The sequence below is a fragment of the Rattus rattus genome, chromosome 9, assembly GCF_011064425.1.
Source record: "Rattus rattus isolate New Zealand chromosome 9, Rrattus_CSIRO_v1, whole genome shotgun sequence".
Classification (NCBI taxonomy): Eukaryota; Metazoa; Chordata; class Mammalia; order Rodentia; family Muridae; genus Rattus; species Rattus rattus.
The window spans coordinates 48,829,069-48,900,699 of NC_046162.1; the positions used below are offsets into that span (position 1 = coordinate 48,829,069).

Consider the following 71,631-nt stretch of genomic DNA (forward strand, 5'->3'; position numbering starts at 1 on the left):
TTGGCTAGTTTTAGGCGGCCCCGATACACACACCCTTACTTGGAATAAGGTGGGTCAAGACATTAATAAACTCTAGAAAGCCGGTGACCCAGTGTTCGCAGCATTTTTCAGTTATTGGGGTAAGTGGCCTAGAAAAGGCCTTGATGATTTGGGCTAGCGTAAGTAAAACTTGTAATAAAAAAGGGACAAGGTAATAGTAAAGTGGTTTTGTGTATGTGTTCTTTTAGAGTTACGTTTTAGTCTTTGGACCCTGATTACAGATAGTTTACAGCCTAGACATGAGAGAGAATGGGTTTGGGAAAAACAGTCCTCCTGGACTCTCCGTGGATGCTTTGGAGAAAGAGAAAATCTTTCAGAGCTCTCCTGGGAACAGAAGAAAGGCAGGAGACATCCTGCCTCTCTGCTGGCTCCTATTGGAGAAATGCTTATTTCTGATTCTGGGTTCCATAGGTAGGATATCTTGGTCCCTTTGGTGGAATACCATCTAGTTTTTTCCCTCTATGTGTATTGTCTGTCCTTGGTGCACCAAACTGTCCATGTCTGTCAGTTTATGTCTGTGGTTTTTGTTTCTCGTTGTTTAAATGTTTTATGTTTCATGTTCAAAAGAAAAAAATGGTAAAAAGTTTATCTGCCGGTCGTTCACACCTTCATTTGGTTTTAATTCGTTTCAAAAAAAGGGAACAAATGAATAAAAAACAGTTTCAATCGGCTTTTGGAGCCCTGTACCTGTAGCTAGGAGCCTAGGTCAGCTGGAGAAGCTGCCCCGGGGCGGAGCATCTACAGGAGCTGATCTTAAAGGCGCCAGCAGCTCCTCAGCTTCTGTGATGCGGGAGCTGATGGCTGTTTCTCTTAGAAAAATCCCTGACTTATTATTAGACTTAGCAGGTGACAAGGTGCTTCTCTTAAAATCACAGCTAGAAAAGTAAAAATGGTGTTTGGTCTAAGTATTAAAGATATGTGTAGCCACTTCAACTTTGTTTCTGACTGGTTCTAAATGTATAAATCCATGCCTTGGTCATGGATTATTGGCTTTTAAGTTATTGGATATGGTTGAAAAATTATAACGTCGGTAACAAAAAGTTGACATAAAACTGGTAATTTGGATGGAGTCACTCTAGGCAACATGTGGCATGAGCCAACCTAGGGAAACAGGTCTAAATTGAGATAATATTTTATGGAATTTTATCCTAGAAACCAAGCTTCTAAAAGAATTTAGGGCAATGTCTCTTTGTTGAGGTATCGGAGACCGCACCATCGTGCGTTCATATGTAGGAATTGGCAGTCAAACTTTGTAGCAGGAAGGATAGACTCGGTGTCTTGGAGACTAGAATTTGGAGACTAGATCGTTTGTTGGAGGTTGAGTTTTGCTTTCCAAAGTTGTGGTTTGCCCTGAAGTTATCTGTATTTTGATGCTAATTCTACTGCCCCAAGGGAAGCTGCCTAGTCCTACTCAGAACTCAGATGACTTCCCAAAGTTGTGGTTGTGCTCTGGTGTTACAAGGAGAACTTAAGGATTGTGATTAAGGATTGCCAGTGTTACATTGACTAACTCAAACTTATGTATAATTTAAAAAAAAATGGCTAATAGCCTTATTATGTAATTTTGTCACTTCTTCAATGTAAGAAGTTAAAACTTTAAATCTTTCAGTGTATATGGAAATTTTTACTACAAACCTTTGCTCTCAAAATGAGCTTTAATATTTGGGGAGTAGCTGTTACACTACTCCAGAAAAGAATATTTGAAACTAATTTTAAGCTTCTAAGGATATGTTAATTGGCTAAGTACCTCACCTTACCAGAGGACTTAGGCCTTTGTTTGTTATCCTCATTGGAGATAAAGCTTCAGTTGTGTAGTTACAGAATTGTAGGCTAGAGTCTTGAAAGTATTTTAAAAAGAAACCTGGTGAAATATACCTTATTCCAAACAGCAATTAAATTGGTTATTACAAAATACTGATATTTGGCCTATTACATATACAAATTTTCAAGCAAAATTGATAATTTTACTCGTTGCATGCTGTTCTATTTACTGTAAATTTGTGCATGCAACCCATAGAAAATGCGCTTACTGTATTTATAGGTGGTTCGTCTAACGAAAAGGCTACATGTATGATTAGATCACTTGTTTATTCACTTGAGTTTCCCCTGCTTCAGCACAGACTATTAAATTGCGTGCTGTAGCCACTGTTTTTTACATGTGAAAAAATCAAGCTTTCAATTCATATATTGATAGCCAATGTGTGGCTTGTGATTTACAATTGATTTCAATTAGTTAATGCTTTATTGGAGACAAGTTTTCCACATAAAATCAGTGAGTGATGATTTCAATGTACATGTCTGAGAACTCACGGTCCTTTCAGTGCTCTGCCTCAGACAACTAAACAAAACCATAGACTCACACCCAGCTCTTTGGAAATATTAATGGAGTTGATAACACACCCTCACAGAAAGAGGAAGAATCCATTTGCTTACTCTCAACACCCAGCCTCACCCTGCCAACTCAGGGATTTCTAAATCAGGCTAAATCTGGACCTTGTTACAGGATTTGGCATTTCTAATTAATGCTTATGTTTAGGTAAATAAAGCTGGTGAGGTGCTGTAGAGATGACTTAGTGGTTAAGAGCACTAAATACTGTTCCTTTATAGGCCATTTAAGAACTCAAACTGGATTGCCTGGACCCCTTAGCAAGGGAGGACAATGATACCAGGCAGATTATAGGCCTTACATAGGAACAGTTAGTGAAAAATTCTCATTCTTTATATCACCAAAACAATAATGCTGGAGACAATAATTTGGTATACACGTCAATTTATAAATACAAGTGCCCAGTGTCCTCAATTTAATTCTCGAGGACTTATCTTAATAAATAATATCTTAACTATATCTTAATAAATAAAAAAGAGGAGTTATCCCTGTAGGCTAAATAATGCTCCTTTTATTTCAATTTAAAATTTGGATACCAAGGAACACTCTGAGTTTATGACACCCTACAACTAGACATACTTCTGCCTAGGTAAAATAGAAAGATCCACATATTGGCATGGTATTTTTATGGGAAAGAGGGAATCTTTGTGGTTTTTCTACAGGAGGTTACAGGAGTGTGCCAGCTGCCTGAGTGGCTGGTGAGACTTGCTGATCCTGGGAGCATGAAGATTCAGCTCTCCTGGTTCGGGTCCCTAGAGTCATTTCTATGCCCTTGGAGGAAGATGGAGACTTTTTAAGATTTACCCTCACCGAGGTATCCGGGGTGGACAGTTGTATTTTGGGAGAACATATGCTCCCTCCTCACCAGCTGCTAGAAATATGCAACCATACGTTGGTTGTTAACAAACATCATGAGTACCTACTTGCCCCAAACTATACTTATCTGGCATGTTCATCAGGGCTGACTACCTATGTAATAATATATCTGAGTTCTTGCAGCAACGCTATTATTGCGTATTAGTACAACTACTCCCCAGAAACAGCATACTTGAGCCAGAGACTTTTCTTAAATCCTGGGGAAAGGGCTCAGATATGCCTCACAGAGTAAAAAGAGAACCAGTAACTGCCTTCACTCTCGCGGTTCTCCTAGGACTAGGGGCCGAGGGTGCAGGCACTGGCATCGCTTCCCTCGTTACTTCCCATCAATACTAATACCAGCTTAGTGAAGCCATAGATTAGGATATTGCTGAATTAAGAGAAGGATTGGCTAACTTAAAAGACTCAGTTGCCTCCTTGTCTGAAGTAGTCTTACAAAATAGAAGAGGCCTAGACTTAATCTTCGTAGAACAAGGACTTTGCGCAGCCTTAAAAGAGGATTGCTGTGTTTATGTAGATAAGACTGGACTTGTAGAAGACAGTCTGAAAAAGGTGAGAGATGGCCTAGAAAAATGAAGGAGAGAGAGAGAGAGCAACAAGAGTCTTGGTCCAAAAACTGGTTTTCTACATCCCCATGGCTCTCTACCCTGTTACCCTCAATTTTGGGACCCCCTGTGGGCCTACTTTTGTTCATTTCCTTTGGTCCTTGGGCCTTTCAGCGACTTACACGCTTTATTAAATCACAAATACTCTGCTTTGCCTAGAAATTCTGTTTCAGTACATTATCATCGCTTGGAGACTGGAAGAGCTGAGGAGAACCAGAGAGACAACGAACAAGATGAGGTGCCCATTACATATCGGGAGAGGCTCAACTTCCACAATCTCTTAAATTAATGCCATCTGGCCCCTGCTCTTTTGCCCCTGGGCTCAAATAAGAGGTGTGAGAAGATGACCCAATGTAGCTATCCTCAGAGACGGGCAACTTCCTCTGACCCTTGACCAATCTAAGACATGGAACCTTGAGGGTGACAAGGTGATCCTATGACAGATAAGGCTGGGTTTCAAGAGGTCGATCCTAAGACAGAGGTGGCTACACCCCGCTTAAAACGATGGGCCAGTCAAATGCTCCTCTGCCCAGTTTCTCCCCCAATAAACACACACGTATAGCCCAGAACGGTGTGTTACAGCATAAGTTCATTCCTAGCCATTGGGGTACAGTCCTAACTGCAAGAGTGGCTCGCCCATGGCCGAGCTGGGCACTCTGTGAGGCATGTCTGATCTCTCTCAGACCACTACTTCCACCTAATGGTCTTTTAAAAGAAAAACGGGGGAGATGTAGGGAGCCATATTCGATTTGGGCCTGGCCGCTTTTTGACTGCATGGCTCAAAGTGGCTAGGTGACTCTGTGCTGTTTGGCCACAGATATTCACCCCTAAGATGACTGCCATAAGTCTTAAGATTGTTGGACAAAAGCCTCTCCCATGAATTTACGGCACAGGAAGATAACATTCAGGGGATGCCTCAGCTCGAGCAGATACTAGTTATGTCCTGAGTCAACACCCGGTGGATCCACCGCCTGACCTCATCCTCCACTGCCTGACCTCTTTGCCTCCTGCTATCACTGCCTATACCCTCATCTCCCCCTCCTTCCTGTTTCACAAAGGTCACTCCCCCTACCTGAAAGCCTTAAAAGCTGTAACGTTCACCCCAGTAAACGAGACCTTGACAACAGAACTTTTGCTTGGTCTCCTTCTTCTCTTCACCCCCATTTGGCCCACAGGTAGAAAGCCTCTTCGGGACCCTGAATAACTGGGTTTCCGCTGGCGGGGACAAGTGGCGCCCGAACACAGGGACCCCGAAGCAAGGCCGACTACAGGGCGACAGAGTTAAGAGAGCTGCAGCGGAATCCAGGACTCTTCAGGCCATATCGCTCGTGTGTCCCTGGAGAGGGAGGTAAGGACCGGTCGAATAATTGTCGTCTGATTGTCATGGGGAATATATGGATTTAGGAGGCTTGATTCATAGGAGAGATCAAGCGCTCACTCAGGGAGAGAGGAAAGAGTTAAGAAAAAGGATTTCATCAAATTTTTGGTTTTGTTGATGAAAAGTGTCCTTGGCTAGTTTTAGGCGGCCCCGATACACACACCCTTACTTGGAATAAGGTGGGTCAAGACATTAATAAACTCTAGAAAGCCGGTGACCCAGTGTTCGCAGCATTTTTCAGTTATTGGGGTAAGTGGCCTAGAAAAGGCCTTGATGATTTGGGCTAGCGTAAGTAAAACTTGTAATAAAAAAGGGACAAGGTAATAGTAAAGTGGTTTTGTGTATGTGTTCTTTTAGAGTTACGTTTTAGTCTTTGGACCCTGATTACAGATAGTTTACAGCCTAGACATGAGAGAGAATGGGTTTGGGAAAAACAGTCCTCCTGGACTCTCCGTGGATGCTTTGGAGAAAGAGAAAATCTTTCAGAGCTCTCCTGGGAACAGAAGAAAGGCAGGAGACATCCTGCCTCTCTGCTGGCTCCTATTGGAGAAATGCTTATTTCTGATTCTGGGTTCCATAGGTAGGATATCTGTGTCCCTTCGGTGGGACACCATCTAGTTTTTCCCCTCTATGTCTATTGTCTGTCCTTGGTGCACCAAGCTGTCCATGTCTGTCAGTTTATGTCTGTGGTTTTTGTTTCTCGTTGTTTAAATGTTTTATGTTTCATGTTCAAAAGAAAAAAATGGTAAAAAGTTTATCTGCCGGTCGTTCACACCTTCATTTGGTTTTAATTCGTTTCAAAAAAAGGGAACAAATGAATAAAAAACAGTTTCAATCGGCTTTTGGAGCCCTGTACCTGTAGCTAGGAGCCTAGGTCAGCTGGAGAAGCTGCCTGGGGCATCTACAAGAGCTGATCTTAAAGGCGCCAGCAGCTCCTCAGCTTCTGTGATGCGGGAGCTGATGGCTGTTTCTCTTAGAAAAATCCCTGACTTATTATTAGACTTAGCAGGTGACAAGGTGCTTCTCTTAAAATCACAGCTAGAAAAGTAAAAATGGTGTTTGGTCTAAGTATTAAAGATATGTGTAGCCACTTCAACTTTGTTTCTGACTGGTTCTAAATGTATAAATCCATGCCTTGGTCATGGATTATTGGCTTTTAAGTTATTGGATATGGTTGAAAAATTATAACGTCGGTAACAAAAAATTGACATAAAACTGGTAATTTGGATGGAGTCACTCTAGGCAACATGTGGCATGAGCCAACCTAGGGAAACAGGTCTAAATTGAGATAATATTTTTATGGAATTCTTATCCTAGAAACCAAGCTTCTAAAAGAATTTAGGGCAATGTCTCTTTGTTGAGGTATCGGAGACCGCACCATCGTGCGTTCATATGTAGGAATTGGCAGTCAAACTTTGTAGCAGGAAGGATAGACTCGGTGTCTTGGAGACTAGAATTTGGAGACTAGATCGTTTGTTGGAGGTTGAGTTTTGCTTTCCAAAGTTGTGGTTTGCCCTGAAGTTATCTGTATTTTGATGCTAATTCTACTGCCCCAAGGGAAGCTGCCTAGTCCTACTCAGAACTCAGATGACTTCCCAAAGTTGTGGTTGTGCTCTGGTGTTACAAGGAGAACTTAAGGATTGTGATTAAGGATTGCCAGTGTTGGGGTTGAGGATTTAGCTCAGTGGTAGAGCGCTTGCCTAGCAACCGTAAGGCCCTGGGTTGGTCCCCAGCTCTGAAAAAAAAGAAAAAAAAAAAAAAAGGATTGCCAGTGTTACATTGACTAACTCAAACTTATGTATAATTAAAAAAAATGGCTAATAGCCTTATTATGTAATTTTGTCACTTCTTCAATGTAAGAAGTTAAAACTTTAAATCTTTCAGCGTATATGGAAATTTTTACTCCAAACCTTTGCTCTCAAAATGAGCTTTAATATTTGGGGAGTAGCTGTTACAGTACTCCAGAAAAGAATATTTGAAACTAATTTTAAGCTTCTAAGGATATGTTAATTGGCTAAGTACCTCACCTTACCAGAGGACTTAGGCCTTTGTTTGTTATCCTCATTGGAGATAAAGCTTCAGTTGTGTAGTTACAGAATTGTAGGCTAGAGTCTTGAAAGTATTTTAAAAAGAAACCTGGTGAAACATACCTTATTCCAAACAGCAATTAAATTGGTTATTGCAAAATACTGATATTTGGCCTATTACATATACATATTACATGTAAATTTTCAGGCAAAATTGATAATTTTACTCGTTGCATGCTGTTCTATTTACTGTAAATTTGTGCATGCAACCCATAGAAAATGCGCTTACTGTATTTATAGGTGGTTCATCTAACGAAAAGGCTACATGTATGATTAGATCACTTGTTTATTCACTTGAGTTTCCCCTGCTTCAGCACAGACTATTAAATTACGTGCTGTAGCCACTGTTTTTTAAATGTGAAAAAATCAAGCTTTCAATTCATATATTGATAGCCAATGTGTGGCTTGTGATTTACAATTGATTTCAATTAGTTAATGCTTTATTGGAGACAAGTTTTCCACATAAAATCAGTGAGTGATGATTTCAATGTACATGTCTGAGAACTCACGGTCCTTTCAGTGCTCTGCCTCAGACAACTAAACAAAACCATAGACTCACACCCAGCTCTTTGGAAATACTAATGGAGTTGATAACACACCCTCACAAATAGAGGAAGACTCCATTTGCTTACTTTCAACACCCAGCCTCACCCTGCCAACTCAGGGATTTCTAAATAAGGCTAAATCTGGACCTTGTTTATAGGATTTGGCATTTCTAATTAATGCTTATGTTTAGGTAAATAAAGCTGGTGAGGTGCTGTAGAGATGGCTTAGTGATTAAGAGCACTAAATACTGTTCCTTTATAGGCCATTTAAGAACTCAAACTGGATTGCCTGGACCCCTTAGCAAGGGAGGACAATGATACCAGGCAGATTATAGGCCTTACATAGGAACAGTTAGTGAAAAATTCTCATTCTTTATATCACCAAAACAATAATGCTGGAGACAATAATTTGGTATACACGTCAATTTATAAATACAAGTGCTCAGTGTCCTCAATTTAATCCTCGAGGACTTATCCTAATAAATAATATCTTTTTTTATTCATTTATTATATATAAGTACACTGTAGCTGTCTTCAGACACACCAGAAGAGGGCATCGGATCTCTTTACAGATGGTTGTGAGCCACCATGTGGTTGCTGGGAATTGAACTCAGGATCTCTGGAAGAGCAGTCGGGTGCTCTTAACCACTGAGCCATCTCTCCAGCCCAATAAATAATATCTTAACTATATCTTAATAAATAAAAAAGGGGAGTTATCCCTGTATGCTAAATAATGCTCCTTTTATTTCAATTTTAAAATTTGTATGCCAAGGAACACTCTGAGTTTATGACACCCTACAACTAGGCATACTTCTGCCTAGGTAAAATAGAAAGATCCACATATTGGCATGATCCTGTGCAGGTATTTTTATGGGGAAGAGGGAATCTTTGTGGGTTTTCTACAGGAGGTTACAGGACTGTGCCAGCTGCCTGAGTGGCTGGTGAGACTTGCTGATCTTGGGAGCATGAAAATTCAGCTCTCCTGGTTCGGGTCCCTGGCGTCATTTCTATGCCCTTGGAGGAAGATGGAGACTTTTTAAGATTTACCCTCACCGAGGTATCCGGGGTGGAGAACATATGCTCCCTCCTCACCAGCTGTTAGAAATATGCAACCATACCTTGGTTGTTAACAAACATCATGAGTACCTGCTCGCCCCAAACCATACTTATCTGGCATGTTCATCAGAGCTGACTACCTATGTAATAATATATCTGAGTTCTTGCAGCAACGCGATTATTGTGTATTAGTACAATTACTCCCCAGATACAGCATACTTGAGCCAGAGACTTTTCTTAAATCCTGGGGAAAGGGCTCAGATATGCCTCACAGAGTAAAAAGAGAACCAGTAACTGCCTTCACTCTCGCGGTTCTCCTAGGACTAGGGGCCGAGGGTGCAGGCACTGGCATCGCTTCCCTCGTTACTTCCCATCAATACTATAACCAGCTTAGTGAAGCCATAGATTAGGATATTGCTGAATTAAGAGAAGGATTGGCTAACTTAAAAGACTCAGTTGCCTCCTTGTCTGAAGTAGTCTTACAAAATAGAAGAGGCCTAGACTTAATCTTCCTACAACAAGGAGGACTTTGCGCAGCCTTAAAAGAGGATTGCTGTGTTTATGTAGATAAGACTGGACTTGTAGAAGACAGTCTGAAAAAGGTGAGAGATGGCCTAGAAAAGCGAAGGAGAGAGAGAGAGTAACAAGAGTCTTGGTCCAAAACCTGGTTTTCTACATCCCCATGGCTCTCTACCCTGTTGCCCTCAATTTTGGGACCCCTTGTGGGCCTACTTTTGTTGATTTCCTTTGGTCCTTGGGCCTTTCAGCGACTTACACACTTTATTAAATCACAAATAGATTCTGCTTTGCCTAGAAATTCTGTTTCAGTACATTTCAGTACATCGCTTGGAGACCGGAATAACTAAGGAGAACCAGAGAGACAACGAACAAGATGAGGTGCCCACTACTTATCGGGAGAGGCTCAACTTCCACAATCTCTTAAATTAATGCCATCTGGCCCCTGCTCTTTCGCCCCTGGGCTCAAATAAGAGGTATGAGAAGATGACCCAATGTAGCTATCCTCAGAGACGGGCAACTTCCTCTGACCCTTGACCAATCTAAGACATGGAACCTTGATGGCGACAAGGTGATGCTGTGACAGGTAAGGCTGGGTTTCAAGAGGTCGATCCTAAGACAGAGGTGGCTACACCCCGTTTAAAATGTACGGGCTGGTCAAATGCTCCTCTGCCCAGTTTCTCCCCCAATAAACACACACGTATAGCCCAGAACGGTGTGTTACAGCATAAGTTCATTCCTAGACCTTGGGGTGCAGTCCTAACTGCAAGAGTGGCTCGCCATGGCCGAGCTGGGCACTCTGTGAGGCATGTCTGATCTCTCTCAGACCACTACTTCCATCTAATGGTCTGTTATAAAAGTAAAACGGGGGAGATGTAGGGAGCCATATTCGATTTGGTCCTGGCCGCTTTTTGACTGCATGGCTCAAAGTGGCTAGGTGACTCTGTGCTGTTTGGCCACAGATATTCACCCCTAAGATGACTGCCATAAGTCTTAAGATTGTTGGACAAAAGCCTCTCCCATGAATTTACGGCACAGGAAGATAACATTCAAGGGATGCCTCAGCTCGAGCAGATACCAGTTATGTCCTGAGTCAACACCCGGTGTCTCCACCGCCTGACCTCATCCTCCACTGCCTGACCTCTTTGCTTCCTGCTATCACTGCCTATACCCTCATCCCTCCATCCTTCGTGTTTCACAAAGGACACTCCCCCTACCTGAAAGCCTTAAAAGCTGTAACGTTCAGTTCACCCCAGTAAACGAGACCTTGACAACAGAACTTTTGCTTGGTCTCCTTCTTCTCTTCACCCCCATTTGGCCCACAGGTAGAAAGCCTCTTCGGGACCCTGAATAACTGGGTCCCCGCTGGCAGGGACAGTAGTAACTAGGTTGATGTCTTACCTTATCTCTTCTCAGGGTTCGTTGTGCCCCCCTACTGAGAAAAATGCACTCCGTATGAAATAATCTATGAATGACAGCCCTCCCTATGACCCATCCAATTCATGCCGGGTCATTATCAGATTGCCCTACTCCAATCTCTGGATCCTTAAAAGGATTGCAATTAACTTTGGATGAGATTTTTCCTCAGGTCCATGCTGCTCAGCCTGAGTGCTGACCACCTTGACCATACAGGCCAAAGAGGCTGTATTGGTTCACTGCTTCAAAATTGGCCTGCTTGAACCTAGATGGAAAGGACCTTACATCATGATTCACTGGACGTCTACTGCTAATAAGGTTGTTGGTATTCCTGCCTGGATTCATCACTCAGCCTCATAAAAGCACCCGAGGAACCTGTGGAAGAGGAGCCCAACCTCCAGAGGTGGAAAGTGACTGAAAAGGAACCATTAAAAAACCAAACTTTCTAAGGATTCACTAACATAGCTTTAGCATTGTGATTTTGATGTTGGAATTTGCACATTACTGTCCTATGACTTAACAGTTTTACTGACTTATTTTCAACCCAAGTGAACAGAACTTTGAAGGGAAATAAAAGGCACCCCTGTCATAGGAAACACCCTGATAGTGTCTTGCCACTCAAAAGATTACTTTTATCACCATGGCCCATGGCTTGGTCAAAAGAAGGAGCCCTTAGCCATATACCTGAGGTGGACTAATCAAACTGACCAATCCCAGTGTGATAATACAGACTTCATCATAATCAAATAGTCTTTAAAGGATTCTAATAACAGAAATTACAGGTGTGCTAAATAAGAAGGGGAAGGAAAGATTCTTAGTCACCTCAACTGAACTCAACATATCAGAGTAACCATGTCTGTAACTAAGGGTATGTGTTATAACCTCTGGTTCCATCTAGCCCTAAAAAGCCACCACAAAAAGTTCTGTATCAAAGGAGATCCCTCTATTCCTGAGTTCTTAAAATGAATATGGAATAGGGGTTATATATGAACATTATAAAGGGTTATATATGATAATTATGCAATAATAACAGGGTGTTGATGGAGCATACCCCCCCAGTATTTCTAGAGCTGTAGCCAACATTCTTATAATAATCTTTCCCTTCCACTATCAGTGCTAAGGTTGTGCTAATGTCCCCTCCCATTGTAATTCTGCTTCCTGTCACACCCTTCCCTCTGGTAAGCCATTGCCCTTGGGATGGGTGGGTTTCTGTGAGAATAATTGTTATTCTGTTCTCCCCCGGGACACACAAAGATTTGTGTGGGATAGGATGTGCTATCCCCATTCACTCAGCAAATCTTTACAATCAAGAGCTTTCCCTGAAATTGTGGTGATTCCTCCTCACACCTCCTAGACCCCACCCAACATGGCTGCGGCCACCTCAGCAGCTTTTCTTTTCTTTTCTTTTCTTTTTTTTTTTTTTTTTTTTGGATGTTTCTACAAAACCTAATTTAATTAATATGCAACAAACAGTCACCCTGTAAACACACCTTTAAAAAAAAATCTGATAATAATTTCAAGGACCACTTACAGGCTTTCATAAAAACATCTTATAGCAAGACTTTCAATACAGAATGGTTTCTACGTCAAAATACATTTTATAGAGGGGGAGGGAAAAAAAAGACACTGAGGAATGGAGTTTGCTGACTTCGGATTCAACATCAACAACTGCCCCTGAATAGTCTCTTCACCCTCTAACTCTGACATACAGGCTGACCTACCCCTCTATACCTTGCCTATGCTTTTTATTCACTCTATTGGCCAGTTAGAGAATACCAAGACACGATCACCATGCTTGCTTCACTATGGGCAGCTCGGCAGCCTGCCCGAAGCATCACTTCCTGAGGGCCCCAGTCCTGCCCAGGCTGTGGGTCCTCGTTAGACGTTGAGACACCAAGACTTTTCAAATCTCTCAGCTTCAAGACAACACTTTAGGAATCACACAGTAGGTACCCAATGCAAAAATGGGGACAAAACCAAAACCGAACCAAAACAAAACAAAACAAAAAGTCACATAAAAGCCACATGTGGAGATTGATCACACGATTTTACTGGTCTTTTGAACAAATGTATTCCTCTGTGGAAAACTCCTGCAAAAGAGACATTGGAGTGTATGAATTCAACCCTGAGCATTAACACTGCATTCCAAGGAGGGCGGTCACAAAGCTGGTTTGATTGAAGCACAAAGCACAAGCCACTGATACTCTCTGTGTGATCAGGTTTTTACAAAAAAATACATAGTTTTCAATAAATAATGCTTAACTTTACAACTTTGATACAGCAACTACACTCTGCAGGCTAGAAAACCTCTACCGGAAGACACGACTTCACCAGGCATTCTCAGCAGCTTTTCTACTGTCCGTCCTAGTTACAGACATAGTTGTCCTCGGTGTCGGGTTATGAAGAGAAATCTCTAAAATAGCCTGTTTAATTGGCAAAAACAGCTAAAAGTACAGCAAAAGTATTAGTCAAAATTAATCAAGAAATGGGAGAACTGAGAACAATGGTTCTACAAAATAAGGATGGCAGAGATGGCCTCTGGCTAAAATATAATCTTGATTACCAGCAATTTACCAGTATGTACTGTTTTAGTATCTCTAATTTTTCTCATGCCAGTGCCAACCAATTGATGATCTACATTTTAAAAGTATAGACAAAACCTCTCACATTTTAAATAGCTAATATGGCCAATGGTTCTCCCCCTTCTAGTACCTTCTAATATTATCTCCATTGGCTATCCTAGTCAGACCCTGCACCTCCTATGTGTTACCAACTTAATGACTCATCAGGTAAACACGGCTAGAATCATTGCTCTCTGACAACCTTATTAAAAACAGTGCCCTATCCAGGACTTTACAGGAACCTCTTTGCCTCCATTTGGAAGACAGGAATCCTTTCGTTAATGATTATAAGTTTTTACGCTTCTGTTTCCTGAAACTTGGTTGACTTGTTTGTAAAAACACCTTGACCACTGTGGTGGTTTTGAAAGAAAATGGCCCCCATAGAGTCAGGGAGTGGCACCGTTAGGAGGTGTGGCCATGTTGGAGGAGGTGTGGCCTTGTTGGAGGAGGGTGGGCTTTGAGGTCTCAGACACTTGATCCGGGGCCCAGAGTGGCTCTCTCTTCCTGATGCCTACTGATCCCTCTGTTACTGTGCAGCACCATGGTAGTACTTCTATTCTTCCCTTCATGATGATAACGGACCTCTGAGCTGTAAGTGAAATGTTTCTCTTTATAAGAGTTGCTGTGGTCACGGTCACGGTCACGGTGTCTCTTCATAGCCATAGAACCCTGACTAAGACAACCGCAGGGACTTGATTTTGAGAACCACGACCTTCTCTAATCAGTGGTAATGACTACCGTCAAAATTTTTCTGTCCTCTCTAACTGTTCATTGCCCTGCTTCTGCGAACCTGCTTTGTAGCTACTTCTGATTGGACGCCTTAAAAGAGGCCCCGAGACAAGTCAGTGCTGCTCTCTCCGATCTGACTCAGGAGGTAGTCACTGGCCAGCTCTCCGGTGCACCTGAGTAGAATAAAGACCCGGAATTGTGGTAGTGGTAGCAACACACACACACAGTGGAAGGATGCATATCTTTATTTCAGTCACCACCATCCCAGGACCCAGACACCAGGATACACCACCTGGTGTGCTGGGCGCCAAGTACAAAAGATTCCTATGAACACGGATGACCCTACGATGTTATGTTACAAGTCCCTGCCTGGGTGCAGTTCACCCCACTTCCTCAAAGGGGAGTGCCTGGGGTCCACCCCAGGTAGGCAGGTAGAGCAGGGACCAGACTGAAAGAACAGCGCACAGGAAGGACGCCAGTGAGTCCTGAGGCACCCCCTGGGAACCCACACAGCAGCTGGAGAAAGTCCCTGCTTTGGCTATGATTGGTCCCAGCTACAGAGCCATCCCAAAGGCAAGAACAGCCCCAAGGGGGCAGGCCTGCTGGCCGAGGTAGCATAGGCACATCTGAAGCCGTGGAGTACCCAGTGACCACGGCAGGTGCTTTCATGGGCTGTGAGCTGCCTGGGTCTGGGGACAACAGAGTGGGAGGCAGGGAATATTTGAGTCAGGACTCTAAGATTGGCAGTTAGTAATCGGAGTCTGGGATTGGTTGGCAGGGGTGGGGGTGGGGTGTCGTCAGAAATAGAGGAAACTGCATAGAAAGGCGGGGAGAAACATGGGCAAAGGGGGACTAGGAGAGGGAAGAGAGGAGAGTGGGGCAGAGAAGGAGACAGAGGGGGAAGTGGAGAGTGAGGAATAGAGGGGCCTTGCGAGGAGCCTTGCAACCTTTCTTCTCTTTCTCCCACTGCCTCTGTGAATTCTGGAGCAACGGCCTGCTCTCCCAACCTATCAATCAGGCACCTGAGACTACGACCACCATGCTCAGCCCAGGAATCAGTGGGCCTGCTGAACCTTGCCCACTCCTCCTCTAGCCTCAGGTCTGCATGGACCTCAGCTCATCACTCTTCCTACCTGCCCCAGACTGCCCAGGCTCAGCCTCCAGCTCCTAACCAGAGTAACTCTTCCCCGGGACTTCCTGAGTTATGTACTAGTACTACTCCAGGACCTGGGGAGAAGGGGGAGGAAAGGATGAGAGAGCAGGAGGGAAGGAAGGACAGGGGTTTTGAGAGCTAATCCCCAGTCGGGTCTAAGGCCAGCAGTTTGGAAGTTTGGAATCTACCCTTCAACCCTGGGACCCAAGTACAGAGAAAAACTTGTATGAGGGATGTTTAACTGTAAAATGCACGTTCTATCTTTTTTGCTTTGTTTCCAGCTTTAACTCATTATTTATGAACACAGTTAAAATTTTTTTTAAATCGCACTAAAAAGCCCATTAGCAGCACCACTTAGCTGACCAGAACTGAAAGGGCTGCATGTACTTAAATTATTATTTTATTATTATTATTACTATTACTAATTATTGCCGTTAGGAAGCCATTAATCAGTACTAAAAGGAGGAAGAGGAGGAGAAACCCGGCAAGCAGCTAAGGTCCTAAAGCCCTAGGCAGGATGCCCGCAGATGCCAGGCAGGGGAGCTTACACTGCTGGGAGGAGTAGGGGCTGGGAGAACTGGAGGGTGGTGTCCTGGATTAAAGCGACTGTGGCCAAGGGGTGATTCAAGCCCCACGAGGTGCTTTTGATCTCAGGAACAGGGAGAATCTAGTGCAGTTAGCCCTTTGTGTTTTTCTGATGTCACATCCATGGATTCAGCTGTGAGGGAAAATTCCTGAAAAAGAAGCTGTTGTCTGCAGAGACTGATGGACCCCATTGGAATCCCAGACTGGAGTTTTGTAGGACAGAGGCTTACTTCTTTAACTTGGACTGGCCTGGGTTAGTTTTAGCTTCTGGAACAGCCATTCCTTACTTCACTGTGTATCAGAACTAACACACCATGACAATAAACGTAAGTCTCTAGAAGATGTTCACGTACAGCCACCATCTTGTGATAATAAGTAAAAACCTCCTAGAAGCTGTTAATTTAGCAGAACACCAGCTTCCACCAATCCAAGAGCTAAGAATGTCATAAACAGCATCTCCGGCCTGTAGACAGGCTTCCCCCATCTTGTAGGCACCTCTCCGGTATATCCATCAGTGTATTTAAAACCCCATGTATCTGCTTCCACGTTGGAATACGGAACTTGGGATAACCGAAATCTGTGTTTCTAGGCCAAGGTCACTCAAAATAGCTTTAAGACGAGAGCTGTGGTTTTTATGTCAACACAGCCAAGCATGACTGTGTACTATGTATGCAGTTAGGCCTAGAGGCTGTGTCTGCTATGAACATGTACTGGCAGTTTTTCTTGTCATTATTCCCTACCATATACATTATAAATAATCCAGAACTTACTTAAAGCACACAGGATAAAGTGCATAGGTGCAATATGGAAAGTTCCATCTTGTATAAGGGACTCGAGACCCAGGGGATTTAGTGTCCATCGGAATTGTCCTTGAATTCGTACCTTATTTAGATGCTTAGGGCTGACTATAATGTTTTTATTTTTTAAATAAAGGTTTTTTTAGATTTATTTTAAAATTATTCATTTTATGTGTATAGGTGTTTTGCCCGAGTGTGTCTGTGCATCGTGTGCATGCCTGGTGCCCACAGAGGCCAGAAGAAAACGTCAGATCCCCTAAAACTGGAGTTACAGATGGCTGTTAGGCTCGATGTAGGTCTTGAATATCAAACCTGGATCCTCTGGAAGATCAGTAAGTGATCTTAACCACTGAGCTATCTCTCTAGCCCTGGCTTATGTATTACATACGTAACTACATATAGTTATTTTGTTCACATAGGTTTTAATGCTGGCTTTGGCTGGACTGAAACTCTCTATGTAGACTAGTCTGGCTTCAAACCCAGATATCAATCTACCTCTGCCTGCTCAGGGCTGCCATTAAAGTCATGTGTGTGCTACCACACCTGACCCTGAGCCCAAGCATGCACATATGCCTCTATCTATCTATCGATTTGTCTGTCTGTCTACCTATCTATGTTTAGTATACCACTTTAAGTTAATTTTCATATATATATATATATCTCCACTTTAAATTAATTTTCTGTCCTGGGCATTCTATTCTCAGATTAAGAAGTTGTTGTGGGCCTGTAACGTTTAACATGCAGACTTGATTCCGTGGGTGTGGGGTGAGACTGAGGCTCTGTGTGTCTAACAGTGATGCCAATGATGCCAATGCTGCTGGCTACCAGCTGCGCCCCCCATAGCGAGGGCTTCAGTTAATCCATTTCAGATTCTGTCAACACCTCTCCAGTTCTGCACATCACCAGGTCCTGGACACTCACCACCTACTGAGTGTCTGGTGCTAACAGCCTCCAGCCAGAGTCTGTATCGATGAGAGAAGACAGCCAGAGTCAAACATGCCAAAGCCCAGATCTGGCCCCTCAGAGTTCTGCAAAGGAAACTGGGGATTGGCCAGTACTGGGTGTGGGCATTTGCTGCAAAGATTTCAGCAGAAATGGTTTTCTTCGACAGTCAATTCACCAGCACCCAGCTAAGCCGAGAGTAAACTATTCATCTACCATTCTGGTTAGCAAAGTTTGGGTGCACCTAGTTCCCCTCCCCCAGAGCAAGATTTTCTCTGCACTTGGGCAAGTGCTTTGGTTCTGCCCATTGGAGAAGGAACCAGTTTCTGACCAGTGAATAATGGAGATGAGAACAGGACTGAGATGAGCAGAAGCCCTAGTCTTTCCAGGCCACATGATGACCCCTGTCCTGATAGAACATGAGGCCTCCACTTCCCCTGGGGTTTCTGAACCCAGGTTCTTACTTTTGGGGTCTTACTTTTGAGGTCCCCATCCACCTCTGCAACCTCCAAAGAGCTCAGGGTCCTTGAAATGGGGGTCATATGCCACACAATCCTGATCTCAAGATCAGCCATTATAAAGCCTCACTGTAAGGGCCACAGAGTGATGGAAACCACTTAGCCCCTCCTCATTTTATCACCGAGGGGAGCCTGGACAGCACTTCAGATCTTTCCAGGGTCACAGAGCTGGTTTGCAGCAGACTCCTGGCTCAGAATCCTTGGAGGCAGAATTGGACAGAAGCCTTGGGCCTTAGTCCCCCATATCACAGCAACTTCAGGAAGGGCCTTGCAGAATAATCCTGAGGGAATAAAAGCTGTCTCAGAGAGGAAGAAATGGGCATCTAGGAAGGATCATGGCTCAGATTCTTGCATGGAGGCCACCTACTCTGACAGGACTGCAGAAGCAACCTTACACTGACCTCTGGTAAACGCTCTCCCCAAGAATTCTGTCCTCTGTGTAGGACATGCCTGAGGGGCCTCTCTGAGATGCCTGGCTTTTGTTTAGGGGACAGGGTGGGTCAGGACAAACCTGGTTCTGGGATCACTCCAGACCAGCCAAACCAGTCTGCCCTCTAAAGGAAGTCTCTTTTGTGGGCAGAGGAATCAGCCTCTGCCCCCTAAATCAGAGAGGAATAGGGACACGTGGCTTTCATGGGACACCATTCAGGCAACTCCCAACTAGTCTTTAATCTAGTGAGGAGGTGCCTGACCCCCTAAGAAGTACATCCACCCTCCCAGACCACCTCTGTCCCCACAGAAGTGAGTAGTCCCTGATCGTTGGGGTACACCGTATGAAATTGTGTCTCCGTCCTTTCTCACCTACCTAAGGCATTCTTTGATTGGCTTTAATAAAAAATCTGATGGCCATTTAGCTGGGCAGAAGGGGAAGTGGGACTTCCTGGGAAGGAGAAAGGAACTCTGGGAGAATGAAAAGCCCTGTCACGACACCAGGAGACATGGGAGGAGAGTGGTCTGGTCACAGGCCTGGGATCCATGTGACTCGCTGTGGCCAGGTGGTTGCGTTAACTCAGATGAGCAAGTGAGTGTCTGCCCAGATAAGGCCTAAGGCTTTGAAATTGTAAATGGTCTCTGTGTGGTTGTTTGGGGGAAAGCTGGTTAAGGAATAACTGCTGCTGTATTAATTTCCAGCATTAATTAATGTATACAGAACACAACATTCTTTTTAATATACTCCTGAGGCTGAGGGAAGACACAGTACCTGTCCCCAGTAGAGCTTCACTTCCCAGTAAACTGGCCTGGCCTGGCTTTCTCTAGCTTCTTGCGTCTCTCTGGGGGAATCTCCTGCAGGCTGATGCCATGGTTGCTGGCCCTGCAGGGAGGAAACTGCAGCCTCAGGGAAGAGAAATGGGGGCCAGAAAAATCAGGGCTTGGGTTGCTACAGCTTGGCATGAGGATGAGGGTTGGTATGGGAGGCAGGAAGAAAGGGCGAAGCCACAAAGGGCCCATTGGCTGGCACCATGGAGGTGCCCGCACTCAGCTTTCACATTCAGCAGGTTCAAGCCAATCACTCACCCTGGTTGCAGGTCAGGTGGTTTGGGAATGGGCTTGTTGAAGCCGACTCTGCCCACAAGCCAATACGTGTCCTCAACACCCTTGCCCTGGAGAAACACAAAAGGGGGGAGACTTAGGTAGACCAGGGTGAGGGATGGAGAAGCTTTAGGTCTAGGTGAAACTGGGAGGAGACTCTACATCTGCATAGGCCTCCACAAAGTGGCGGAGTATGGTCTAAAGTGGCGGTGTATAGTCTAGACTCACCTTCAGCTCTGTGCGGCCTCGGCATTCCATCTGGAAGCCTTGGTCCAGAGCGCGAAGAATCCGAACAGTGCTCATGTTTACATGGATGCGGTAAGCTGAGGACGTGAGGGGACATTATGATCTCAGGAGTCACCTCTCATGTTCCCATCCTAGGCTATCTCCCCGATCAGCCTCTCCCACATTCCTCAGCTCTCCTTGTCTGTTACACTCACGCAGTCCAGTGGACTCCATTCGTGAGGCAGTGTTGACCGTGTCCCCAAACAGGCAGTACCGAGGCATGGTGAGGCCCACCACACCGGCCACGCACGGGCCTGGGGAGATAAGCTGGGTTAGAAGACCGGCGGAGAGGGATTGAAGCCGGCGGTGCTCAGCAACTAGGCTGCATGAATTGCCTCGAAAGACCTGGATCCCATGCTCTCTACAGCTCCCCCAATATCAAACACTCCGAAGTTTATTTCTTCAAGGCAACTCCTCCCCACATCCCACCCCAGTCAAGATTTTGCCTCCTGTAGCTGAAATCTGGAGCCCAGAAGTGGGGAGGGTTGAGTAGTTACCCGAGTGCAGACCAATGCGGATGCGCACTGGTACCTCCGGCATATGGCGCATGCGGAAGGAGCCGACTGCACTGAGGATGTCCAGTGACATGTTGGCAATCTCTGCAGCATGCCGCTGCCCGTTCCTCTGTGGCAGCCCGGAGGCCACCATGTATGCATCTCCAATTGTTTCCACCTGTGGGGAAGGAGTTGTTTCTGTTCAGTTCTGAGCACTGAACTTATTCAGTTATTCAGATCAATAACACTGGTCGGGAGGTCCAAAGGGGAGACAGAGCTGGGGTTGGAAGTTGCAGTTGAGCCTGAAGGAAGAGATTAGGGACAGGAGGGCTGAAGAAAACTAGGCTGGTGTCTTAGGCAGGTAGAACTGCTTCGTTTAAACTAAAAGACAGAGCTGGGAGTGCTGGCACATGCCTCTAACAGCAGGGCTCAAGAAGCAGAGGCAGGAGGATTGCTACCAGTCTGAGGCCAACCTGGTCTACACAGCAAGTTCTAAGCCACCCAGGTATACCTAGAAAACAACAAAACTGAAAGGCAGAAGGTTTTATCTCCTGCCCACTCCACCTTATAGACATCGTGGGAACCGATGATGGCATCAAAGAGTGTATAGAGGTCATTAAGCAGGTCGACCACCTCAATGGGCTCACTCATGGCTGAAATGGTGGTAAAGCCCACAATATCACTGAAATAGAGTGTCACCTCTTCAAAGTATTCAGGCTCCACAGATGTCCCCATTTTCAGGGCCTCAGCCACAGATCTAGGAACGGCGAACAGTGGGGTCACCTGGAGGCTGCCCCAGTCTAGCCACCCTCTCCCCACCCCTCTCTCACTTAGGCACCCACGGAGGGAGCATCTGTGTGAGCAGCCTGTCTGTCTTCTGCTTCTCCTGCTCTAACTCCTCTGTGCGTTCTCGGATCAAATCCTCCAGGTTACTAGAGTACTGCTCCAGCATCCGAAGCATGGAGTCAATGATGTTCGTCTTCCGGCCCTTGTTGATGCCCTTGAACTAGGAGAGGGGAAAACGTAGGCTTAATGTTATTATGCACAGTGTAAAGATTATCCTTGTGTTATTCAAATGCTGATTTCTGTGCCCTCATATCTGGTTATAATCCTTATTCTGAGAATCTCCTGTCTTGATGTTATGTAAACATTGCTCCCCAGTTATTCCTTTAATTGGTCAATAAAGAAGCTGATCGGCCAATGACTGAGCAGAGGGAGAATAGGGCTGGACTTCCTCCCAGCCCTGGGAAGTGGAGGGGGAGAGAAGAGGTGGGTATTTCAGATGAAGAAAGGGTCTAGGAGCCACCATGAAAACACACCCAGAGCAGAGAGAGCCAGATTCAGTACTAAAATGCAAATATCTCAGGGATTTTGGCTGGGAGGTAGCCAGATTAGAGGGTTGGATTAATGCTGCTCAGTTGTTGTGCTTTTAAGCTGTTAAATAAGTCTAATAGTCCTGTCTCAATTATTTGGGAGCTAGCTAGGTTAAGAGAAAAACTGCAACACTTTTTAAAATGAACTACAAGAAAGCTAGGAAAAAAATAGAGACTGCCTAAGACTTTGGCTCTCCTGTACCCTTTCATGAACTAAACATCTGAGTGTCATCTACTCATGAAACACCCCCAAACTCCTGGCCACTGTGTTTTCAGATCTTATTAGGAGGTGTGTGGAGAATGAGAGTTCCCAGAGATGGTTGCTCTGAGTTGGAACTGACAAGGGACTAATGCAGCCAAACTCTTTCTGATGCACAAACCAAACATGCGTCTGGTTCTCATTCAACGTTATTTGCTTTGAGTTAAATATTTCTCCCACCCAGAGTTCCTTCTTCCATCCCAAAGGTTCCCACAAATCCTCATTTGCATTCTAAACCTCCCCTGCCAAATTCTCAGTCCATAGGTTAATCCCTTGGAGAGAGACTAGAAGGTCAGTGATCCTGTCAGCCCACTTGTCTGGAAACAGGATGCCAGACAGCAATCTGGGACCCCAGGGTCCAGCCCAGTCCTTGCCCAATCCCAGCCCCTGACCAGGTCAAAGGTGAGGTCCATGGAAGGCCGAAGCTCTGGATGCTCTGCCCAGCATTGAGCCATCAGCTGGATGCATTCCATAGGTGCCTGGTCCATTGACACCAAGGGCCGGCACAGTGGGGGAGGGCTCCGCACCCTCTGTATCACTTCTAGAGGCAAGGGGAGACCATGAGAAGTAGGCATCCCCACACAAAGCCACCTCTGACCCTAACCTAAACGGGGCATTGAAAGAGAGTCTAATATTCCTAGCTGGTCTCCAACATGCTATGTAGCTGAGGATGCCCCTGAAGGATGACCTAGGACTTCTGATCCTTCTACTTCCACTTCCCAAGCAAGTACTGGGACCAAGGCTCATAGCACCATGCCCAGACTATGGGGTGCTGGGAATTGAACTCAGGGCTTGGTGCACACTAAGCCAGTATGCCATCAGCTGAGCTGCTTCCCAGCCAGAGAGGGTTCTGGTTTTTTGTTTGTTTGTTTGTTTGTTTTAATGCACACTTCCAAGCCTTAGGAGATGGCTTGGTCAGTAAGTGCCTGACATGTGAACCAGAGGACCTGAGCTTGAATCCTCAGCAGCCATAGTTTTAAAGTGCCCGACACAGTGGCACACTCCTGTATGCACTGGGAAGGTGGACATAGGAGGCTCCCTAGAGCACGACGGCCAACCGATATAGCTAATTGGTGAGTTCTGGCTTCAGTGAGAGATTCTGTCTCGAAAAAATAGAGAAGAGGATGTTCGAGGAAGACACCTGACATTGGCCTTTGACCTCTATTTCATACACGCACATAAGCACACGCAGCTGTCTGCACATGTGGAGGCGTGCATACACCACACGCCGATAACTAAGTAAATCAATAAATAATAAATATTAAATGCTTTAGTTAGTGGGAGAGTGTAGTGTGTGGGTCTCCAGGAGTAACCAGAGGGACCTGAACTCTGAGTGCCAGTAAGAGGTGACACAAATTAATGTTTACTGAACGTAAGAAAAGTAAGGGCCGGGGAGAGACTCTTCTAGACCATGAGCAATTTGGATTTTAATCCAATGCGACTGTCCTCTGGACCCCTGCTTGTCCCCTTCTGTCTTCCTAGGATCTCTGAGAGGCCGAGAGGACCCTGTCTGTGTGGTAGAAGAGCAGGGTGGGTCCAGGGTCAGGACAGAAACCCTTAAGATCTGTGCCCTGAGATATCCACCTCATGCTTGGCTTTTCCTGCTGCTCTCTTCAGACCCTAGCTTTAAGAAAGCCACGTCAAGATTAATAATCTTCACCGGGCTTCCCTTTATTAAGGAGTCACATTGGGTCTGGCCTGGCTGTTTTAACTACAGAGTGCCTATCTGTCCCCAAGCCACCTTACCCTCGGGCGTTAGCTCCAGCATGGCGTAAGGGGTGCTGCGGCACACGACCTCCTGCATGATGATGCCCAGGCTAAAGACGTCACCAGCTAGAGTTCCCCGTCGCTCCAGAGCTGGGTCCCGAAGCAGCTCTGGGGCTGTCCATAGCTGATCTAAGAACAGGGAAGAGGAGCAAGGGAGAGAGAGAGTGTGATGGCCCGACAGGGTAGACCCTCACTCTCACTGATACTAATCAACCTCACAAACCTCAAATATCTCAGCGCAGAGATTATTTGAGATTCAAAGAATTAGAGAAAACCCGGCTCTCAGGGAGGCGGCGCCTAGGGAAGACTCCGCCTCCAGAATGCCAACCTTCAGCAAAGCACCACTTAACCACAGACCCAGAGCTCAGGCACTCCCACGCACCCAGCCAATCACAGACCTTCTCTGTTAGCTGATAAGTGCCAGTAGATCTGGAATGGGAAGAGTGTGAGGAAGGGACGAGGGGAAAGCACTTGCAACTATGCAGGTGCTAGCATATGCTACAGAGCCTGGGGTGCAGCCGGGGACTCCTACCCTCTGCACTGGGAGGTTCGGGTAAAACCCTCTGCGCTTCCAGCAGTCGCCCGTGGCCATGATCTGTCACCTTGAGCACGAACCTCCCGTCCACCACGCAATTCCGTGACTTAAGCCTCCCGTGGGCCACACCACGATGGTGGAGATATCTCATTCCCTTGGAAGGAGTGGAAGAAGAGGCGACCTCAGTTCTCCTGACCTTTCTCTCACCAGTTCATCTCCATCTCACACACACACACACACACACACACACACACACACACACACACACACACACACACACACACCTTTATGAGGTCCAGCAGGAGGGAAGACTTGAACATCCAGTCCAGCTTTATGTCTCTCTGGGCCAGGAGGTCATGGAGGGAGCCCCGAGCACAGTGCTCTGAGACCACAGCCAAGATTCCCTCCCCAGGGGCGGCAGGGCTGTCCGCTGTACCCGCCAGGAAGAGTCCCAGGTAGAGAGCCACATTCTCATGCCGGAGCTCCCGCAGCTGAAAGGCAGAATCGAATGGGCATTTTCTGCCCTGGGAGCAATTCCAGGAGCACCAATTATCCCCTCCCCCGCCCCATTTAGTGTGTGTTTGGGGCATCCAAAGTGGGAATATGGGATTGAACGTGATGCGTGAAGTGGGGGAGGGGCTTTCTTCTTTATCTAGTTTCAGACAACACAATGTGGTGAAAGGGCCTTGTTCAGAATATGACGGACAATGAAAGACTAAGCTTAAAGTTATGGATGAGAAGACAACCACACACTGGGGGTTAGGACCCATTTAGGGTCTGCTTTGTTACATGAGGCTGAAGATCTAAATTAACTACAAAGCTCTAATGAAGTCATGAGGGAACGTGTGAGGTGAAGAAGCCCAGCCACCACCTGCTTTTTCAATAGGGCGGTCTTTGATGCAGGGCCAGGCAGACCAAAGGTTGCCTTTCTAACTTTCCCTGGGGCCACACGCTCATTTAAGGGGCTGTGCTTCGGTTTAAACACCTGGTGTCAAACGGTGAATTTGTCAGTTCCCAAGTCTAGTCACCTGAATTTGTTCCCCCAAAAAGCCCACCTTCGTGGAAGGTGAGAACAGGCCCCTGTAAGTCGTCCTCTGATCTCCACATGGATGCCCTGGCACATACATGCCACATGCGTATAAACATGCAGATATGCATGCACACATAATTAAATGAACAAAAACATTTTTAAAAAATGAAAAAAAAGGGTTGGGGATCTAGCTTAGTGGTAGAGCGCTTGCCTAGGAAGCGCAAGGCCCTGGGTTCGGTCCCCAGCTCCGAAAAAAAGATCCAAAAAAAAAAAACCGAAAAAAAAAATACATGACTTTCCCCTTCTCTTAGGACAGTTGTGCGGAATGGCCCGTGCTGGACCGACACAGTGAATAAAGCAGGAAGTTGGCAGGGAGGCAGTGGACTAGCATTCTGCTATTTTCAGTGTCCCTCTCCTCCCAGCACCAAGCATCCTTGGTTTGGCCTCTTTCCAGGAGGCTGCCGAGGAGCGAGTGATCACAGCTGTGAGTGACTTAAGGGGGTTCTGCAGAACAAATTCAGGTGACGAGGCTTGTCAGTGGGCACCTTTGTTCCCTGGGGCATCTCGCTGGCTCGTTTTCACTATTTTTTTTTCTTTTATTTCGGAGCTGGGGACCGAATCCAGGGCCTTGCGCTTGCTAGGCAAGCGCTCCACCAACAAGTTAAATCCCCAACCCCTCGTTTTCACTATTTTATCATTTCACTCAACACAAATCTACTGGCCTCCGATACTCCAGACACTGTGCTGGGTGCCGCGAATATGGCAGCACCTTCCTTTGACTTTCAGTCCATGACAGAGGCAGGTAAGACATAAACCAGACCGTAGATGTGCACACAACTCATATGATAAGTTAACATGTCACTTATCACATATAAGTGTGATTAAGAACATCAAAGAAAAAAGCTAATGTCACGAGAGAGAGGATGAGGAGGGGTCAGTCCTCTCGAGAGTGGAAGGAAACCCTGGGGACTACCTCTGTTACCTGCTGCAAACAGAAGCCAAGTTAGTAACTATGGGTCCGACTCTCACCTTGGAGAAGGCCATCTTGGTCGCCGGTCGGATGGCCATGTGGTGTTCTCCTGGAAATTTCTTCAGCCAAACCCAGTCGCCCTGCAGCAGAAGGTTAAGGGATTCAGTCCTTGAAGCCCCAAAATGCAAGGTGCTCTTGGACGCTCACATTTCCACTGCCCTAGTGACCCAGAACCCACCTGTCATGAGACAGAACGTTATCAGATACAAGAAGCTCAATGTATGCCCATACGTTTCATCACAGGTGTCTGGGTCAGAGCCCAGCCGAAGAAGATGCAAACCCGTGCATGGTGGCCCTCACATCCCCAGATATAACGATCAACAGTCATGCAAGTGAACTGCACATACACAGCCCTCGTCACCACCCCTTGTCATGAGAGAGCCCTGTACTAAGGAGTCATCGGGTCTCACTGTGAACTAGCTATGAAGGGAGGCACCATCCTTCTGGGTCCTGGTCTTGTTGTCCCCAGAACCTGTAGGGTCAGTTTATACTATGTCGTGGTGTAGCCACTTGGTTCAGTCATCTGCTGCCATCACGTGGATAGACAAGGAGCCCTTTGTTCTTAATTTTCCCTGGGCCTCGCAAATCAGGTTAGTGTTCCTGCCTGTTGCTAAGAGATGTGAACTAGAAGAGAGTCGTGGAGATTGGGTACTGACTCTTAATCAGCATTTGGAAGTAAGCATGGAGATATTTTTAATGGTCATTAAAAACTGGGGGGTTTCATTTAGTGGACAAGGCCAGAGAGAAGAAAGACCTCGCATAGGCAGAGTGTGTGGTCCCATGTAAAAAGGACAACGAGATTCAAATAATAATAGGGTGTCTCTGAGATGGTCATGATGGTCTCAGGTGACGCAGTCAGAACTTTTGCATTTTCTCCAAGACTTTGCTTGAGCTTGGGTGTTCCCCCTACTCCAAACTTCATGGTACTAAGTACCTCTCACACCTCTGCCACATTCTCATGTCCTGGCCCAGTTGTTAGTGTCCTCTGACATAACTTTTCGGATGTAGGGTTTGTGTTCATGGGTCTGAGCAGAACTGAATGACAGCGTTGAGGGCGTCAGGTCAGGGACTCCCAGTAGAAAAGGGGTTGCTCTCACTGTCTATTCCAGACCATATGCTAATCCCAGCAGGCTCCACAACACCGCCAGCCTCCAGCTTTGGGTTTGGGAAACCCTCACCTGGATCTTGGAAAGGTTTTCCAGATTGGAGAGTTAGGTTAGAATCGCTAAATTCATGACTTTTCCCCAGATCCTGCCCAGTGCCATCTCTCTGCCTGGAGCCTGAGGGATTTGACTTGACGGTGTGTCTCTCCCTTGAGCGTGTTTTTCCTCTGGAGTCCGGTCTGAGCATCCTTCCTTTTCTTCCCTCCTGGAGTACAGGTCCGCCTAAGCGGGGATTAGACTTACCTCATAGAGGCCAATGTTGGTGCTCTCTTGGGGCTGGCTGGGGACACTGCGAATGTCTGATGTGCTCCGGGCAGCCAGACTGGATCTACTTCCCTGGGCCACCTGAGGACAGAGGCCGATGCAAAGAATCAGAATGTATTCTGCAGAAGAGGAAGAGAAATCTACAGGGCGCATGGAAACGGTACCATACCATACAGTTTACAAATGTTCACTTTGTAGTTGGTCGTTGACACTATCACCCCTGTTGTATAGCGGAGGTCCCTGATTCCCAAGGCTGGGGAAGAAGCTAAGTTCCTCACTTGGGAGCTGGGGGTAGGGGGTGGGGTGGCAGGGACAGCTGGCTCAGGGAAGGGACCAAATATCTAGGAGAAAGATAGATGGCTCCTGGCTTCCTGCTTTCCTGACCTTTCGAGAGCTGCCCCCTTGTGGGTGGAGGAAAGTAACATCTTCCAAGGTCAGGATGATCTTATTGGGGCCGGAGACCATTTGCATGTGTAGCAGCCTGTGCCTGGTGGGGGGAGGTGGTTATCCCCAGTAATTCCATAAGAGGCCAGCAGAGGAGAGAGCAGAGGGATGACATTAGCTTAGGGAAGTTTACTGGAATATAGCTATCCCCCAAACATGCCCGGGGACCTCCTCTCCAGGGTGACTTCCCCTCAAGTGGACCTCACCTGCTATCTTTGTGGCACAGTCTCACTTCCCCTACTCACCTCAAGTAATGAGCCAGGAAGGCTCCAATCAGTCCCACCGCTATCACCAGGAGGAAGCCAACAAAGACCAGGCCTGGCTCCACCCCTGAAGGAACAAAAAGAGGGGCACTCTTGATCCTGTCATGAATAGGACCCCTTGAGGTGTTCAAACAGTCATGCCAAATCTAAAGAAATGGGCTCTGGAGCTCTGTAAAAAGTTAGGGATTCCTTACAAGGGAAGTCTGGAGATGCTACAGGGGTCCTTAGGGGCCTTGGAAATCTTCAAGAGGGGTCCTGAGCAAGCCCTGGGCTGAAGGAAGGACCTGGAGGAGTAACAGGAGTTCCCTCCCTCTCTCGAACAACTTTGTGGAGCTGACTGTCCCAGTAGGAGCCTGAGGCTGCTCCCCTCACCTCCGTTGCAGATCACATCTGGATCGAACCAGCAGGAAGGATCAGGACCCGGAGCAGGTGCACCTCTAGGGAAGTGCACGGGGGTCCCAGCGGAACGCAGGGAGCCTACGACAGGGTCCAGCAGGTGTGTTGTGAACAGCCGGTCTCCTGCCGCATCTGTGTCCAGCAGCACAAAGGAGGGCTCTTCGGTTCTTCCCAGGATCCCGCAAAAGCCAGAGACTTGAGCTTCCCGCATTTGGCGGGCCACAGATGCACCTGACACCCAGCCGCCACCCACTGCTGCTCTTGCTCTCGTCACGCCCCCAGCCAACAGGAAGACAGCATCATAGATGGTGCCAAACAGCGGAGAGACCTGCAGTAGAGTAAGGACTCAGGGCCAGGACCTAGAGCCCATGAGTGGGTGAGAATTCACTGGCCTGCCCGATCCTTCATTGCACCAGGCTAGCCCTAAAGGTCCCTCTCTCTAGGTGAAGGTTCCCAGTCCTCAAGGACTGTACCTCCTTTCAGGAGTTAGGTTCTTCTCTGACTCTGACTCTCCGTCAGACTCTTTCTCCTTCATCCAGTTTTTTTTTTCTTTTTTTAAACTAGCTTTTTTTTTTTTTTTTTTTTTTTTTTGGTTCTTTTTTTTTCGGAGCTGGGGACCAAACCCAGGGCCTTGCGCTTCCTAGGCAAGTGCTCTACCACTGAGCTAAATCCCCAGCCCCAAAACTCTAGCTAAACTAGCTTATTTTTTAATCTCACCAGCTACCCTCCATCTAATGGCTTTCCTCACCATACTTTGGTCGTGTCTTTTTGTTGTTTAATTTATTGAGTCATGGTCTTTCAAAATTACTGAGGTTGACCTCAAACTCACTCTGTAGCCTAGGCAAATGCTGGCCTTCCTTCTTTCTTCCTCTGTCTTTCTCTCTGTGTCTCTGTCTCTGCCTCTCTGTCTGTGTCTCTGTCTCTCTATCTCTGTCTCTGTCTCTCTGTCTCTGTCTGTCTGTCTGTCTGTCTGTCTGTCTCTCTCTCTCTCTCTCTCTCTCTCTCACACACACACACACACACACACACACACACACACACCACTTTCTTTCTTTGGGTCATATAGCCCAGACAGGCTTGGAAGGTAGACCTTGAACTTCTGATCCTCCCGACTGTAGGTGGAAACTCTGACGACAGAGGTCCATCCCCAGGCAGATGCTGAAAGTTTGGCATTATTGGCTCACATGATCAGATCTGGCTTGATCATCAGTGTTTCTTCCATTCCCATCCCAAATAGTTACTACCATTAGTGCCTCTCCTCTCTCCTCTCCTCAGCCCCCATTCTTGGGGCATCAGGCACCAGGGAGCACCAGTGACACAGCGGTGTATGAAACAGCCCGTGACTGTGAACTTTAGTGGGGGGAAGGGCAAGAATGTTAAAGGAGTGTGATGTGTGAAGGAGGGGGAAGTGAGGGAGCTTTAGAAATGAGGAGAAGAGGTAGAAGGTTCTAGAAGGTGTGGTCGCCACCCAGGTCACGAATCAGAATTATCATGGGTGTAGGGTAGGAAGGAGAAGAGGCCACACTTAGGAAGCTGACATGCCTTCATCTGGCTGACATGGAGGACTCAAGTCCTTTAAGACCATGTGCAGAGACCTCCATCTATACAGAGTAATGAAGGTTCCCGACTCGGGATGCAGCAGGCCATCCAGAAACTTGAACCAGGAATGCAAACTGTAGATCACACCCCTTCTGAAGCCTGACGTGGTCATCGATGGAGAGAAGCCTGGGTCGGGTGAGCATCTCTGTATTCTGGACTTGGGCCCAGAGTGCTGTGGCTCGGGTCAGGACAGTGTCAGTGAGGAAGGAGAGTACGAGGATTCTAACCTTCAGGACAAGGCCTTAGGTTCAATTTCCCAAAATAAATAAGCCACACCCATAGTCAAAAGAGACTATGTAACAGGGCTACGTGCCGGGGTTTGTGGGGTACAAGGAAGGGAATCCGGTCTCCAGCATGGTCAGCTGGTTGTGCCCCTCATGACGGCTAATGAATGCATCTTTGCCCTTTCCCCTTCTCCCTGACTGACTGGTCCCCCATCCCAACTCACCCTTACTTTATTGGTCATCCCCCAAGCTCTCTTCTCTTCTACCCCAAATACATTCTTGGAGAAGGTTAGAGGCATTGGTGAGGAATAGTACAGTGTGTCTTCCCACCCCACACCCCACCTTAGCCTCCTCCCTGTGGTGTCTCTTTTGACTTATTTATTTTGGGAAATTGAACCTAAGGCCTTGTCCGAGTCTGGCCAAGTAAGTGTGCTATGCACAACCATCTCGATTTTTTTGAGACAAGCTCCTCTTGACCAGAGTTTACTATCCTCCTTCAGCCTTTGTATATGGGGGACTCGGGACAGACCTGAGTTTGCTATCCTCCTGTCTCAGCCTTTGTATATGGAGAACTTACAAACCCAAATCACCAGGCCTGGCATGAGTATGACTCTCTTGGTTGCTAATTTTCTTCCTATTGAGCTTCCCTTCTACATAGGTAGCTTCTAGATTCCCTTTGTGACTGGGATGGGGTTGAATAGTCTGCATTTGAATCCTGGAGACTCAAGGAATTCTGATTACTACTTGGATGTTGGAAATTATCTTTGGAGCCCCCATCTCCACCTGGGGAATCTTTCTTTCACATCAAGGCCCTCGCAAAGTTAAGAACACCGGTGTGACCCGAGAACAAAGTCGAGGCCCTAAGGTAATGTCTCTGAGCTAGGTGTGAAGGTTGAAACTGCAGTCTGCTTTGAAACACACTAAAAATGAAATGGCAATTTAGGGTTTAAGAGGTCTCGTTGCCTCCGGGACAGGGTGGGGGAAGCGTAGACGTAATAATGAGGATGCCCTAAGCCAAACCAGAGCTTCTTACAGCACCCAGGAAACTCCAGATCCGCTGCCTCAACGGTTCACTCCCGATTGGCTCCACCCTCTCCTTTGCCATTGGCTCCACCCTCTTCTCTCCCATTGGCTCCACCCTCCCCGTTCCCATTGGCTCCATCTTCCTCTTCCCATTGGTTCCATCCTTCTTCTCTCCATCTCTGTTCTCTGATCACTTCCCTGGCTCTCCTCCCTCTACTCTTTTCTGTAGTCTATCTACCTGCTTCAGGTTGAGGTCAAGGGGCAGCTCCTGGTGTTCTTGGGCCCTGCGCAAGCTGTCTTGCACGCTGCCTCCAGGAGGACAGCGGCGTGTCAGCGTGAGCACCGCATCGTGAGCCCTGCGGAGTTTGGAGCTGTTGACAAATGCAGCCAGAGCCTCCGGGCCTGGAGACAACGCGTAGTGAAGGGTGTCAAAGGGCAGGAAGACCAGGGAGCCATCAGTCAGACCCAGCTCTTCTGCAGCTTCCAATAGGTAGCGCTGCTCCTCGCCGCCCAGCAGTACGGAGTGCATCACCATGATAACCACTGCGGACACAGAGGCTGGCTCGCTGCGCTGCCCGCTACCCGCAGGACCCGCCTACCTCCCACCCCCCACCCGCACTCTACTGGGGGGCTTACCTCTAACTCTAGGCCCGTCTCGGATCCTCCTGAGGGCCTCCCGTGCTCCAGACAGGTCTGAAGGCACCATGGAGGTCACTAGGGCAACTGGCAAACCCCGGGCCCTGAGTGCTGTGGACAGAGCGCGTCCCGCCTCCACCCACAGGTCCTGGGGTGCGGTGATCAGGGCCACGCGGGCCCAGCGGAATGCTTTAAGGAGGACATAGAGGGCATCTGCAGCGGGGGTCACCGCCGGGGCTGTAGTACCCGCCGCCCGCGTGCCAGGGCAGCCCCAGGGCACCAGCGCTACTCCAGCTTCCTGGGCTAATAGCTCGGCTGGCCGGCAGGCCGCGGGGTTCACCGGACCCACCAAGCCAGAGACTCGAGTCAGTGCGGAGGACACAGCCCCTAGCGAGCCCGGAGTCAGGCAGGGCTCTGGGAGCAGCGTAACCTCGAACCAGGGGCCGCCGTCTAAGGCAAGGTCACGATTCAGGCGGTCGGCGGCCAGACGCGCAGCCAGATCCGGTCGGGCCCGTGCAAAGATGGGGTCGCAAGCCCAGGGGCCCAGCACCCCCACTTTGAACACAGCGGAGAAGGCAGACGGAGATGGGAGCAGCAGCAGGAGCAGGAGTCCGGGCAGCCCAGGCCCTGGCCAGCGCAGGACCCGCGAGAGGCTGGACCCGGACTGCCTCGCAGGGACACAGAACCCGGCGCCGGGAAACCCTCCCGCTGGCAGGAGCCACGCACTCATTGCCCTCTTCTGTGAACACAGAGCGAACAGGATGAGAGTTGAGACCCTCAGCACTCACTCTATGCTCAAGTCTGTTTCTCAAACTCCGCCCAACCCCTAGGGTGTCTTGGCTTCCAGGACCCTAGATGGCGGCCCAGCGCATCGCTCCAAGGTCTCTTTGGCCTAGCCTGCTTGTCCTCAGATTGTTTACTCTCCCTTCCTCATCAGCAGTCTTAGGGGTTCAGTGGGAAATAATCCCACGCCTTCACACAGGACCGAAGTTCCTGTGTGGATCATTCATTACTTACCGGGAAGTGCGGGGCTAGGGCTTGGCTAAAGGGTCACAGGGTCGATGTCCCTTCGGTCTCCCCTGGCAGCCCAGCCCAGGGCGGGGGTGTGGGAACAACCCGCTGCAGTCCTTAATCTCTCCAAGCCGATTAGAATCTTTTAATCAAGCAGAAAGGGGCGGCCTGATAGAGGATGAGAATCCGACCGCTCGTCTCTAGAATGGGGTCTGCTCTGCTTTTAGACAGCCCCGGTTGCTTTAACTAATCATACAGGAAGAGAACTTAACCGAATCTGGTCTGTACCTCACGCTCCGCACGAATCCCAGGTCAGACTTACGTGCGAAAACAAAATATTTATCTTCTTTTCAGCTGTCTCTGGAAAAAAAAAATCATCTGTGGGAAGGTGGAGAGATGGTTCAGTGGTTAAGAGCACTTTCTGCTTTTTCAGAGGACCTAGGTTCAATTCCCAGCACCCACATGATGGCTCACAACCATCTCTAACTTCAGTTCCAGGGGGACCCAGTGCTAGTTTCTCAAAGAAAGCACCAGGCACACTGGTGGTGCACAGAAGTACATAGAAACAAGTATAAAAAAGATAATAAAGTTTTTTTTTTTTTTAAAAAGAATCATCCATGGACACTAAAGCTAGGGAGAACTTTTGAAGACCATAAGATATTCCCACGATTATAAACTGTTACCCCATCTACTGTTTATAGGTTGATTGACAGCAGACATATGATTGCTGCATTTTAACTGTAAAAAAATATTTATAGCAGGGTGTGACAACCTTTATTCCCAGCATAAGGGAAACAGAGGCAGGTGGATCTCTGTGAATTCAAAGTCAGCCAAGTATACCTAGAGAATTCCAGGGCTACCCATAGACCCTGCCTCAAACATGAATTATTCTTTTCTCTACATATCGATGGGTGCCTGAGTATATGTCTGCATGTGTGCACCACATGTGTGCAGTGGCCAGCAGAGGGAAGAAGAGGCATCAGAACGCTGGAGTTACACACAGTGGCGAGCCACACGTGGGGGGCTGGGAGCCAGTCCATAAGCAAGGTTTTGAACGGCTGGTTGAGTGGTCTCTTCAGGCTTGGAACTGCTGCAGCCTCTCCCCACACCCTTTGCTCCATGCATGGTATTCTGTCTACAGGTACGGGACACCCCTTTGCTCCTTCAGTAATTAGTTTTGAGTAAATTGTCATATTTCATCTCTTACATAATTTCTCTGCTCCCTCTCTCTCCCCCTCCTTCCTTCCAGCTCATATGCAGCCTTTAGGGAAAACTTTAAGTGGAGTTGTGAGAATTCTACAAGAATATCAGCATCAGTCAGGCATAGTGGGCCTGCAGCCTCAGCGGGAGCCTGTAGCCTCAGTGGGAGCCTGCAGCCTCAGTGGGAGCCCGCAGCCTCAGCGGGAGCCTGCAGCCTCAGCGGGAGCCCGTAGCCTCAGAGGGAGCCCGTAGCCTCAGAGGGAGCCCGTAGCCTCAGTGGGAGCCTGTAGCCTCAGCGGGAGCCCGCAGCCTCAGCGGGAGCCTGCAGCCTCAGTGGGAGCCTGCAGCCTCAGCGGGAGCCCGTAGCCTCAGCGGGAGCCTGTAGCCTCAGCGGGAGCCCGCAGCCTCAGCGGGAGCCCGTAGCGGGAGCTCAGGGGGAGCCGGTAGCCTCAGAGGGAGCCTGCAGCCTCAGTGGGAGCCTGTAGCCTCAGCGGGAGCCCGCAGCCTCAGCGGGAGCCTGCAGCCTCAGTGGGAGCCTGCAGCCTCAGTGGGAGCCTGCAGCCTCAGTGGGAGCCCGTAGCCTCAGTGGGAGCCTGCAGCCTCAGCGGGAGCCCGTAGCCTCAGGACTCAGGAGGTGGAGATCAGAGGGCAGTGACTTTGAGGCCAGTCTGGCTACATAGTGAAGTCATGTTTTGGAACAAACAAAAGAACACTTTTGAGATGGCTCTTGAAGAATGAATTTGATTCCTGGGACCCATATAATAGAAGGAAGAGAATTAACTCCAGCAAGTTATCTTCTAATAATCACACACACACACACACACACACACACACACACACACACACACACACTCTCGCACACACACATATACACACATGCATACATATATATATACACACATACACACACATTCACAAACATACACACACATACACATATATACACATACATAACCACACACATACACACCCATATTCACACACACAAACACACATACACATATATATACAAACCCACATATACACCACCACACATATTCACACATGTACAAACACACACATATATACACATACAAACACACACATACACACCCATATTCACACATACATGTACACACATATATACACATCCACATATACACACATATACCCACATATACACATATCACACACACATTCACACACATACACTCACACACATACATATATACACACAAACACATACACATACATACACATACACATATACCTATACATACATGCATGCACTCATACACATACACACATACACACACTCAAACAGACTCTCACACACTGTGGCATACTTATACTCACAAAATCAATACATAAATGTTACAAATTAAAAATGACTGTTGTGGTAAGTAATAACAATATGATGTGGGGCACCAGGCACCATGCCACATTGCCTCCTGCTACTCTCTGTCCCTGGTGATCGCTCCACCTCTGTGGCTAGCCCCATCAGCAGCCAGCTACCTCTTGGCTCTCTGCTGCGGACTCTGCTCACGTTCCCAGCTTCCACCCCTGTAGTTATTGTCACAACTCCCAGTAACCTGTTAAAATCAAAACTCTAGAGGCTTGTAATCTATCAATCAGATTCATATCAGTAAATTCTCACTCCAGAAAATGTCCACACGATAAACTCAGAGCCAATTGATATTGATATAAACTTCCCACCTAGATAAGATGAATTATCCCATAATAGTCCATCCCTTATAAGATATTCATAGCTAACTGTGGCTAATTAAAGCCACACGGGGGTGGGTCATCCTTCTCCTCCTCCATCTACTCTTCCCTTCTCCTATCTCTCCGGCCTCTCAAAAACTCTGTACTCACCTTTCTTTTTCACTGCCCAATCACAGGCCTTGCCTTGTCTTGTGCCTGCCCTCACCTCCATATAGACGTCAATATAGAAAGAAGGCTCAGGACACTTACTGCCTCCAGAGGCCCCAGGTTTGATTCCCAGCACCCACATGGCAGCTCACAACTTTCTGTAACTCCAGTTCCAGGGGATCCAGTGCCCTCTGCTGGCCTCCTCAGGCAGGTGCACAGACACACATGCAGGCAAAACACCCAGACAAATAGAATAATAAAGTAAAATTGAACAATAGCACAGAGGTGCAGCTTATATACTAAAATTAGAACAACACAGAGAGGATCAGCAGGGCCTCTTTGCAAGGATGAGACACATTCATGATGCTTCCATGGTTTAATTCCTGTCAGAGAGGCTATCCCCATTAGGTTTCATCAACACGTCTGCCTAAACAGGACGTGAACAATGACACTAACGGGCATTCTAACACGGAAGGGGCAAGCTCGAGCATCCCATCCTTGCACAAAGAACTATGGGAAATGCTAAGAGCAGGAGTCTTCTCGGTCTCCCCCAGAAACGAGCCCTCCAATCGACTATCCAATACCAAGTGGTCAGCCCAGAGGTCATATACATACAGGTAACATCCTATGGACTGAGAAGGTTGTATTTGTGTATTTAGAAATTTATACACGTGTGCATGAGAGGTTGCAGGGAGGAAAGGACATGGGAAATGATGTAATTCAATTTCAAGAAATAAAACAATAAGATGGAGAGAGATAGAGGAATGAATTGATACCAATGTCAATCTCTGGGCATGCATGGGCCAGTGTGCCCAAGTACACGCATGCATATACATGCATAGACCAGTGTGCCCAAGTACACCCATGCACATACATGCATAGACACCAGTGTGCCCAAGTACACCCATGCACACACATGCATAGACCAATGTGCCCAAGTACACCCATGCACACACATGCATAGACCACAAACACACATGCTCTTTGAAAAACATAAGTGAATCAGGGTAGAGAGCATGAATAAGTTTCTTGTCATATTTTATAATATTTTATAACTTTGAAGTTATTTCAGAATAAAAGGTTGATAGAAGGCATTATAAAAGAGTATGTCTTTATCAGCTCAGGATAAAAAGGGTTTATTTTTGGAGACATATAAAGTCCAAATGATACAGGGAAAGATGAATACATTTTTAAATGCCTGACTCCATGGAGAAGCATGCACCAAAGAAATATGAACCACTGAGAAAATTTAAAAAAAAAAAAAACCCTTTAAAAAAACACAAGCAAATTTCTACAGGCGCAGCTCAGGTCATGTGGAGCTTGCCTACCATGTGTGTAGCCCTGGGGTCAGTCCCCGGCAGTACATAAAAAAGGAAACGGTAGCACCCACCCGCAATCCTAGCACTTGGGAGGTAGAGGCAAGAGGGTCAGAAGTTTAAAGTCATCCTCAGCTATAAGGTGAATTCAAAGCCAGCCTGGGATTCATGAGACACTGCCATAAATAAATGAATGAATAAATGTGAAACAACCACAAAAGTTGGTATTTATATATCTCTCCTTATCTATATTCATTCAAATCTCTATCTATTTCTATACCTGTCTTAGTTGGGGTTTCCATTGCTGTGAACAGACACCATGACCAAGACAACTTTTATAAAGGACAACATTTAATTGGGGCTGGCCTACAGGTTCAGTGGTTCAACCCATTATCATCATGGCCGGAAGCATGGCAGCATCCAGGCAGACAATTGGCTGGAGGAGCCGAAAGTTCTACATTTTGATCCAAAGGCAGGCAGGAAAAGAGTATATCCCACGTGACTAGAAGAAGGGTCTCCAAGCCCACACCCACAGTGACACACTTCCTCCAACAAGGCCATACCTACTCCAACAAGACCACGCCTCCTAATAGTGCCACTCCCTGGGCCAAGCAGAGTCAAACCACCCCACTACCATACAAAAGATAAACATCCCAGGGCTAAAACGGACAGAGATTATGAGTAGGCTCATCAATGGAAAAGCTTCAGTGAAAATACTCAACCTCTCTACTAATCAAGACGGCAGAAACAAAACAGTCAGCAACAAGCCATTCACACTCATCAGATCAGCAAAAAATAGGACTGTGACAATAGGAGACTGTTGACACACAAACCTGCATTTGCTGCTGACAGTTTCACAAGGGCAGATTGACAGCGGCAGACGTGACAGACGTGCGAGGCAGACGTGCGCGGCAGATGTGGAAAGCCCATTTTCAGGTTACTTTCCCTGACAGTTAATTTGATGGGATTATGTAGAAGCACACCTCTGGGTGGAGCTCTGAGGAGGTTTCTGGAACAATTTAAATGATGCAGAAAGGCCTGCTCTGCTGAGGGAGGCAGCATTCCTTGAACTGGATTCCTTGTACTGAGCAAAAAAAAGGGGGCCGAGCACCGGGTTCAGATCTCTACCTCCCAACCAGCCATTTATGCTCCTTCCTCGACCATCGAGGACACTGACCAGAGGAAAGCTTTGCTAGTCCCCTGCGCCTGACAGGGAGAAGGCTTTCCACTCCCACAGGTCTTGAGGCCCTCTGGTCCTTAAGATAAACAAACCCTTGTCAACAATCCACATTCTTGTAGGACTTCACATTCCTTACACTTCAGCCAGGCCTTCCTCCCACACTTATTTAGGGATTATTCTGTAGGTCTGAAATGTTACTAAAACCCCTTTTCCTTGTCATTGGTTTTTATTCTGTTATTATTCCGTGTGTTCATGGTGTGTGTTGTAAGGGGCAGGGCGCACATGCGACACGGAGCATGTGTAGAGGTCAAAGAACAACTTTTGGCCATCCGTTCAGTCTCTGCCATGGGGATTGAACTGGGATCATCAGGTTTTTGCAGCAAGTTATGTTACAAAATCAGTATTACTAAAATTTTTATTACTACTTTAAAGTTTTTGCATTTCCTTATTAATCTGTGTGTATGTGTGTGGGCACAGATGCAGTATACGTGTGGCGATGAGAGGACAGCATGCATACGTTGTCTCTTTCCTCCTACCATGTGGGGCCAGGAGACTGAGCTCAGGTCATCAGGCTTGGTGACAAGCACCTTCCACTCCCTATTGATCCATCTCATCAACCCTTACAATTTTTAAAAATTTTAATTTATAATTGGTTTACTTAGAAAGTCCAGTACTTCTCACCTCCCACAAGGTGGTGGACACGGTCCCTCGAGGTCATGGAAATCCCACCCAATCCTTCCATACCTCAGATGACAATGAGGTATGATTTGGAATAATCATATGAGACTGATTTGGAATCATTGATAATTTCCCAATTATCCTTTATTAAACAAGTTTGTGCATAGTGTAGTAAAGATTTGTAGTAAATATTTAAAAAAATTTGTAGTAAAGTATATTTAACAAAAAAATTTCTACCTTAGCCATTCTAATCGTGCAGTCTGGTGGCATTAAGAACATTCCATTGTTCGGTCGCCATTACAATCCATCTCCCGAGCTTCTCTTCCTCAGCGGAAACTGTGGACCCATTAAACCACACCTCAATTCTCCGGCTCCTCCTCACGGTCAACACCATTCTCCTTTTCATTCCTGTGAATTAGATCATATGAGTAAAGTCATACAATATCTGTCCTTTTAAAATGTGTGTGTGTGTGTGTGTGTGTGTGTGTGTGACACAAGAGTGTGACAAGTTATGACAGGTAGTGGTCTGAGGACAACTCAAGAGAGCCAGTTCCCATCTTCCACCTTGTACGACACAGGGATCCAACTCAGATCTCTCTGCTTGGGAGCAAGCGTCTTTACCCGCTGAGCCATCCCGCTGAGCCATCCCGCCGAGCCATCCCGCTGAGCCTGTCCTTTTCCCTCTTGGTGTCATGTGCACAAGGCTGTCCTACACTGTAGCATGGGTCACAGTTTCATTTCTTTAAAAATTGTTATTCTTGTGACTGTTTTATTTTGTTTTGTTTTATTTTGTTTTGTTTTTCAAGACAGGGTCTCTCTGTGGAACAGCGGTGGCCGTCCTGGAACTCGCCTTGTAGACCAGGCTGGCCTTGAACTCACAGAGATCCCCCTGCCCTCTGCCTCTGCCTCCAGAGTGCTGAGATTATAAGACCATGCCACTCAAGCCCGGCCCTTAAAATATTTTTGAGAATTTCATACATGCATTCAAATTATGTTGATTTTACACTTTTTCTCCCCCGCAACCCGGAGCCTGAGGTGTGATGTTCAGATACTCTTGGGTGTAGCTCCCTCCTCTGGAGTGCGGTGGACCTTGCAGAACCACAGAGAAAACTCTGTCCACCCAGGAGCCACCAACTGTCAGTAGCTTCTTGGCTCCAGGTAGGGGTTTTAGTTCTTTTTAAGGCTGAATAACATCCCGCTGTACAAACACAGCACACGTTTTATCTGTTCCGTTGTCGATCCACCCTTGAGTTGCTCTCAGTTTTTGCTGCAGAGAGCAAAGCCATTGCAAACTTGACAGAGAAGTCATTCTTTGGAGCTTAGAGCCCACAGTGAAATTTCTGGATCAAACAGTAAGGTTTGAGGAGCAGACGTGCTGGGGTTTTAATTTATTTTATTTTGTTTACAGTTGCTGCACTATTTTATGCTCAAGGAGTAGAATGTTTTAAATCTATCCTGGTCTTCATTCCAAGATGGCATAGCCCACTGTGCAGCCACCACCCTGACCTCCCTCATTTGTGCTCCTTATCTGCAAACTTGCATCAATCTGTAATGTACAGGAACAGAACTGGTCCTCTTATAGGAAGGGTGGGGCCAAGGCTTAAGGCCAAGTTACCAGAGGGCAGAATTATAATTAAATCCAAAGGCTATAAATACCTCGGCTGCCCAGGGAAGCGCATAAGAAGGTCTGGGTTTCTCTTCCTATGGAAGGAAAGGGAAATGGTCTTCCTCCTGCCTCTCAGCCCCTCTCCTGCCTCCCTCAGAGTCACGGGAGAATTCACAGAAGGAATTCATTTCTATTTGTGGAATCTCTGCTGCAGCAGATAAGAACAAAATTAGTCTTAAAGGGGCAAAACAACCGTGTGTGTGTGTGTGTGTGTGTGTGTGTGTGTGTGTGTGTGTGTGTGTGTGTGTGTGTTTGGGATTAAGCCCAGGGCTTTACATGCAAGCACTCTGGTAGTGAGTTATAACCCCCAAACCCCAAACAACTTTTGAAACAAAGAAACTTGGCTTAAACCTTAAACCTGATTCAAAAAACTAAGTGACTAAGTGAATGATTTGGTTTGAGTAAAAAAACAAAAAACAAGCAAACAAACATCGCAACACTGAAGCTAAAACAGGAGGGTAGAGACCAGAGACCAGGAGATTCCGTTACACTACAGTTTATAGTGGTTACAGACTAGTGAGGAAGTGACATAGAAATAAATACATGTCCATTTAAACGAAGAGAGAGACAGAGAGAGAGAGAGAGAGAGAGAGAGAGAGAGAGAGAGAGAGAGAGAGAGAGAGAGAATAGCTCAATGGTACAAAACAAAGACATGAGGCCCTGGCTTCTAGCATGTCCTACCCAGCTCGGTCCTAGAAACCTAACTGGGACAATGACAGGCACTCTTACAGAGAAACTGGGACTAGAGGTGTCTGCACTCACTCTGATGGAGGACACCTATTACAAAACAACCAGGGTGAGTTTATTATGTACAACACAAGGAAGAGTTAGCCGGTCTCAGTAGGAGTCTCTGTGGAGGGAAGGTGACAGACTTCAAACATCTAGGAGGAGGAAACTGCAGTGGCTGCTTCCTGTCCACTCTGCCAACTTTCCAACACGGAGCAGCGGGAGGATCTGCCAGTTCCCTGAGCCTGAGCCAGGAAATGCCTTTGCCAGTTCCCATGAGTCTGGCATCGGGACCTTGTCAATAGGACACTCGGAGTTTCCTCTGCTTCCTGCAGGGTTAAAGCCTCAGCATCAATCAATCAATCAACCAATCAGAAAGTAATTTAAAAGTATCTCTATGTTTTCTGACTCCAGAAGCAATGTACATCCCTCATGCAAATCAAAACATACAAAAACATTGTAACTAAAACCAAGAAGCCCTACCAGATGACTACCGTTAACAGCTTGTGTGCCCATACAGTCAGGAGTGGTTGTCCACTGGAAAGTGCTAGACCAAGCCAGGGCCATACTCTTAAAAAAAAAAGCATCTCTTCCTTTCTCAGCAGCTACCTTTCTCAATAGCTCCTCAGTGTGGGGCAGGACACCACGGTCACCTCCTGCTCCACGCTGGCATCTTGTACAGCTTGACCTTGTGCAGATCTCATATGTGCTATCACACGCACTGTGGGTTCGTACATGCAACTGTCTTGCAGAGTCTAGAAAACGAACTTCTTGTCATCCACTGTCTCTGGCTTTTATACTCTTTCTATCTATGCTGGCTGGTTTTGTGTGTCAACTTGGCACAAGCTGGAGTTATCACGGAGAATAACTTCATTAGACCCCGCTGTAGACTCCCTGAGCTGGTAGGTAGTCTTGGGTTCTATAAGAAAGCAAGCTGAGCAAGCCAGGGGAAGCAAGCCAGTAGGTAACATCCCTCCACAGCCTCTGCATCAGCTCCTGCTTCCTGCCCTGCTTGAGTTCCAGTCCTGACTTCCTTTGGTGATGAACAGCAATGTGGAAGTGTAAGCTGAATAAATCCTTTCCTCCCCAACTTGCTTCCTGGTCCTGATGTTTGTGCAGGAATAGAAACACCCCCCCCCTTCCACAATAACCCTTGAGCCTTGAGAATGTAGTGCCAGGGAAATGTTAGTGGTCCCCAAAAAAGACAGGCACCAATCTGATATAACTCACATCAGGGTCTTTATTTTATTTTATTTGAACTAGCTCTCTCTCTCTCTCTCTCTCTCTCTCTCTCTCTCTCTCTCACACACACACACACACACACACACACACACCAACGTACTTCCATCAGGCAGGATGGTTTTGGTGGTGGGGGAGCCCTGAATAACTATAGGGGCAAGGCTTTATAGTAAGCAACAAGTGGAGGGCAAGTGTGCAAGCATCTAATTGGAAAACTATTGTGGCCCTTAACATAATTGGCTGGTGCTGGGAGTCATATCATAAACTTAATTTCTGTTCCCCTATGAGTTAGTGGTCATTAGGCATGGGGTGAGCTCATAACCTGGGGGTGAGGGTTCATTGAAGGAATAACCTGGAGACACTAGTCTTGTTGAGGGTGTAACCTGGAGATGCTGGTCTTGCTGGGGACTCGCCTAGAGACTGGAGCTAGGCTCGGGTTGTGTTGGGGTGGCAACTTGGAAACTATGTTAGTTTACCTGAGTTCAAACGTAGGTCAGGTTCTCTAGAATGGAGTCTGGACTTAAAAGGCTTGGCCTCTCAAGAGAAGGGAACGGGCATTGGCTCGTCTTGGCTGTCAACTTGATTATATCTGAAATTGCCTACACCCCCGGCAGCTGGACACACCTGTGAGGGGTTTTTCTTGATTAGATCATCGGCGGTGGGAAGATATCCTTAGGACCAGTGTATACTGAGGACCAGCTGAGATATCCAACCTTGTGGATAGGAAAATGAACTGCTGGACTCTTGGGCTCTTGCACTACTGGACCACAGTTTGTAAGCCACTCTAATATCTCCTGCATGTGTTTGCTCAATCTATCGGTTCTGACGCTTTGGAGACCCCTGACTAACACAGGGGGTAATATAGATGTCCCGTTTAGGGGTACACACTCAGCAGTCACTCTGCTGACTGAGCTGTCTCCCCAACACTGCTGATAGCCAGTCAAAGGCATACACAAGAAGACAGGTGGGTTGAGAATTTAGCTTAGTGGTAGAGCGCTTGCCTAGGAAGCGCAAGGCCCTGGGTTCGGTCCCCAGCTCCGAAAAAAAAAAAAAAAAAGAATCAAAGAAGACAGGTAACGTTTATGTTCTGCCTCTGTATGTGATGCTGGGAGTTAAAACGAGGGCTAGAGTGTGGCTCGGCTGGATAACTCTTGTTAGCCTGTATAAAGCTTAGAGTTCAATGACCAGGACACTGTGTGTGTGTGTGTGTGTGTGTGTGTGTGTGTGTGTGTGTGTGTAGGGTATGTTTTATGAAAACAAAATAAACAAAAAAAGTATACAGTGAAAACTTTCCCTCCCCAACCCATTCCCTGTCATCTCAGCTAGGTCAAAGGGGGGGGGGCTCTCTCTAGCCTTTCCATGTCCTTCTAGATACACAAATACGTAAGAAAAAGCTTTAACATTTTGTTTGTGCATGTCTTTGTGAGTGCACACGTCTCTATGCACAGAGGCCAGGAGAGATGTGAGATCATCTCGAGGTGGAAGCAGCCATTTTTTCCACACATCTATCTGCCTTGTTACATGGTGCTGTGATCTAAACTGTGCTCCTCAGAGCTCCCCTATGGGAGTGCTCTAAGCCACTGAGCTCTCTCTCCAGCCCACTCCCCCTCTTGGGCAGACTCTCACTTTGTAGCCCAGACTGAATAAAATAAATCTCTCTCTGGTTCCCCCCTTGCTTCTCTCTCTAATTGGCATCCTGCAGATGGTGGCTGAGCCAAGCTTGTTGGGACTCTATAGCCCATATTTTGACCCTAAGACCTGGGATAACTATAGGATTTAGGAGAAATAATCGGTTTATACGTTTTCTGTTTGCTTTACATGTGGGTTTGCATTTGTTAACCATGTTGGCAGATGCGGTCTGTTTTTGGATGAGGGGGAGGGTGTATTTTCAAAACAGGATCTCACTATGTAGTCCTTGCTGCCCTAGAACCAGCTCTGTAGACCAAGCTGGCTTCGAAGTCACAGAGAGCCACTGCCTTTGTCTCCCAAGTACTGGAATTAAAGGTGTGCACCACCAGGCCTAGCATTAGACGCAGATTCTTAGCTTCCTTATTTACGAACGTTAGAGAAGATCTTCTGGATTCAAGGTCGTTGTCTGAGAAGTTGATCCTACAAACTCTCCAGTGTCTCCTTTGTTTACTTTCACCCTTACATGCAAACAATGGTTTCTCCGTCCTTCGTTTATTCTGTTTACTTAAATAGTAATATTTACAAATAAAAAATAATATATCGGGGCTGGGGATTTAGCTCAGCGGTAGAGCGCTTGCCTAGGAAGCGCAAGGTCCTGGGTTGATCCCCAGCTCAAAAAAAAAAAAAAAAAAAAAAAAAAAAAAAAAAAAAAAAAATAATATATCAATAGCATAATAAGCAATACAATACACAAAGTCCTATAATATACAATGTGATATTAATAATTGAAATTAGAATTAGTAATCAATTGTGTTGTGTCATATATTATATGATTAATACTATAATTAATAATGCATAAATAATAGTAATAATAATTGTTGTTATTGTCCTTGTTTTGTTTTTTTGAGACAGGGTCTCTATAGCTCTGGCTGTCCTGGAACTCTCTTTGTAGACTAGGCTAGCCTTGAACTCCTGGAGCTCCGCCTGCCACTGCGTCCTGAGTGCACCGCCACGGTCCTTTATCTGGAGTGAGGTACCGGTGACATCCAGCTTAGATTTCTTCTATCTGGCGCCTGGTCATCCTGTTGAATAATTCACTTTCCCCCTCATTTTCATCATAAGGAATGTCCCTGAGTGCATCTGCATGTACCTCTGGGGTTTTTTCTTCTGTTCCATTAGTTTGTCTGATAAAAGCCAGCTACACACTGTCCCATTGCTGGACTACAGAGAATGCTTTCAGTAAGCCAACGCAATTACCCTCTCCCCCTGTCTCACTGGATCTCCTCTAAAGGTGTCCTTTTCGAAAATATTGAATTAATACTTAAAATTTAGAGCATGAGTGTGGGGCTATCCAATAGGGGCCTCACCCCCTCAGAAAATTAAATCTCCCTTCTTCAGCGGCCACCAACTGCCATTAGCTACTCAGCTAGGGGCAGGGCCTCAAGAGCCCCCCTTCCACCCGTCTCCATGCTGGAATTTCAGCTGACTTGGTCTTGCTCAGGAAACCCTATAATGGCCGTTGTCGTGTCTGGAAATGGAGCATTTTAAAGCACTCCCCAACATCCTCTGGCCCTCGAATTCTGTTTCATTTAGGGCTGAGCACCACAGCCATCAGTTCTCGCCCTCTGAGCAGGTATGAGCCTCTGCACTGCCTTCTGTCCTTGCAAAAGCAGCATCTGTGGCCAAGGCTAAGAGAGCGCTTATCTAAGGGTATAAACACAAATACTTGGAAGGCAGTTTGACAACATGACCATTCAGCAAAACATTAGTAAAATTTCTCCCGTAAGAACCTTGACATCCTCAGTCTTGGGCTTTTAGTCATGCGTTCAGTACCAAGTCTGAATCCCCTCCCATGGGGCCGGCCTCAAATCCAACCGAACGCAGCTGGATCGCCTGAGAAAGGAGATTCAATTGAAGTGATTGTCGTCATTTGTTTTATTTTCGTCTTTCGAGACAGGGTTTCCCTGCGCACCTCTGGCTGTTGTGAAATTCACTCTGTAGATTAGGCTGGCCTGGAACTCAGAGACCTGGCTGCCTCTGCCTCCAGAGTGCTGGGATTAAAGCTGTGTGCCAACACTTCTGTCGCTGCCATCACAGCCTGGTAAGTAAGTAGGGAGCCGGCGAGCCAGGTTTCCCTCAAGATGCTATGGTTGGATGGTTTGTATCATAGCAACAGAACACAACTAAACACGACTATTCTTTATTTGTTTATGATTATATGTGCCTGTGTGTATAATGCGTGCAGGTGCCTCTGGAAGCCACAAGAGGACACTGGGTCCCCTGAAGCTAGAGTCAAAGGGAGTTGTGAGCTGCCTTGTGGGTTCTGAGAATCAAACACAGGACCTCTGGAAAAGCAGCCAGTGCTTTTAACCACCGAGCCATCTCTCCAAACCCCCTCCTGTTTTAGACAGGACCTCAGTACACAGCCTTGACTGATCTGGAACTCACCGTGTAAGCAAGCTGGCTTCCACCTCACCAGAGTTCCTCCTGCCTCCGCCCCTGCAGGCTGGGATTAAACGCCGTGCACCTTCAGACCTCGCAACGTTTTTGTCCTTTTCTCAATAGTGTCCAGTTTAAGAGAGTTTGTTCTTGATACTTCAATTTCCTATAACCTAGATAAGTTAGATAATGGCAAAAACAAGCATTGTTGTATACTTTTTAAGGTGGAAAGTTGCGTGGTGGTGGGGTGGGCGTGGTGGTGCACGAGAAAGAGAAATGTGGCTCAGTGGTTAAGAGCATCGACTGCTCATCCGGAGGTCCTTAGTCAACCAACACAACCATCTGTAATGAGATCTGGTGCCCTCTTCTGGCCTCAAGGCGTACATGCATGCAAACGCTGTGTATATCTAATAAATAAAAATGAAAGTTGAATGAAGCCTGAAGAGGGAGGCTCCACCTTTAGGAATATCCAAGTCCTGGAAACAACCAGACATTAAAAGCTGATGCCGGAGTTGGGGATTTAGCTCAGTGGTAGAGCGCTTGCCTAGCAAGCACAAGGCCCTGGGTTCGGTCCCCAGCTCCGAAAAAAAGAAAAGAAAAAAAAAAAAGCTGATGCCGACAGATGCTGCGTCTCGGTTGCCCAGAGACTTTCCATACTCGTGTGGTCCCAGGAATGCAGAAGTTATTCCAGATATGTTGGCAGGCTGTAAAGATGTTACTGGAATTTCAGGGCGAGCTCTTGACCACCCCACAGGTTGGGCAGGTCTCACTTAAAATGATTTTGCTGCTTCCCTTTATTTATCTGAGAGGAGGTAACATGACATTCATGGAGGTCCGAGGTTCTCTCCTACTGGTGATCGAAGTTGGTGTCTGTCTTTCTATCCACTGGGTCATCCTCCAGCCCTAGATCTCACTTTTCACTGGGAACAGACACTCCAGAGTTTAAAAGGTCGGTGAACCTCATATGTGAAGCCTCGTTCTCATCTGGGCCTGATTTGGCTGCTGAAATCCTAGACTCCCAGGATGCCATGGTGGGATGAGACTTGTGTTTTTATGTGTGAGGAATGTGAATTGTTGGGGCCAGAGGTGAGCTGTAGATGTACGGTCACGGCACCATTCCCTGTGTCCCACCACGTGGTTTTGAGTATCTGTGTCCTCTCCCTTGGAGTCTAGGTGGGCTTGTGGTAGTGACAGAAATGGTGTTGTGGGGCTCCACAGGCTACAGTATAAATCTCAACATGCAGTGGATAACACGAGGCTACCTACCGGGCGGAGAGGGAGCCCAAGGCAGGCAGCTCACGTACAGAGTTGACAGACTGATGGAGAGAAGGGGTCAGGGGAGAGAGAGCACACACTGCAAGATTTTCCTTTTCAAAAATTATTAAGGTGAAAGGTAAAAGTTTTAAAGTTGCCCCCCTAGACACAAAGGTTAGAGCAGAAAAAAAAAACAGGTTAGACCCCAGAATTGTATGTTCCAAGAAGCCTCTCCTAGGGCTATAGAATGGATAATTACATTGGCCAGCTCAACAGCTTTCTCCCAGAAACTAGCTGACCATAAATCTTAGAGAACAATCTTGAGAAGCAGGAAACAACTTCTCCTAGGAACTAGCGGACCATGAAGTTAAACAATCTGAGAAGTAGGAGACAGCTTCTCCTAGGAAACAATCTTGGGGGACAGAGAGTTCTTCCTTGTGATTTTTCACTGTTATTCTACACACTTTCCAATGACGCCATCCCTGCCCCCTCGGGCTGTGGTTTCTCCCTTTAAATACCTCTTCTCCCAGCCTCTCGGGGTCAAACTCCACTGCCCCTGCGTGGGATACGAGTCTCGACCCCAGTGCACTGGTTGCTATCGATAAACCTCATGTGATTACAACAAGGACGGTCTTGTGTGAGTTCTTGGGGGGTCGTGTCATCCCGAGACTTGAGTGAGGGTCTCCCCACTCCGGGGGTCTTTCAAAGGTATAATTTTATAAGCCATAAATACCTCCAGGTTAGTGAAAGAGTCTCAGCTGTAGTCCTACCGGCCTTTTAATAGTTATTTTAGTCTTTAAAATTTGAGACTTGGCCTCACACCGCAGCCCTTCATTTTATAGCCCAGGCTAGTCTCAAACTTGCAATTCTCCTGCCTCAGCTGCCCGAGTGTTGAGGATTATAGGCATAAGCTACCATACCCAGATAGCTCCATAAGTTTAGAAAGATCCATTTTTACGTTCCCTTCTGTGTATGTTTGTGGTTGCATGCAGTGGAAGTCGGACGACAGCTTGCAGGAGTCAGTTCTCTCCTCCCACCATGTGTGGGGCTTGGGGATCGAACTCACATCCTCAGACTTGGCAGCAAATGCTTTAAGCCTCTGAACCATCATGCTGGCTCCGGAGCTCCAGAGACCAAATAATCTCTCTCATTCATTGCATAAAGTTTTCCAACATGCAGCAGCAGCAGTTAAGATTCAGCCATGTGATTCTGGCTGCCTTCCCACCATTGTTCCCCACCCCACATCCACTGTGCCTTTCCTTCTGTTTATAGAGCTGGCTATAAATGTACACAGCACACGAGACGTCCCTGATGTGTAGACTCTTTATTCCTGTGACCAATCTCTCCGTCCCTTCTTCCCATTGGCCGGGGGAGAAAGCACAGCTTGAGAGTTATTGGAGGCGCTGTCTCCTCCAGAGGAGATGTTGTCTTTGGCGTAAACATGCCCTCCTTTTAAAGTCCGTCTTCTCCACAGGACCTCCCTTTATCTTTCCATTGCTTTCCCCATCACAGCATCCGAGCACAGTAGGGATGGAGCCAGTGCCTGTACTGACCTCATTTGGTCCAGGACCTGAGGTGGCAGACCTGCCCCTCACACACACACATACCCTGTTGCCACCCCGTCTCTGTTCTTATCCTGATCCCTGTTGGCTGCAGCTCCCCATACACTTCCGGTTCAAAGTCTCCCTCTGCTCACGTCGACAAGCCTGCAGATGGTCACATCCGGACATTTCCGCCATACAGAAGTCCCCGGTTCCAAACTGAGCAGTGGGAATAACAGTGTGCCTAATGTCTCTCCTCTGCCTCTCTCTCCCTGGGATAGCGTTCTCTCACAGTGACACACGTTTCTCTAGAGTTAAGAGCTTGTACTGCTCTTGTAGGGGACCTGAGATCGGTCTCCCGCACCCGCGTCCGGTACAACCACCAGACAACCACCTTTAACTCTGGCTTCAGGCATCTGACACCCTCTTCTGAACACCACGGGCTCCTGAACTCACACTGGTTGCTGGAGCACCTGTGTGCATGCACACAAACACACACACTGAAGAGTAGTAAAAGTAAGCAAAGAGTAAAGCTCTTGGAGATTCTTCTAGAAGCCCACACGCGTCTCTCCACATGCGTCTCTCCACACGCGTCTCTCAGACTCGCCTTTCTTGCTTGCGCTTCATTTTCATCTACACAGTGAGTTCCAGGACAGCCAGAGTTACATAACAGAGAGAACTTGCCTCAAAAGAATGCATTTGTTTGTTTGTTTGTTTGTTTGTTTGTTTGTTTGAGACAGAGTTTCTTCTTGTAGCCCTGTCTGCCCTAGAACTCACTCTCTAGAACAGGCTGGCCTCCAACTCACTGAAATCTGCCTCCCTCTGCTTCCCAAGTGTTGGGTTAAAGACATGCACTACCACTGCCCAGCAAAGTTTATTTTGTACATGTGTGTTTCTATACATTTTGTTTGCCAGAAGAGCCTTGTACCCACAGAGGCCAGAAGAGGGCATCGGACCCTTCAGAACCCGAGTTAGACAATTGAGAGCAGCTGACTTACTAGGGCTAGGAATTGAACCTGGGTCCTCTGGAAGAACAGCCATCTCTCCAGTCCCCTTTTCTCTCTTAGCCCGCTTGCCTATCATTGTGAGGACTTTCCTCAGAGCCTGGGAACTACTGATCTGAGTATTTAGCTGTGCCCCCTTGCAGAAGGATGATCCCAGCTGGACTTGTGACTGCCAATACCCTCGTGGAGGGACGGGGAGGGTCGTGAGACCCTCAACTGCACAGCCAGCTGCTCCCTCCCCCTTGTCGTAGGCCCTAATGCACATGGCCTCAGGAAGGGGCTAGCCTCTAGCCCTCCAGTCTCCAGAGTACATGAGGGCAGTGGGGTATAGAAGAGGACTCCATCTGTCAGCCATGGGGAAGTTCTTCTCCATGCTAGGAAAGGCTTTTCAGGTGTAGACCATTGGAGGAGGAGCAGTGACCCCTCTAAGGAGCCCCTCGCCTGTGCTCTGGAAGGAAGCGCAGAGAACTCATTGATTCCCCAGGGTAAACTGTGACAGCACCATGCCTCAGTTTGCTACTGGGACCTTCGGGGGATGGGGAGGGGGTGGTAGATATTATTTCTGGCTCCTTCTCGAAAGGGATGTTAGCAACGTCTATATTAAACATCTTTATTAAACCCCTACCCTGCGTCACTAAATATAAGAACTCCAATTCTGCTTTATTAAAAAAAAAAAAAGTCATGCTCTTGCTGGGTATGGTGCCTTGTGGCTAGAATTCTATAATTTAGGAAGCTGAGGCAGGAGGATAGGGCTGAGCTTCAGGCCAGCCTGGGCTATGTGTAAGATCACATCTAACATAAATGAGCAGTGTGCAGGGGAACAGGAGAGAGATGTCAACACTCTCTGATTCTGGAATGGTTCCCAGCGCCCACAGAAGGGGTTGGCGATCACCTGTGAGCAGCCCCAAGGGTCAGCCGCTTCCATGAGCAACTGCACTCACCCCTACCCCAGTGGGGAAAAAGCCAAGCTCTTCCTCCCCTAGATCCTGCCCCTACTTCTGCTAAGTCCCCCTACTTGCCTTCACCTTGAGGAGTGATGCAAAAGATGTTTTATGATATTATTAACTTGTTATTATAACAACATATGTGTGCTTACATGTATGGAGGTCAGAGGACAACTTTGTGGAGTGAGTTTTCTCCTGCCTTTCCCAGCAATTTTGGAATCAAACTCAGATGGACAGGCTTGTGTGACAAGTGCTGTTACCCATTGAACTATCTCAACAGCCCAAGGACTGTTTTTGTTTTTGTTTTGTTTTTTTTAAAGATTTATTTATTTATTATGTGAGTAGTACACTGTCTTCAGAGACACCAGAAGAGAGCATCAGATCTCATTACAGATGGTTGTGAGCCACCATGTGGCTCCTGGGATTTGAACTCAGGACCTCTGGAAGAGGAGTCAGTGCTCTTAACCGCTGAGCCATCTCTCCAGCCCCCAAGGGCTTTTTTTTTTTTTTTTTTTTTTAACATTGTGAAATAAACACTGTACTTTTAGTTTGTGCCTGATTTTTTTCTTTTTCTTTTTCTTTTTTTTTTTAGATTGAGACCATAGAATTGTTTGGAAATAGAACTGACTAAAGATGGAAATAATTATGAATCCACATAGACTCCTCAGGATTTTTTTTTTCCTAAGCAAGTTCCTTGGCTGCCTTTCTGAGTCATACTGATTTTAAAGCAGCCCTTCCCATGATTCCCTGCTCCTATTTAGTTTTTCATTTTTGCCATTATGTTCTAAATTTCCAAGAATTTTTTATTCTCTGGTTGCTTCTTTTTCTTCAGCTATATGTAAATTTTTTCCATTTTTACCTTTTGTAAATGCAAAAGGGGGGTGGGGTAGGGGAGTGGGGGTGGGAGGTTAGGCTCCGGTGCCTCGGGCTTGAGCGGTCTGTTGAGACCACGTGTACCTGGGGTTCCTTTGCCCATGGTCCTATGGAGGCCATGGTAAGGCCATACTGCTCTCTAGGGTTCAGCTCCGGACCCCGACCCCGTGGGAGCTGACCTCACAGTGGATCATCGCAGCAGGAGGGCGGCAGACACCGCCACTGGTTGGTGGCTGAGATTTGCTGAGGGCTTTTCAGCAAGCTTCCTTCTCTGGCTTAGCGAAACCAGACAGACCATAGATAATGACAGATCTGCCTCCTAGGATCCTACAGCTTGGAAACTCTGCTGCCCGGGACCCTTAGGCCTACCTGCCTCCCCGGAGCCTCCCTTGAGGCCGGCCTAGGACAGCTCGGTTCTCAACAGAAAAATGGCCCTTCCTCCTTTTTTCTCCTGATGCCTTTTCTCCAGTTTTGGATTTGCTGGAAATGAACATCTTTGACGATGTTGTCTGGCTCTCTCTGCTCATTTGTGTGTATATGGTTCGGAGAAAAGAGGCAAGCGAGCGGTACGAAGCCTGACGTCGTGCGTTACTGAGCTGTAATGTTCGACTGCCTTACATTTGCAGTGTCGTTTCTACTCCGTTGTCTTTAATTCTTTTTGGATAGTTGTGACAATTGAATCCTGACATTCTAGCCCATTCTCAATTAACTGCACAATTTGGGGACATGTTTTCTTTGGAATTGTACTTTCGAACCACAAAGTATTGTAAGAATGTGATGTGATCCGGACTATAAATAGCAACAATTACATGCTTTTGAATCAAGAAAGATGTTTTAAATTAACCTAGATGCAGACTACCAGGCTTCAGGGTGGAGTGAAGTAAAGGCCTGGTATCTAGACTCTGAAAAAACAATATTGTCCACCAGGGGGAGCTATATACCACGTTTGAAGTTCATTTTTATTTATTTATATTTTTCTTTTGTTTTGTTGGGTTGGGTTAGTTTTTTGTTTTGCTTTTTTTTTTTTAAAGAGAATTGTTGCTTACTGTCTTTCTTAAGCCACTTTAGAGCAAGATTCTCTGGACAGTGGGTTTAGTGAAGCCAAAAGAGCATCCTGGATATAAAGTCAGTCAGTGAGCTGTAGGCTTGGTTCCAAGCAGACAACTCTGGGGTTTCTGGGTTTGACTCTTCCCCTGTAACTGTCTTTGTTTGACCACGAGGCTTACCTTTATTTTCTTTTTAAAATTTATTTTTTGACAACTTCACACGTGTATATAGTACATTCTGGTCACAAGCATCCACCCTCTCTTAGCTCCCTCCTACCCTCGTCCTCCCCATAAGTCCCCCTTCCATCACTGTCTTTTGCAGTTTTGTTCTGTGGCGCAGTATGTTTAACCAGGGCCTCCTGCCTAAGTACACACAGTGGCTTCATCCCCCAAGATGACTCCCTTCCCCGCAGCAGCATTAGCTGCCAATAGGGGGAGCCCCTTCCCCATCCATGAACGAATGCAGCCCAAGTGCGGGGTGAGTTCCCCAGTGCAATGGCCTTCCTGCGCCCAGAGCAGCAGCACTTCCCAGCAATCCTCCCCGTCCTCTGGCTCGTACCTTCTTCCCACTTCCCTCTTCGGTGATGTTCCCTAGCCTTGGCAGGGATGCTATGGATGTCCTGTTGATAACCGAGCGCTCCACAGTCATTCTCAGCACTTTGACCAGTCGTGCATCTGCAGTGACCACCGTTCGCTGAAAAAAAGAGCCTTCTTTGACGAGGCTAAGGGTAGAAGCACAAATATTTGGGAGGTAGTTTGACAATATGTCCTTTTAGTCGTGTATTCACTCTTAAGCCCTAGGACCTCTCCAGCTATGGACTTTGAACCAGGTCTACAAACACTGAGTATGAATGAATGCCCTCTTGTGGGACAGACCTCAGATCCTCTCAGGACACAGGTGGTTACCCCGTGACAATCCTGCCACTATTGCATCCATGGACACATCTTGCCTAGCAGCTTGTCATGGAAGCAGGCATAGGAGACTCCTTTCACAGAGGTGGATGTGACTGCAAAGTTCTGACCTTTCAGCCTCCCAGACTTAAATGAAAATAGCCCTGCTTGCCTGGAGGATTCAACGAATGTCTAAAATCCAGCTCTTGATGCAGAATGTACCCCTAGACATCTCTGTAACCTTACCCCAACTTCCCACACACGCCCAGGAATTGCAAGCACGAGCCACCACAATGGAAATTGGTCTATCTTGGTTGAGTATCTACCCTGAACCCAACTCTGACACCAGGCAATGTGATGGGTTAGCCTGAGTTACACAGGGCTAATGGTGGAGCCTATGTGACCCAGGTGACAAGAACTGAGAGATCCACATAAACCCAGCCCTGCTACTAAGGCTGAGTGGGAGGGCCTCTGCACAGCCCTCAGAAAGCAGGCTGAAAGAAGAGAGAGAGTGGACAAGACCCAAGACACACCACGGGGCTCGTGAGACCAACACAGGTCTCAGGATCAGCTTCGCACCCAAGGAGACTCCTCCCTCACACGGTGATGAATGGGAAGTCGGCAGTGGTGACTTCAGAGTTGTGGCTCTAGGAGGTGACACAGTCAGGGTTTGGCCTGTGGCCGCAGGGGTGCTGGCATGGCTGCTGGAGGTGGAGGAGAAAGCTAGACAAGCAAGAAAGCCAATGGGCGGCTGGGCTGAGGGTGGGGATGCTGCTGTCACTAGAAGGTAAACCTCAAACACTGGGTGTCGTTGTTGCTCAAGAAATGGTGGCAGACTTCAGGGATGGGGGCTGATGGGAGAGAAGTGGTAAGCCCCTCGAAGAGCAAGAAGGAGCCTGAGCTCAGACTCCAGCTCCAGACTCCAGCTCTGGAAGTCACAGAGCCTAGGATGAAAGGCTGAGAACACTGAAGTTAACCTAGGTGGGGCGGTGCAAGCCTTTAATCCCAGCACTTGGGAGGCAGAGGCAGGAGGATCTCTGTGAGTTCAAGGCTATCCTGGTTAGCTAGAACTCCATGGTGAGACCTTGTTGGAGGTGCAGGGGGGGAGTGGAGGGGGGAGGAAAAAGAAACTTCAAATTAAACAAGCAGAGTAACCAGATAAAATTGTCTCTCAACTCCCACTCAGATTACAACAAAAGGATTTTTAAAGGCATAAACCAAGAGCTGGAGAGATGACTCAGTGGTTAAGAGCACTGGCTGCTGCTCTTCCAGACTCTAGGTTTGACTCATGGCACCTGCATGGTGGCTCACAACTGTCTCTGACTCCAGTCTCAGGGAACCTAATGCCCTTTCAGGTCTCTGCAGCACCAGGAACATATGTGGTACACAGAAGCACAGAAGCACATGCAGACAAAACATCCACATATAAAGATAAGTGGATAGAAGAGAGAGAGAGAGAGAGAGAGAAAGAGAGAGAGAGAAAGAAAGAAAGAAAGAAAGAAAGAAAGAAAGAAAGAAAGAAAAGAAGGAAGATAAAGGCCAAAATTTTAGAAGGCATAAACTCTTAGGGTCAAGAAGAACAGAAGTTAGAAACACGAGGAAGGTGAGCATTCTGGATGTTGGGGCGGTGGGTGAGGAATGACTGACCTTGCAGGGCACAGAAACCCAAATATTGTCAGAGTCAGGGGTGAACAGGGAACCCTGAAGGATCAAGAACTGAAAATGTCAGGAATTTGTCTACTCATTGCTAGGAAATATAAGACTGCTATTTGGTGGCTTAAAGCACTAACCATTTGTTATCTAATGATTCTGCAAATGTAGTGGGCGAACCTGGGCAGCTCCACTCATGCCCTGCTTGTTGGGCATCCAAGGCAGCTCAAAGAAATGACTGATGGCCAACAACCGTGTTTTCTGTTTGCCCAGTTCTGTGTAGTGTGTCCCCAGAGCTTGGGCTCCTCAGAGATTGATAGACTAAAAATGAGGCAATTCTTGTTCATTCCCCGGGCCTGTCCTTTTCCCAAATCATGTGACTATCAGCAAAAGGCCTGTGTCTGTGAGCTACTGAGCGTTAGAGCCATGGACAATGCTAGCACCATGCTTCCAGGGGACCAGGGTTTGGTTCCTGCGACCCAGATGGTGGGTTGCAATTGCCCAGTTCCAAGGGATCTGACACCTTCATCTGGTCTTTGCAGGCACCAGGCACCAATGTGGTGGATGGACATATATCCAGGCAAAATACCCAAACATTAACTTTTATTTTTAAAATTATCTTTAAGACATGCCCTGGTCATTCTGGAACTCACTATATAGACCAGACTGGCCTTGAACTCACAGAGTCTTCACTCTGCCTCCTCCCAAGTGCTAGAATTAAAGGCATGTACCATCCCCACAAATTTAATAATAATAAGAACCACAAGTTATCGTTCCGTACTCTGAGTCCTCAGTGGAATAGTTGATGACCTCCGGTGTCCTTTCTGTGATACCATCTCTCCTACTATCTCCCAGGGACCAAGTAAAGAGTCTTTGATACACACACCCCACATACTTTCTCTTTTCGAATTCTTTTACACATCTGCGTAATGTCCTCCGATAACTGGATTCAGACATACTGGTTACGGTCTGGGGCACTGTCAGATTGGCAGCTGTAACTCAGACTGGCCCAAACACAGCCTCGGAACAGTAAGATTCACCACATCACATCATTTACAGAAAACAACTACCCAGAGACTATATGTTTAGTTTGTTTCTTTTGCTTTGCATCTCCATATACACCCAAAGAACTAGCTACCAGGGGGTCTGAGCCATCATTTCTAAACCGCATCTATCACCTTTGCCTTTGCCTTGGGTTTCGGATCACAGTGGAGACGCGTGGGTCATGTCTTGGTTCGCTTTGTATAGTACTTTGATAAACACTGTTCTCCAAAGGCAACTTGGGGAGGAAAGGGTTTATTTTAGCTGCTGCAGGAACTGAAGCAGAGGCCAAGAAGGAGCTCTGTAAACTGGCTGGCTCTCGTGGCTTGCTCAGCTGCGGGACCGCCTGCCCAGGGATGGCCCCGCCCACAGTGAGCTGGGCCCGCCCACATTCATCATTAATGCCCCCTGGACTTGCCTACAGGCTGCCTGATGGCATTTTCCCAGTTGAGGTTCTTCTTCCCAGATGACTCTAACTTGTGTCATGTTGGTAAAGTTAGCAAGACTGGAAGACTAGGCTGGGATGTATCTTCTGTTTCATTTCTATCTTTCCCAAACCATGTATTTGCATGAATTAGACTGACTTACCTAACTGTAGAACTAATTTTAAAAATCTGTATGGTTCGAATTTGAAAGTCAGCCTTAGGCTCATAGTTTGGAACCTTGCTTACCCGTTTGCAAGGTGATGTTTTGAAAGCTGTAGACCAAATTTAGCAAGTAGGACCGAACTGGCAGATGTAAGTCACTGAAAATGTGTTTTTTTTTTAGGTGGGGGGCATTAAGATAGGATCTCTCTACACAGCCCTGGCTGTCCTGGAACTCACGCTATAGACCAGGCTGGCCTCAAATTCATGGCGATCCGCCCACTTGTCTCTGCCTCCCAAGTGCTGGGGTTAAAGTCCTGCACCACCATGTTTGGCAAGGATGGGCTTTTAAAACAAACATTAGCAGCTCCTCAAAAACTGGTGTAAGTTACATGAAAAGCAGAATCCTTATCATGCTCCAGTCTGTTCCTCTTGCCTTCTGCCTGAGTAGATGAACTGCCCTGCTAGGCTCCATGAACCTTCTGAGTCTGACTAGGAAATCGGAGAATTTCTCCTATGTCCCATCACAGTGGTGTGCGGTCATTTAATAAGGGCCACCCTCTGACAATCCCGGTAGATGGTGGGGCTGACCCTAGTACAGAGCAGACCCTTTGGAGCCGTTGGGTGATCAGCTGTCTAGAGAAGCTGCAGCTCTGTTTGGCTGTCACTCTGTCCGGAAAAGAGGTCAGTTTTCCTTGTGATGAAGCTCGACCCTGGCTCCGGGTGTTATCTGCACACTGTACTGTGGATCCTCGGGTCCGGGCATTCTCTCCTCATGTCTTACTCTCTGGAACCGTGGGGAAAAGAAATAATTTTAATCACCACAGAACTGGGCTGGCTCAGGGGTTAAGAGTGCTGGCTGTTCTTTCAGAGGACGAGGGTTCGATTCCTAGCAACCACATGGTGGGTCACAACCATCTGTAACTCCAGTTCCAGGGAATCTGACATCTTGTTCTGGTCTCCCTGGGCACCAAGCACATGTGTGATACACAGATATACATATGGGCAAAGAACACATACATAGCTTTTAAAACGTTAAGTACAGAACTGTGGGCTGCGGTGTGTTTGTGGCAGAGCGCTGCCTAGTGCCACCCTGGGTTCCATCCCAGACCCCACAAGGCAAACGGATACAGTTCGCTGGCTGCTAAGGCCACCTCCCTAACGCTGCTAAGTTCTATGCCTCCAGCTATGGGGAAGGGGTTTCCAGAAATGCTCTCTGCCTTGTAATTCATTAATATTTTCCTGCCTCTCAAAGGGCAAGTTTAACTCCATTACCCTGTGGACCATCTCCCTATTTCCGGAAATTTTTAAAATAAAGAAGAGATGTATATCTTTAAGAATCACGGTGTTCTAAAAGGACGTCATGGAACAACAACTCCTCCCGTCTTCTCTGCCCTCTTCCAGTAAAGGAGACATTTCCCCCAAATGTGTGCTCCGCCTCCTCCTTTCTGTTGAAGAGGCAGCACATCCTCTCTCCTTCAGCACCTGCATTACTCAGTGATGGCCGACTAGGAATTCAAATCAGTACATAGAATTCTTCCTCCCCCCCGCCCCCACACTTTGTATTATATTTAGTCCACCACGTGACTTACACATAGGCCGTCTCCCAGGATCGGGCACTTGGGTTGCCTTCATTGCGGCTGTGAGCGTCTCAGTGACGGTTTTCTGTCATTCTGCATGGATGTGCACGTACTGTGCTGTCAAGGGGGAAATGCAAGGTTATCAGGGTCTCTCAAATTACCATCGGAATGTTCCATCCAACCTTGGATCTGGGGGCCCTTGCCAGTCTATTACATAGGAAAAACATGGCATTACTGTTTTCTCTTACATTTCCCTTTGAGTTTATACTTCTCTTCTGTTCATGCGTTTAAAAGCTCTTTGGTATTTATATCCTCCCTCACTGTGTGTATGTGTGTGTGTGTGTGTGTGTGTGTGTGTGTGTGCATGTGTGTCTGTGTGTGTGTGTGCATGTGTGTCTGTGTGTGTATGTGTATCTGTGTGTATGTCTGTCTGTAAGAGTGTGTGAGTGTGCATGTGTGTCTCTGTATGTGTGTGTATCTGTCTGTATGAGTGTGTGCATGTGTGTCTGTCTGTCTGTCTGTCTGTGTCTAGATCAGAGGAGAACTTTTGAGCATTGCTGCCCTTCTTCCACAGTGTGGACCCTAGGGATCCAATGCAGGTCATCGGGTATGTCCTTACCCACTGAGCCATCTCCCCGACTATCATCATCATCATCACCATCATCATCACCACCATCATCACCATCACCACCACCACCACCACCACCACCACCACCATCATCATCATCATCATCATCATCATCAACAGGGTCTCTCTATGTTGCCCAAGCCATCCTCAAACTCACAGAGTCCTGCCTGCCTCTGAATGCTGGATTAAAGGTGTGCACCATCATGCCCAGCCAAAAGCCTTTTTAAATGTACTGTATTCAGTTGTTTTATTTAGTTTCTGGGTTTTTTGTTTGTTTGTTTGGTTGGTTGGTTGCTTAGGTTTTTTGCTTTGCTTTGTTTAACTTACAAACATGCGTTTGTAAAACCCTGTGTGACCACTAGAGGGGGAATGACTCCAAGTTTAACAGAGAACGCTCCTCCCACCCTTGCCCTCTTTAAGAGTTAAGACTTTTCTTCCATCGCACTGTCCGTGACTGGGCACTAAGGTTTCTGTCCATGCAGATCGCACACGCGGTGCTGCGGCTCCCTCCTGGGTCCTGGTGGTCCCTCCCATGGCCTCGAGTCACCCATCACAACGGTAACTGAGCTAAGTGTGGGTCCTTTGCAGCTCCCGCCGCGGTGCTTGGCTTAGACCCTGGGTGGTCAGCTTGAGCCTGTAGGAGCCTCTTTCTCTGACAGCTCCTGCCTCTCACTGCGATCCAGGGACTCTGAAGTCCAACTCATCCCCAGGCAGCTATCGACCGCCTGTCATGTCTGCTGCTTAAGCCACCGCTAGCCTGCTTCCTACACTTGACCTCTAATTGAATTTCCTTGGAAACTCAGTGACAAGATTGATTCCGCCTAATTGAGTCAAAGATGGACTCTGGGTGCCATTCATGCTGTCCTTGTTTGCCGGGGGCTCTCTGGGCTGAGGCCCCCAGATTTTCTTTATCTCAGTAAAGAACCTTTTACTTTAAAGGATCCTACGGATGTTTTGTGGGGCAGAAGGGATAAGGAGGCAGGTTTTAATGAGCAGAGGACAGGAAATGCTTGTTTTTAAATTTGCCTTGAGTCCTTGTTCAGGTGCAATTCTGAGGAAAAAAAAAAAACTAGAACAGAACAAACTTGCTCAAAGGCAAGTTTGGGGATGAGTACAGTTGTCGTCTGGGTTCTAGGAAGTCAGTGACTTAAACTTTTCTTTTTCTTCAGTATTCCTGATATGACTCAGTAACGCAAAGGCAAGTAAGGAGCCGTGGGGGCTGCTGATCGCTGGAAACTAAGTTCCAGAGAGACAGCAGGGAGGCGCTCCGGGTGCTGTTATGTAGTGGGGTGGACAGAGACATTAACTACATACCCCGAAAAGCCAGAGAAAGGACCGTGGGTAACAACAGAGATCAAGAGCCCCTCCCCCTCCCTAAGGTTATTGGGTTAAAGGTTAAAAACTGTCAGGAAAAAAAAAAATGATGAAAAGAAATCCTTAACTGTGGGTCAAATCTTTGTCACAAGCATCCCACGTACATTTTTTTTTCCTTGCAAAAGATGAAATCTCTCTGGTGGGGCAAGTGGGAGATTTGACTGACAGCAGCCAAACCTTTCACAAGGCCCCGCTAAAGCAATTGTTGCCAAGGACAAAGCCAAGCACCTACCCCAGGACCCACAGAGAGGAAGGCTGGATCAGGGACTAAAGCTGTCACCTCCACAGTTCCTGAGTCCGCTGATACTGGGTGTGGCATTGCCCCTACTGCCGAAAGACCTGTGGCCATTTCCACAGAGGCAGTGGGAGCTGTCAATCAAGTCATCTTAGTTATCCAGCTGTTGCCAAGGCAATCAATTTTAAAGCCCGTGTAACCTGGGAGAGATCCAGATCTGGCCAATGACACTGGGAGGAGACTTCAGAACAGTTGCAGACATCCCAAAGAAAAGTCTTTTCAGTTGAGGGGAGCTAACATAGCTCTCTTGCCTACCACCCTAAGACTGGAGGCTTTGGGGAGCCTCTACCTAGGCCATGACAGCTTCAGATGACCAGATCCATTGTGTCTTCAGATAGCCCCACCTACACATGACAACCCAGTGAGGAGAAGCCCCCATGAGAGCTAGAGCAAAGAACTGGCGATGAAGGATGCTCCTCTCTAGTGGTCTGGGACACCCCCCCCCATAAACTACCTAACGTTATCACAGGAAGAGCGCTAACTAATGATGGTTTGCCTTTATCACAGGTAGAATAGGACAAACTAGTTGCATGAAGAACAAGTGATTCCTGGGGCTGCTAGTTCCAAGCACACCAGCAGCCCCTAGAAGGGGACAGAGGAGTCCATCAAAGGGCTGTGGGCAGAGGCTTTGTAGTGCTGAAGCTATGAAGAACCGCTGGGATTTCAGCAAAGGAGAGCGACATCTTCGGTGAGTAGAGACTTCAGAAGATGAAAGGCTCTAAAGACGGAAGACAAGAGACTACTGAAGACCAGAGGTAAGCCCTTGCTCAGAAGCACTCGTGGGTCCTGACAGTCACCAAGATGTTATCCAAAGCTGCAATAGCAGGGGCCTCGGGCCAGCTGACCTACGAAAGCTAGAGTTGCAGAGCGTCCTTAAACCCTCAGCATACAGATGGCTGCAGAACAGCCCTACAGCTATGTGACAGCAATCCTCTCCAAAACCTGACCGCCGCGCATGGTAAAGAGAAACACTTCAGACTCCTAGAACACCAGGGTGTGTGCGAGGCATTGCTTACCTGATAAATCAGTCCTTCAGCAGAACAGTGCCCTCTACTTCAGTCCATTTTTACCTGCAGATGGCATCAGATCCTGCAGGCTAAGGGCTCAGTCCCACCGACTGACCCACCGTACAGCATAGTTGAGCCTCAGATTCCCTGCTTGTAAATCCCTGAGGAGACACACACACACACACACACACACACACACACACACACACACACCCCAAAAGCAATGAGGGTATCGTGTGGTTTAAGCTATAATATTTTGAGTACTTTGTGATAAAGCAAAGTCTAGCTACAGCAATCCGGTCACCAGAAATCAGAAGGCATGATTAGCTAAGGATCCCGTGTCTGAATGATAATAACTGATTTAATATCATATACCAGGATCCGGGCATTTGATTCATTACCTAAATTTAAAATGACTTCATATACCTCCCAGGCAGTTAGTTAGCTGGTTTAGGATATCATAAAAGCAAACAAAGAAGCCGGGTATGATGGCGCGTGTGTGAAGAGCGTGTGTGGAGACCTAATACTGGAGATGTTCACAAGAGCGTCAAATTTGAGGGTGGCCTCCATTTCCTGAAGAGATTCTGTCAAAGAAAGAAGTGGAGAACAGGAGAAAATGGGACTGGCCTAACCCCATGCCGACCAGAAAATACAACCCCACCTTTCTTACACAGGCCTTTAATGTCACGTGGATGTGACGTCCCTCTATCTCCTCTATAGTCAGTGACCGTACATAACTGCTGCTTATCAATGTTTGAAAACAAGTGTGAACACGTCCAAATGCTAGGTTAAACGTTGGGCAACAGAGGAAGTGGAGGGCAACACCCCAACTACAGACCACATGCTAGCAAGTAAAGTCCCCATTACCAGGAATGTCTGCCTGTTTCTGACTTGTTTCCTACCGATCAAATACATTGTATGAAATTGTTTTTTAAAGAAGGTATGAGTTGGAGAGATGGATGGCTTAGCAGTTAAGAGCACTTGCTGCTTCTCACGTAGGACCTGTGTTCAATTCCTAGCAGCCACACTGTGTCTCACAACCATCTGTAACTCCAGTTCCGGGGGATCTGACACCCTCTTCTGGTGTCAGATCTTCCTTCACGGGCGCACACGTGGTGCACATACGTATAAGCACTCACACATTTAAAAAGGCGTGTATAGGACTTAGCAATAAAATCATGGTGTTTTCCTAAAGGATGAACGGGAGAGGGATAACGGTGGCTGACACTGTCGTGAGGAGGAACCCAAGTTCATTCGCGCTGTACCTTGGTTCTCTCCAGCGTCAGCTATCACTTGTAAAACATGATAGTTGGCTTTCTTCCTTCCCTTTGATTGTATCATTCTGCCTCCAACCCGAAGGCTTTGTTAGAATTTTTAGAGCCAAGTTAAATAGGGGTGATTGTCCTCGGCTGGCCCATTTTAAACAGGAATAATTCATGGCTCCCCCATTAAGGGTAATTCTGACTTTTGGCTTTAAATAGTCTTTTTGTCATGTTAAAGAGACAACCTTTTATTGCGTCTAGGGAGCATTTCAATGAAGAACCCCTTTGGGTATTCATGGAATTAACTGGATGCATTTTTACAATATTTTCCAGGAGTATGATTGGTTATGCTCACACCTGAGCTTTTAGAAGAGAAGAAATAGAAATAGTAAAAAGTGTGTTCTTTGTACAGTTATGTTAAAGGGAGGTGAGATGTTAAAGGCAGTGGAATAGAGGGTCTAAGGGGATACTGGAACAGGAAGGGTTAAATGGGGCTGAGGCAGAAGGGCAGGGTAGAGGAGGATCAGGGGAAGTTAACTAACACTACAGGCTTTTGGAAAAGCCATACAGAAACATGCTACTGTAAACGCTTCCTAGAATATATATAAAAAGACATATATAAAAGACTTTAAATGGGGTTACCCTATAAAGGGGCGACAGTGCCCCTTCTAGACACCATAAGCTACCAAAACCCCCAGCATCAGGAATGGGTTCCTGCTTTTGGAGCTGCTGCTTCCTGAGGTCCCAAGAATTACAGGCCAGTGCCAGTTCTTTTGGTTGCTTGACCATAAGACCCTCTTACGGAGCACATGTACTTGAGTCATAGAATACAAAGAGGTTAAGCTGGCACTCACCGAGAAACTTCGTCCCTTCTGGTTAGCTTTCATAGTACTAGAAAATCCTACACCCTGGGAACCCTTCAAACCATGACAATGGCTGGCCTGGCAGGACCTGACAGCTGGTACAATAGCAGCACAAATGTCACGGGAGGAGTCAACCACTTTCTGATTTGCGCGTGAGAATTTAACATTTCTTATTGCAGCTTTATCGAGAATGCTTCCGAACTAGATATAACTCAAATACCTATTAAAGGAGATCCGGCTGTTTGGGTACATTACCAACACACTGTGGACACGAAGCGTGGGTAATTAGCGTGTGGAACTGTGTGAAAGACTCTCACAGACTCTGTGTTGTGATGAAGAAGCCAGACACGAGACTACATACTGCTGATTCTATTTATGCGACGTTTAGTAACAGGCAAACAGATTTGCTGGTTAGTAAAGTGCTCGCGTGATGAGTCTCACTGCCTGAACTCCATCCCCAGGAGACACAGTGGAAAGGGCAAACTGACTCCTGAAAGTTGTCCTCTGACCTGCTCATGCAAGACATGGCGAGATTGTGAATATGTATGTGCACGCACATGCATACACACACGTGCACATGCTCACACGCGCACACACAAACACATGAACATGAACACATGCATGTGCACACGCACGCTGAATTTGATTTAATTTTAAGAACAGTTATGGATGATGGGAACAGGGTTTCTCTGAAGAGTGTATGAGCCTTAACCAACAGGGGGCACTGGTGAGTTTTCTAGCTGCTGGCAATGGAAGTAACGAGTTTGGACGGCAGTTACTTGTGCCTTCTCAACTACAAACTTTCATCAAGACTAGGGCCTGTGCACTTGAGCTGGGCGCATGACTCAGTGGCCCAGCACTTGCTTAGCATGCGCAAGGTTTACTCACCAGCGTTTAAAAAACAAATACAGAAACAAAACTAAAAATAAGAACGGAAGCCAGATGTGGTCACGGCTCTGAGAGGGGAAGTAGACACGGGGTCCCACCCCTCACCAAGAAGCTTTTTGCAGCTGATACCTGCAGGCAAAGGGGAAACCCATTCTCAAATGGAGTGTCAGCGGGCAAGTCATCTGTTCTCCACGCAAGCCCGGGCCCAGGAGTAGGCGGCCAGCACAAAAGGAACTCTCTGATTTGGGGGTGGGGTAGCATTTTGTTTCATTTTGGCTTTTTGTTTTGTTTTATTGTTTTTTTTTTTTGTTGTTGTTGTTGTTCCTTTGTTTGTCTTATTGTGTTTTGTTTTGAAAGGGAACATAAAGTTAGGTGAATAGGGAGGGTGCGAAGGAACATGGAGGAGTCAGAAGAGGAAAAACATTACCAAAATATGCTTTATTAAAAAATAAATAAAAACAAGCGAGTGAGTAAAGGAATAAATACAATCCCACTGGTGACAATGGTAATGCAAGGAGGACTGGAGAGCTGGCTCAGCAGGGTATAGAGTGCTCTGCTCCTTCAGAGCACAGGGCTGGCCCTCAAGGCCTACACTGGGCAGCTCAGATTGTGGGTGATTCCAGCCCCTGGGGATTCAATGCTCTCATCTGCTCTTTTTGGGCATCTGCACATATGTGTTCCCATCCTTATACACACAGATATATAAAATAAAAATAAAAGCTTCAGGGGCTGGAGAGACGGCTCAGTGGTTAAGAGTACTGGCTGCACTGGCAGAGGTCCTGAGTTCAGATCCCAGTAACCACACGGTGATGGTGGCCCACGGCCATCCGTAACTCCAGTCCCAGGGACTCCAAAGTCCTCTCTGGGCACCGCATGCATGTGGTGCACACGCACGCAGACAAAACACCTATGCACGTTAAATAAGTGATAACATGAAAGCCTTTAGTGACAAGGCCAGGAAGACCTGGCCCTGCTGAGGGCATCAATCAGGTAGCATGAACCTCTTTGGCCCCTCCCCAATCTCCAGCCAAAGAATAAAATGGCCTGACCTCTCCTCCCATAAGAAAACCAAAAATAAAATATTAAAAAAAACTTCTGGGGCTTCAGGAGATGGCTCAGTGAGTAAAATGCTTGCTCTGCATCCATGAGCACCTGATCCTCAACGCTGTGCAGGATTTCTAAGCTCATCGCTGGGCAGTCTCGCTCACTGAGCACCAGGGTCAGTGAGACCTTTGTCTCAAAAGAGAAAAAACAGAGAAAAGAAAGAAGAGAAAAAAATTGGGCAGTTGGATCTCTGTAACTTTAAGACCAGCCTGGTCTACAAAGTAAGTTTCAGGATACCTAGGTCTACACAGAGAAACCTTGTCTCAAAAACTAAGTAATTATCATTATTATTATTATTATTACAAATGTAATAAATACGAATATAATAGTAATCAGATGTAGTGCAATGGAGGAAGACGCCCAACATCAGCCACACACAGGAGGTAAGTACATACCTGTACATAAACATATGCACCACACAATCAAAAATAAATTTTAAAAGAGCAAAATTTAAAAAGACTTATGTACTTCACAGAACTTTTTTGCAATAAAATTAAAAATTTAAACGTTCAATGTATATATCCTTTCATTGGGTAATTCTACCTCCAGGAAATCATGCTGAAGAAGTAATTCTAGCCGAAATAATTCTGTCCAGAGAGGTTTAATGTAACAATAAACCATTCTTGTCAAATTTTAAAGGAAAAATCTTATCGCATAAAACTGGCCTGGATACACAATGCACCCCATCAGCTGCTCACGTGATATACTCGTCCACTATTATCTCTTAGCCATCGCGGCCTAGGATGCAGGCTGAGGATATGACCCAGCGGTAGTACACTTGCCCAGCACAGGCAAAGCCCTGGGTGTGAACCCTGGCACCCCTAAAACAAACAATATTTAATATACAGGTAAGTTAAGGTTTAAGTTACAACCATATGCACACTTGTCAGTCTGATTGTGTAGAAAACAAAAATATATGAAACTAGAAAGAAGGCTAAATCTGGAAAAGGAGACGGAAGGAAGACTGTCGTGTTGTTGGCCCTGAAAACACAAAGGTTCTGCACTCCGGTCCTTCCCGGGCATTAGAAGAGCTGCCTGGAGCTGGTGTGGTAGTCTCTGAAACTCCAGGCTTCTTTACAACGATGCCTCTTTCTTGGGCTCAGGCTGACAAGCTTATGAATGAGGAAGCTAATAGAAATTGCCTGACCTCCATGGGTTAGAATTTAAGATCTCCCCAATGGAACAGGATCCTTAAACATCAAGAAGACGGGGTTGGGGATTTGGCTCAGTGGTAGAGTGCTTGCCTAGCAAGCATAAGGTCCTGAGTTCGGTCCCCAGCTCTGAAAAAAAAAAAAAAAAGAAAGAAAGAAAGAATAAAAAAAAAAAATCAAGAAGACTTAAGCTAGTGTCTGGAAGGAAATGATTCTCTTCACAACTCTTGCACGATTTTCGGGGAGCCTGTGAACGATGCTGACAAAGGAGAGATTAGCGAGTGAGAAAAGACAAAGCTATTCACTTACATATGTGGAAACTCACAGAAATCGGCTCAGTTCGCTCAGTGCCGGTGGGGCCCTGATCAGAGACCTGACTCAAGGGATAGAGAAAAGGCTCAGCTAGTACATGCAATGGCTGCTGGAGCAGAGGACCTGTGTTTGGTTCCCAGCACCCACAAGGCAGCTCCCAACTTCCTTAACTCCAGGGGATCTGTCGCCCTCTGATGCCCTCCTTCAGTACTGCATTGGTGGCGCACATACATACATACATACACACACACACATTCAGGAAAAACAACAGGTATACATAAAATGCAAACAGACAAATCTTTATAAACCTACTTTAACTGGCACTATCTAGAAGAAGAAAAAATAAATGTCTCTGTGGATAATAATTAGACTCTTGTGGAGAACAGGCAGGATATAAGTTGTGGTGGGTTTGGTTACGAAGGGGTCAGTGGTCTGGATGGGGGATGCTGGAAGTTCACCTTCTCCTCCTTCTGGGATGTGCGGCTGTGAATAGGGGTTTGTGGCTGTTTTAATACCCAGAAATTCCTGCTGTTAGACGGGGCAGATGGGGTGGGCTGGCCTCTCTGACAGATGCTTCTCAAATGTCTTCAGCTCAGAATAACTCCATGCTGGTGTCTGGAAATTCGTAGTGCCCGTTTGTTCACATAGACAATATTCTGAAGTATTATCAACTCATATGCCCCACCCAGCCACCCCCAGTTTCCTATTAGATATCTCTCTTCACCCATGCTGGTTTGGGGGTTTGTTTTAATTTTTTTGAAGACAGTATCTCGTGTAACCCAGGCTGCCTCAAAGTCACTACATAGCTGAGGGTGACCTTGGGCTTCTGATCCTCCTCCGTTCACATCCCAAGTGCTGGGCTTGTAGGCATGAGTCACACTTCTCTCCAGGGAGAAGGGGACAGATCTGCCTGCCCAGAAAAGAATAGAATGAGATGGTTCAACAGCTTTTAAGCTTCCAAAACCTAGGCCCTGTGGGAAATAGTCTGGCCAATGAGATGTGACAATAGGACTCTTCAATCCCCAGAGAGAAGACCAGAGCTGAAGAGAGACAACTGTACCATGGGCTGAGCACACTCTGAGTCAACACTCAAGGTCAGGGACAGAGTCAGAAATCACAGAAAAGTTTTCAGATAACTGGTTAGGGGGAAGTTCCAGATGGAGAAAGACCCCAGCCCAGGAACAGCTGGGTGGCATGCGCAGATCTGGGACTCTGAGGCAGACCCCACAGAGGTGTGGTAGTCCAGCCTGCAACAGAGTTCCAAAGGTCTGGGGAACCCCGCAGCATCACCTCAGCAGACTGGAATCCCAGAGGACATGGTGGTTCCCAGGGGCATCGCTGGCTCTGAGAGCCCTATGGGAGGAGAAATTCAGGGCTCCCACCAGGATAGGCTCGGGTGCGTGGAACTTGATGAGGTGGGAGAGGGTTCTGTGAAAGTGGGTGGGGACACAAATCTATAGGCTCACACAACTATAGGTTTAGAAAGTCCTATCGTGCACAGTGATGAGAAAGCTAGGTCAGACGGCACACGCAGCCCACAGAGGCCCCTAAAGGGACAGCTGACAGGATCTGGCAACTGTCGTGGCCCCCACAGCCTTATGTTTAGGGTGCTGGGATCCAGCTTGCAGCAGGATTTGGGAAGCCATGGAGATTCTAGGAGGCAGAGCCTGGCTGCTGGAAGGCTCACTAGAGGCGGGCTGTGTCCTCTCACCTGTTCCGCATCTCTCTTCCTGCCCCGCCACGAGGCACAGAAGTTCTGAAATCATGAGTCCCAATCATGCCCTTTCCCCTTTCATTTCCCCGGAGTATTTTGTTTACAGTGGCAAACGTGGGTATGCGGGGCACTAAGAGTGTGGTAGGGACCTAGAGGTCTTGGATCTTAGGAAAGCCAAGGAAACAAACAAGCAAACAAACAAACAGCCATGGGGCTGAGTAACGACCTTGAGTAGACAGAAACTTGACCGCATTTCTCCTGAAACCTATTCCTCAGTAATCCTCCACAGAGACTTTGAGGGAAAGGCCCACCGTGGTAAGTCTTTGCCAAAATGCTTCTATGAGACTTCACAGCACCAGCCAAGCGGCTCTCTCCCTCCCTCCCTCCCTTCCTCTCTATCCTGTCCCTCTTTAGAATCCCACCATATGATTTTCAAATGACCAACGAAGGTGTGAGTTGTCATACGCAGGAGACAAATAAACAAAAATCATATATAAAAACCTCTACTCCATTATCCTTGAGCTGCTGCCTGCTGCTGCTGCTTCTAACTCTTCTTCTTCTTCTTCTTCTTCTTCTTCTTCTTCTTCTTCTTCTTCTTCTTCTTCTTCTTCTTCTTCTTCTTCTTCTTCTTCTTCTTCTTCTTCTCCTCTTCCTCTTCTTCCTCTTCTTCTTCCTCTTCTTCTTCCTCTTCTTCCTCCTCTTCTTCCTCCTCTTCTTCTTCTTCCTCTTCTTCTTCTTCTTCTTCCTCTTCTTCTTCTTCTCTTCTTCTTCTTCTTCTTCTTCTTCTTCCTCTTCTTCTTCTTCTTCTTCTTCTTCTTCTTCTTCTTCTTCTTCTTCTTCTTCTTCTTCTTCTTCTTCTTCTTCTTCCTCCTCTTCCTCCTCCTCCTCCTCTTCTTCTTCTTCCTCTTCCTCTTCTTCTTCTTTTTCCTCCTCCTCCTTATTCTTTTCTTCTTCTTTCTCCTCCTCCTCCTTATTCTTCTTTTCTCCTACTCCCCCTCCTCCTCCTCCACCACCACCATCATCATCATCGTCATTAGTTTTTCAAGACAGGTTTCTCTGTGTAGCCTTTGCTGTCTGTCCTGGCACTTGTTCTGCAGATGTTTCGTTCTTCCACAGAGACGTTTGC

At 46.9% G+C, this 71,631-nt stretch overlaps 1 protein-coding gene and 1 non-coding gene across 2 annotated transcripts; one reads left to right on the forward strand and one right to left on the reverse strand.

Moving 5' to 3' along the window:
- Positions 1–18,394: 18,394 nt before the first annotated feature.
- Gucy2d (guanylate cyclase 2D, retinal) lies at positions 18,395–33,637 on the reverse strand. Its single transcript, XM_032913274.1, has 20 exons — positions 33,582–33,637; positions 32,565–33,303; positions 32,167–32,471; positions 29,059–29,410; positions 28,669–28,753; positions 28,364–28,466; positions 27,959–28,060; positions 26,552–26,632; positions 24,777–24,983; positions 24,490–24,646; positions 23,937–24,086; positions 22,583–22,731; positions 21,401–21,564; positions 21,123–21,315; positions 20,562–20,736; positions 20,220–20,318; positions 20,008–20,102; positions 19,765–19,850; positions 19,451–19,561; positions 18,395–18,530 (listed from the first exon to the last, which is right to left on the reverse strand). The coding sequence occupies exons 2-19, from the start codon at positions 33,292–33,294 to the stop codon at positions 19,468–19,470; spliced, it is 3,327 nt and encodes a 1,108-aa protein (XP_032769165.1). The 5' UTR covers positions 33,295–33,303; positions 33,582–33,637; the 3' UTR covers positions 18,395–18,530; positions 19,451–19,467.
- A 3,264-nt stretch (positions 33,638–36,901) lies between these two features.
- Positions 36,902–37,006, forward strand: LOC116910640. Its single transcript, XR_004389178.1, has one exon. It is a non-coding gene; the product is annotated as a U6 spliceosomal RNA (small nuclear RNA).
- The last annotated feature ends 34,625 nt before the right edge of the window (positions 37,007–71,631 follow it).

Excerpts from the sequence above, each read along its gene's own strand:
- Gucy2d (XM_032913274.1), bottom strand. The coding sequence starts at position 33,294 with ATGAGTGCGTGGCTCCTGCCAGCGGGAGGGTTTCCCGGCGCCGGGTTC. Across the intron at positions 28,754-29,058 it reads AGATGTGATCTGCAACGGAG|GGGTGGAGCCAGGCCTGGTC; the intron begins GTGAGGGGAGCA and ends TTGTTCCTTCAG. Across the intron at positions 20,319-20,561 it reads CCGCATTGGTCTGCACTCGG|GCCCGTGCGTGGCCGGTGTG; the intron begins GTAACTACTCAA and ends TTATCTCCCCAG.